The sequence below is a fragment of the Camelus dromedarius genome, chromosome 14 (assembly GCF_036321535.1).
Source record: "Camelus dromedarius isolate mCamDro1 chromosome 14, mCamDro1.pat, whole genome shotgun sequence".
Lineage (NCBI taxonomy): Eukaryota > Metazoa > Chordata > Mammalia > Artiodactyla > Camelidae > Camelus > Camelus dromedarius.
Genome location: NC_087449.1, coordinates 3,080,448 through 3,152,536, shown reverse-complemented (window position 1 = coordinate 3,152,536; position 72,089 = coordinate 3,080,448). Strand labels below are relative to the sequence as shown.

Below are 72,089 nucleotides of genomic sequence, written 5' to 3'. Positions count from 1 at the left end.
AATCTCTATCATTTTATTCATCGAATAATGTTTTTTATGTTTAGATATAAAATATGCATATCTGTGTGCTTATGCATGACTATATTTTGGGTTTTTATGTAATAAAATTACATATTAACATTTTATTTCTTTAAAACATTGAAGCATTGTGGCAAAATGTTAGCATTTAAAAATCTTTCTTTTAAGAAATCAAATAATATACAAAACACAGGTACTGGCCCATAGCATACATTTAGTAAGTGTCTGCTGGGAAAACAAAATGCATGACATGATGGAAGCTGCAGCATAGATGTGTCAATCTGGTTCTACAAACATGTGTTGACCATTTTCATACACTATTTGCTCCGAATACTAGATTTGAATAACATGTTCTTTGACCTACAGTTTACACGTTAACAGCCTAATATAGAAATGTGTATAAAACTAAATTTTAATTACAGTTCTGTTTAAATGTTAGAATTTGTACCTGCAGATTTACATGCTTTAAACAGCACTAGCTCTGGCGCTTATTAAGAGCAATATCTTTCTCTAATGTTAAAGCAATTTGGCACTAGTCTTACTGAATCTTACTTTAATGTGTCTTTTAATTCCACCCTATTTTTATCCGTTACACCCTGATACTGCTTTATTCATACTGTCCTCACTTCTCATTTGCACTGATTCACCCAGTATTTCTAGACTAGAATTCCCCCTATGATATCATCAGATTGACTTGTTATCAGAACATCTGCAGCTGAGTTTTCTATTTGTATCACAAACTTGACATGGCTTTGTTCTCATTTTCCCTGCCTCATTCCCTTGCATCTTCTCTTCCTCTCTTGGATTCCCCCATTTTGGTAAATATCATCAATTATTGCTAATCTACCCTGCCAGAAACATGGAAGTCTTTGTCAGTCTGTCTGCTAAATGGTTCTCAAATATGCTTCCTGTTCTCTCTTCTCTTTCATGACCTATGTTTCTTTCTTTTTTTAAATTGAAGTACAGTTAGTTACAATGTGTCAGTTTCTGGTGCCCAGCACAATGTCCCAGGCATGCATATATATACATATACTCATTTTCATATTCTTTTTCATTAAAGGTTATTACAAGATATTGAATATAGTTCCCTGTGCTGTACAGAATAAATTTGTTTTTTATCTATTTTTATATAGAGAGGTTATCATTCGCAAATCTCAAACTCCCAAATGTATCCCTTCCCACCCCCACCATAAGATTATTTACTATGCCTGCAAGTCTACTTCTGTTCTGTAGATAAGTTCATTATTTACATTTATTTCTTGCCTAGATGAATGCAATAGTTCAGTCATAAGTACCTACAGAGTTCACATCTCTGCACTAATTCACCATTTACATACACTCTTTCAAAGTGACCTTTGTAAGATTTAAATCTGACTGTTTTCCTGTAGCAGAAACTACCCCATAGGATAAAGCCCCAAGTCCTTAGCTCTGCATCCCCCAGAGCTCTGTCATCTCATCCCACCATCCTCTCACTTTGCTGTGTATTCTGACTACATCAGTGATTTGCAGCAAACTGAACAGGAAATGCATTCTTCCACATGTACACTCTCTTCTGTTTATAATACCCTGCCCCTTCTTTCTTCTAACTTTAACTTGTCCTTCCAGAATTTTAAAATATAAGCAGTCTGAAATGGAATAGAATGTGGCACAAATAATACGTTCTCTTCCACTTGAAGCATTTTAGTAACTACTGGAAGATCAAGCTACCTAAGATATATCCTTGATTTTGTCAATTGGAAGAACTTATTAATCTCTCAAAACACAGTAACAGTTGTCATAATTATTATTCATTCTTTAATATTTACTAAGAAAGTTTTTGTCTGAACCCAGAATTCTGTTTTTAAACATTTAGCTGAAATTAAATGCTATCAGTAATAAGGTCATTCATAGTTGAGGGCAACATAAATTGATAACAAGAATGATGATTAACTATGTATATATCTGTATATGACTTCAATCTCCATCAGCCTGGACAGAGGGAGGTAAAAGAAACATTTTCCAGTAAACATCAATTCTGCTTAAAGCTGCAGAAATAGATTTGTTCCAGGTCAAAAATGAGATAAGAGGAAAAAGAAAAAATACTTTAACAAGGTAGACACTAATAGAATGAAGTGATCAGGCTCTTTTAATTACCCTAATTGTATGTGTGTGTATATACACATAAATATAATCAGTTCAATTCAATAATGTGTACTGGTCACTAGATGAAGTATAGAAAATATCCAGAGGCAGAACTTTGCAAATTTGGCAGGTAGACAGATTGTATACTCTTTAAGGATAATGTCATTGGTTTACTGTGTCAGAGTGCCTGGGGTGAGTTGGACAGAGGCCTATTTACTCCCTAAAGATGGGAGGGTAGCCAGTCCACTTGCCTATGTAAGGAATGGAGACTAATGCATATTGAATATATCACATTACATTTTAATTAAAGCATGTTTATACTGCTTTTATTTTCGTTCTTAGTATTCATGCACCACAGCGTCCAATATTTATGCCAGTGTGTTTATTTACTTTTCTTAACATCTTATAACACTATACCTCATTGTATCCAATGACGATATTCCTGAGAAAGCAGTGCATAAATCAAACCACATTTTCACTTTGACTTCCACCGTAAATTTAGTGATGCTTAATCTTGATTTCTAACAGATTTTAGTTAGAAGTAACTCCTCACATGACATTGCTGTTTTCCTGCCAACTTGCATTTAACCATGGCTTTCAACAGTGTTTCAAAACTAATTGTTTATACCCCTCATTTTTTGTTTTTTTTTGTTGTTGTTGTTGTTTTGGGTTTTTTTTTGTATAAATATTTTTTATTGAAGTATATAGTCAGTGTACAGTGTTGTATCAATTTCTAGTGTACAGCATAATTCTTCAGTCATACATGAACATACATATATTTGCTTTCATATTCTTTTTCACCATAAGTTACTACAAGATATTGAATATAGTTCCCTGTGCTATACAGTATAAACTTGTTATTTATCTTATATATTGCAGTTAATATCTGCAAATCTCAAAACTCTCAATTTATCCCTCCCCATTCCCTTCCCTCCCTGGCAACCATAAGTTTGTTTTCTATGTCTATGAGTCTGTTTCTGTTTTGTATTTATGTTCTTTTTTATATTCCACATATGAGTGGTCTCATATAGTATTTTTCTTTTTCTTTCTGGCTTACTTCACTTTGAATGACAATCTCCAGGTCCATTCATGTTGCTGCAAATGGCGTCATTTTATTCCTTTTTTATGACCGAGTAATATTCCATTGTATAAATATACCACCACTTCTTTATCCAGTCATTTGTTATTGGACATTTAGGTTGTTTCCATGTCTTGGCTATTGTAAATAGTGCTAGTATGAACATTGGGGTGCATATACCTTTTTGAATTAAGGTTCCCTCTGGATATATGCCCAGGAGTGGGACTGCTGGATCAGATGGTAACTTTTATTTTCAGTCTTTTGAGGAATCTCCATACTGTTTTCCATAACAGCTGCATCAAACTACATTCCCACCAATGTAGGAGGGTTCCTTTTACACCCTTCATGTTTATTACAAGTAATCAATGACATCACCATCAAGTGTTCAAACCATGACATAGAAATAATATTCCTTGTAAAGGAGAATCTATATTTTCTCACTATTTTACAAATGTCAATAAGGACATTTTTAGATTACTGTGTTATCTGTAAAATTCAATCTAAGTTGTATTATTATTATTATTATTATTATTATTATTATTATTATTATTATTATTATTATTATTATTATTATTATTATTATTGAAACACAGCTTCAAGTTGCCTTCTTCTGTTCAGATTGTTGTGCTCTAAGCCTGTCCTGTCTAGAAATTTTAGCATTATCAGAACAATTTTAATGATCACTCATACCATAAATTTGTTTTGAAATACCTGGTTTGCAGGCTCAGTTTTCCTATGTAATGTTTGCCATTTCCTCATGAATTTTCATCTACCCTGAAGCTATGCAGTTGTCTCCTACCTGGCAGCAAAAGGTTTCCTGTTCTCATTCTAGGTCTCTCCTCTCTGTTGCTGGATCCCCTGGAAAAGACAGTATCTAAAGGTCAGATAAATGAAGAGTTTTACCTCCTCCCTCTCCTTTAGCATAAAGGGTAACTCCTGGGAAACTCTGTCAAGGCAGCCACGGTGTTCTGAAAACTGGAAATGTTTTGTTCTCTCTCTCAGCCGAGTCCATTCTTTAACTCTTCAAAAGGCTCCTCGCTGGCTGACGTCATCCTGACATCAGGACTCTCCCCAGACAGCCCTTTCTGCCTGGCAGGGCCACTCCCCACTCCAAGTCCACCGTGCCTGAGGAGCCCTATACCACCTAAGTTGCTACAAGTGGCTGAAATCTCTCTACTCAGGGTTCTCTGCCTCCTTTCCTTTTTTTTTCTTTTCTTTTTTAACTTGTAGGAAGATGTAGAAACCTACAGAAGAAAAAATGTCTATTATTTTTCTGCCTTCAAGAGAGTGTGGCAAACTGTCCTGTAATGGTGCACTTACCCCTGAGCTTTTTCTCAGGGATCTTTCCAGCTGAGAAGACAGGTGGCTTAGAGACAATGAATTCTTAGCAACTTCATTTATTTCCTTTCCTTTTCTTTCTCAGAGCAGTGGGAATGGCACTTGGTTTCATTTTCTTCCAGTCAATGACTCAACTAATATTTCTTGAATAATGACTGTAGATGTGGAGAAAATTCAGGCTCTGGTGAACAAAAGAGACCAGGTCTCTGCCTTTGTAAATCTTACAGCCTCAAAACAAGCAGAGGAGCAGATCAGTGTAATCATCTCTCCTGATCACTGAACAGTGACCTCACCCCTCCTAGATCTCCAGTTCTGGTCAAGAAGGCCAGGAGGAGGTGTAGGACCCAAATGTCCCTTCGTGTACTGATGGTGCCTTGGTCTGCAGGTGCTTCTTATATCAGAAAACTTGTCCAGACACCCCTAAAATAATTCTCAGTCACTTCTATTTCCTGTAATTATATGCAAATCATATTGAAAATATCAGGTCATGATCTGATTTCCTACTCAAATTCACTGCTGTCAGTGAGGAGGCTTTACAAAACTCATGAAAATATATATAGTGACACAAAAATACAAATCTAAATATCTGCAGTAGAGATATGCAAATTAACTTAACCACCATATTATTTTCCTAGCAGGAGATTCTAGCTAATAGGAAATTTTATGAGGTGTCACACCACCCATAAAGTGTGGAGAATAAATAAATGAATTCCTGAACAATGTGGTATAAATTTAACGTTACCTTTAAATATGAAAAAGAAGCCTATAATATATATCTCCATTAGGATCTTGAATTTGTCTAACTGGTTATCACTAATGCCCTATTGAAATGCAATTGAAAATTAATATAGCTGGCAGTAAAAAATATGACCATTAGGGAAAGTTCATGCATGATATTTTTATAGACTTGCCAAGTCTCTTGAATTCAGAATGTGGGACAGATGGTCACATTGTGAATTGTTCTCACTCACTAATGCTTTCTGCTGCTTCACTGATTTTTGCTCTTCAGATGACTTCAGTCTCGTTCAGAACGTGTGGCAAATGAAAGATCCCCAATTGTCTTCACTCAAGGTAAAAAATCTTAATATGTCTGTGATAGAAAATTATATAAATTCTATAGCTCTAAGCTACATCAGAGCCTTCTTAAATTTCTAGGTCCTTTACAGGGAAATTTTAAGTTTAAGTTTATATCTAAGCATGAAAATGATTTTTCTTAGAGTGTAATATGCTCAGATCCTAATTTTTCTCATTTTTTCCATTTATTCAGTTATTCATTAAGTTCATAGTCAATAAAGATGACTTTTTTCAGTTATTTAGTCATCACTTTGGATGTATCTGTCTGCTCAGGCTACCATGCTAAACTACCACAAACCACGTGGCTTAAATAGTAGACATTTATTTATCACAGTCTGAAGACTAGACATCTCAGATCAAGGTCTGGCAGGTTCAGTTTCTGGTGGGAATTCTCTTCCTAACTTGCAGACAGTCTCCTTCTTGCTGAATCTTCACATGCCCTTTCCTCCATGGTGTGCGGAAAGAAAGTCTGGTGTCTCTTCCTCTTCTGAAAGGGACATAAGTTCTATCAGATTAGGGCCCCACCCTCATGACCTCATTATACCTGTATCACCTCCTGTTGCAAAGCCCCGATCTCCAAATACAGCCACACTGGGGATTAGGGCTTCCACCTACGACTTTCAGGGTGACATGAGTCAGTTGATGACACTAGGATACCCATGTTTCATCATTATTAAATAAAATGAATGTCACCTTAGACATTTCATGGTAGGCCATACACTTTCCAATTCTTCTCATTGCAAACAATTATTAAAAGGTAGATATGCCTACTGCATGGCAAAATAATTTTCAGTCCTGAATTGGCGCAATTCAGAATCTCTGTGGCAAACCTAGGTTGTAAAAATCACATATACAAGGTTCAAAGCCAAATGGTCCACAGCGTGGCCATGAAGCAAAAGCACATGTTTTCTTATATGGCCAAGGAAATCAAACTACTCCTTACTATCAGTTTTAAATTTAGATGCTGTTCATACTAGGTCCTTCATACATGACACCGATACATCAGATATTTCATGACAGGCGTGCATTTTATTATACAAATGGTGACATTTAAAACAGTTACTTATGAGGGTTGCATTGGTTAAACACCAATGATCCATTGTTCTTGGTCACAGCTGACTGCATGAGGCTTGTGATCTGATCCAAGGCCAGTCACACTCAGTGTTAGTAGGGTTAGTCAGAAGCCCACAAAGGGACCAGTAATGAATCTTTACACCCACACAGACTATGGTGATAAAATGGACTAATTCTTTCTCTTAGAAACTTGAGCTGACGTTTCTGATCAAAGTGTACCAGTTGGTAGGGGCACCAAAAGATCAAGACACAGGGAGAAGTAGTGAGTGTGTGGGGTGGGGGGTGACGGGTGGGAGGGGAACAGCAGAGCTCGGTCAATGTGGAGTCCTGAAGCAGATCTCAGGAAGTCTTCTGTAGCGGTGTGCAATAAAGAATTAACCCTGCCCAAGAGAGGCTAGGCCTTTGCTTCTGCTCCTGCAAGGTCATCTCTAAACTTTTGAGTGCCTTGCCTCATAAGAGTGTCTTTGTTTACCTTGATTGGACTTACGCCATCATTCTACATAGTCTTAGGATGTAGTTTATGGTGGAATATCTTATGCCACATGGTACCAGCTAGACTTCCAGAGCAGCCAGAGACTGAGATCAGTCATATGGTCAATCAACCGTGTCTATATGATGGGACCCCAAAAAACTCTGGGCTCAAAGCTCAGGTGAGCTTCCCTGGTTGGCAGTACTCCATGTATATTGTCCTACTTTGTTTCTAGGAGAGTCTATGCTGTCTATGATCCCACAGGGACAGGGCAACTAAAAGGAACCACTCTCCTGGTTCCAAACTTTTCTGACACATCTGCCAGGCATCTTGCACAAGGCCTGCTTACAGGGAGCTTTTGTTCTTGTGAAACCAGATTGCAAGACCTTTTCCAGGTGAGCCCAGCCATGTCGATGCCTCCCTTCTGTGTTTCCACAGGTGTCCCTACAGTGAACTTTCTCCCTCAAACATCTCTAAGGGAGTTTATGAGAACATAACAAACCCAGCATTGCGGTCAAAGACATAGCATATGCTTTAGATCCCTTTAGTTTCTTTAATTCACACTTGCAAATATGTTGCAGTGAAATTCGAGTATCTGTAGGAGAGATTTGTCAGGACTGCCACTATGGAACTGTAAGATGAGAACAAGAAACAACAGGAAGAGCGGTAGGACAACAGTGAAAGAACAATTGCTGTAGAAATTTTGTTCTTTGTGTTTAAAGAAAGGTTATTCTAAGGTAGCTGGTGCTTTCTAAGAGGAGAAATGGCTTTCTGGATACCCTGGTGTTTAGCCTGCTGCTCCTGCGGTGAGTGCCGGAAAGAAGGCATCTCCTTTCACATGGATGCTCTCACAGAAAAATGTCTGTCCTATGATTCATTTCCTTGGAATCTTGTTTCTTGCTTTCCAAGGAAATAGGTTGCTAATATGATAAATTTATCCTTGCTGAGTTATCTGGTGTCGTGTGCTTAATATATAACCACTGAGTACTACCATTTATAATTTTGGGAATATCTTTTGTAATGTGGATCCAGAGATCAAAGAAAGCTCTCTAAGGGTCAGCCTTTAGGTAGACCAGTAGTGAGGTTCTTCAGCTGTAGTATGTTTGGAAGAGCATTAGGAGACCTGTGTTCTATTCTGCCAGTAATAAAAAGTGAGACTTTGAACAAAGGATTTGATCCTTATCTGTATCCTCAACTGTAGAATGAGAGAAATAGTCCTACAATCTTATCCACAGGGAGACCCTGCCAATGACCAACAGCGTTTTCTCTGTGTAGGGTGACCATGTATCTGGGTCTGCCAGGGACAGTGACAATTTATGCCTACTGCCCCAGCATAATTATTAATTAATTATTAGGTGTGCTCCCTTCATGCTCAAAAGCAGCCTGGTCTGGATGATATCCAGGCTGATTTTGTGCCAAATTCTCAGTTTATCAGAAACTTCCTCATTATTATTGTCCTGATGGCCCCATAGTGATGAGCATAGGTAAGACTTACCTGCTCAAGGATCTGTGGCTAAACCTCACCCCAAATTAAAAGCCAAAATCTCCAGTGCCTGACGGAGGTAGTAGTATCTTTTTAAAATTTTACAGAGACTGAGCCATTTTACCCAAAAGCTCTTTATATAAAAATCCTAAGTCAGAAAATAATTAGATTGTTTTTTAGGAAACCAACATTATCTTTTCCTTTCGTTCTTTACTCTTTTCTACCCCCTACCCTTCACCCCTGCCAACACTATAAATCAAAAAGGAGCAAAAGTTATCTAATGCTAATTATCTAGGTTTACATTTTCCTCAATTCATTGAAATCCTCCGTTTCTGAAAATCCCCTCCATCCTGGAGACTTCAGTGAGCATATTCATGTTTCAAACAAACCTGCCTTTGTTAATCATCAAAAGGTATTTTCTTTAATAAATGAAGCTCGGCAGGCCCTGCAGCTGTGTTGTTTATTTTACAGCAAGCACAAAGGCAATTTATTTTTTTAAATACTATAATTAGATTAGTGTTCTCTTTACTGAAGCATCTGTAGGAAAGTGAGAGTATGTTTCTTTGAATGAATGAGCAGTCACATTTATTTTTATTAAACCTGAATTTGTCCTCCGAGATAGCTGAGTTTAATTTTATGTTCTAATACAACACGTAATATTCCAACTTTTTTTCAGGTAAAGCTCTGGTCTCCCAAAAAGGAGGTTGGACTAAATTGAATCTTCTGATTCCAATTTTATGAACTGCATTAAAATCTCTCTAGGGTGCAGGATTATGTTTGTGTTGAAGAATGACTGCATTAAGGTATGTATTTGCATACATAAATAAATATATCCAATGTTTATCTATGACCTGTCATTGACACAGGGAGTATCATAGAACATAATGACATTATACCTTTGTTTATGACTCTCTAGGTCTTTACTGAAAAGTTTTCAAAGTGGTGTTTATAAATCAAAAAGATTAATTTCCAAAATAGAGCCACTTTTAAAGTTTTGGAAACTGGTTTATCAATGCTGCATCTATAAAATGGTCCCTTAGGACTGTCTAGACAGCAGTTCAGTCACTCAGGGAATAAGGCATCACCTCTTGACTAGCCCCCTTTCCTTCTTTCTTTGGTATCGCCAATAAATAAAACATTTTCCTTTCTCTATATTCTTTTCATCTTAGTTGAGAAAATGCAATTTTTTTGCTGATACTATACCTGTAACAAGAGAAAGCTCTTCTAGTTCTCTATTGCTGCGTAACAAAAACCACACATTAGTAGCTTAAGGCAATGATTTGTTATTACCTCTCGGGGTCCGTGGGTTGACTGGGTTCCGCTAGTCTGTCTTGCTTGGTGTGTCTCAAGCAGAACAGAGAAATGGTGACTGGGGCTGGGGTTCCTGAAGACTCAGCAGGGCTAGACATCCACGTGGGCCTCGCATCGCACGCAACTGACTTTTCGGCTGAGATGACTTGGACAGCAGCAGGGATCTGGCCAGTTAACCTCTCTCTCTCCCCTTCCTCCTCTTGCCCTCCCCTCCTTCCTTTTCTACATGACCTATTCAAATGGCTAGTCTGGGCTTCCTCACACCATGTCCGGCTCAGAGTGAATGGTCTTCTTAAACGGGGACTGGCTTTGCCCAAAGCAAGTGTTCTAAAAGCCCAGCGCAAAGCTGCATGGCTTCTTGTAGCCTCACCTGGGAAGTCACGCCGCATCACTTCCATCGCCTTCTATTTTCTATACCAGGATCAGCGCAGGCTCAGTGTGGGAGGGAACCGTGTGGTGACGGGAGCTCCGGAAGGCATGGTTCCCTGAAATGAGGCAAGAGGAGTCCAGCATTTTTTCAGACAAACTACCACAAGACAAAACAAGACACAATGTTAAAATAAATTTAGTTATAATAAAGAATAAATACCATCCACCTGCAAGCCTGTAATTTTTCTAAAAAGTTTCCCTCATAACTTAATGTCTGTATTTATCTCCTTAAATACTAGTAGCCACTTTTTCTACTTATTTTTAATGTTATGATTTTTCTCTTTTAAGTATAGTGTTATAATTATTTTCTGCAATATTCTTTTATAAAACATATTTTTATTTTAATAACGTGTTAAATGGGATTTATGGGCTCTGCTAAGGATGTATCACAGCCTCTGACAGAAATATTAATCAACTTTGGGGACATGATTTTATTTGAATCATGAAGAATTCACATAAGCAAACATCCAAACAGTAAGATAACTTGCTGCAAAAAAAAAAAAAATTATTTTTGAGAAAATATCTTTCAGATTGTGGTAAGATCTAACAAAGGAACATATCACTTTCTCAGTGACAGCAATAAGTTCTAGAATTTTACCTTAACTTTGAGCTACAATTGTTAATATCTACAAAAAGAAAATATAAGTTAAATCGTTTTCAAATCACATTTTTGACATTGGAATATCTAATCTCTATTCACTAATTTCTTTTTCAATATCTACTTCTTTTCATATTTAAAAGTATTAAGGGCCTAAGGAAATAAATTATTTGTATTATACTTTCCCAGTAATACATGAAGTCTTCTTATGTAGGTGAAAAAAGTATAAATTCTACTGAATGTAAATTTATGAATTTTAGAAAAAGAACATGGAAGCCTTACAAACTACACAAATTATTCAGTAAAGTTTTTCAAAAGTAGTTGTATTTTGTTTTCTCTACTCTGAAACATTTTCTTACTATTTCAATCTATATTTAAAATGCATACAATCATCATTTCATTGCAACTTCCTCCAAACCACTTGAGTTATAAACACTAAAGATTACCATTTCCATAAAAGGTTAGAGAAAGTTCTCAAAGCAACAGTAAAAGCAAGACAAAATGTTGGAATCTGTATTCTTCCACAGTGAAATTGATCACAAAACTGTTCTGATTGAGATTTATTATTTTAAAATAGATGTTATACCCAAGAGAAAGTTCACTTAAGGTATTCTTTGGAAATTAGGAATAGAAAATTTATTATAAACCTTTTAGATTATGGGCCATCAATTTAAAAATAGATTATGTAGTGAAACACTAGACACAAGGGGAAATAAAAAGAAGTAGCAAGTTAAGTAGAAAAAAAAAAAAAACAACCCCTTGGAATATTAAAAAATAAAAAGAAGAAAAAGCCGGAATAACAATTCAAAGGAAAGGTAGAGGAAACCACTGGGGAATGTTTTAATGAACTGAGTAAGGTAGAAAATAGTTTTTCCAATAAAGGAATGTCTTTTTAAGAAGTTCTGATAAAAGGGAAAAAAAGAAACTTTTTACTAGCCATTGTAACACAGAGAAAGTGTTGCAGAAAAGTGGAACCATAAGTTGTAACCCAATTTTAACCTTAAAGTAAATCACAGTATTCTAGATTAGATCTACCAAGCAAAGTTGGCTATTATTCCTTTGTTTTATATTCTATTCTTCTGCAGCTATATTCCAGTATCATCTTTGCCTGCTTAGAGAGCTGATTTGTACTGCCTGATGGCCTCAATGATTTTTTTCTCTAAAATAATTTTAAAAATTTATTTGTTGACAGATGTGTGAGATGACAATTTCACTTAGTTTAACATTTTCTTTGTTTTCCATTCCTAGATGAATTCATACCAGATTTGCCTTGAACACTGTATGCAATGAACAGCATTATCTTTTTCTACTTTCTGGCATAGTTTTAATTTCTTACAACAGTGATCAATTTTAACAGATTTTTTTATGGGCAAAATGGAGATGAAGATGATGCTGATGGTAGGGATTTATAGAGTGATTAGATAAAATTAGCAAAAAACAAAAAATGATAATTCATACAGAAAAAGGTTTAGGAAAAAATTTAAAAATTATTATTAAAGGGAATAAAGTGTTAATAACATGACAGCAGGCCCAAAATTGAGTTGCTTATGCTAAGCCCTACTCCCATGTCACCAAATTGACTTAATTAGTTTGGGCTTTCCCAGACATGGAATCTTAAACCAGTCAATCAGAAGTCACCTGATGTGTACTAGGTTAGATAATTTTCCTACTAGGTCCCTAGCAGCCCCTAAAGGAAAGTAACCTTGCAATAACCAACCTGCTTTCTTACCTAGCATATAACTTCCGAGCTCCTGCTCCCTTCTGTCTATGTAGTGTTTTATTTTGTACAGGTCTTGGAAGATCCTTTCCATCTGCCAGATGGGATGCTGCCCAATTCAAATTATTTTTTTGTTCAAATAAACTCTTAAAAATGTTAACATGCTCAGTTTGCCTTTTACCAGGATATTTTCAGTGTTAAGACACATAATTCAGAGATGATAATGAGTGTTCTGTATTCTGGTACAAAAGGAGATAGAGGTTTATGTGGGAACCATATTTCTCAGATAACAAATACCTAAAAGTATGTCACTTCGGCCTACAGTTGCTTTGTGTTGAGCCTGACACTGTTCACGATTCAGCCCATTTTCTTGTTAAAGAGACTCACCCACCTCTGCTTGTGGACTTGCTGCTCTTTGCTTAGCTCTACCTCTGGGCATCCTTGATATGTGTCTTTTTCCAGTTGGTCCACTATAACTCAGGATACAAAAACTGCTTAGGTTTCCTGATCTTTTCTTTCCCATCGCAGCCTCACCCTGTAGGGTGTTTTACCATCATAAACATTGATTTAAGTTGGTGACGTCACTCTCATTCTTGTTGGCTGTGATCTTGCCTTGCTCTTGGGCAATTCTGAACCCATTTTGCCCACTCTGATATCCTCCTATTTCTTCAAAGAAGGCTGAGAATCCCTGAGGGAAATATGTAATAATTATTTTTGGCAAAATGTGTATATATATATACATTTTTTTTCTTTTAGTTACTTTCTGAACTGGAGACCAACTGAGTATTGTCTCTGTCTAGTTAGATATGCTTCAATAAAATACTGATAGCTATAAAATAATCTATTTTATTAGATTATAAAATAATTGTCTAATTAACTTAGCACCTGGATAATATAATACCTTATAAACAATAAATATAAACAAATGTTGAATAAATAAGTATCTTTATACTTTAAATTATTGCCTTAAACAAACTTATTTTCACTGCTTTTGAAGACCTTTAAAGCCATATGCTTAACTGACAGTTACGGAGTTATTTTTTTTATCTCCATTCATTTCTCATTTATATTTCTATTAAATTCTCCCTGTTATTGCTTACTACTGTTTTTATTCAAGTTATTTTATTATAGAAAGCAATGCAAGCACATTGGACAAAATGTTTAGTACAGAAGTCTCTTGGAGAGGGTGTGGAGAAAAAGGAACCTTCCTACATTGTTGGTGGGAATGTAAATGGGTGCTGCCACTATGGAGGACAGTATAGAAGTTTCTTAAAAAACTAAAAATAGACTTACTGTATGATCTAGCAATCCCACTCCTAGGCATATACCCAGAGAAAAGTACAATTTGAAAAGACACATGCACTCCAATGTTCACAGCTGCACTATTTATGATACCCAAGAATGGAAACAACTTAAATGCCCATCAACAGATGACTGGATAAAGAAGATGTGGTATACATATGCAATGGAATATTACTCAGCCATAATAAAGAATGAAATAATGTCATTTGCAGCAACATGGATGGACCTAGAGATTATTATATTGAGTGAAGTAAGTCAGACAGGGAAAGACAAATACCATATGCTATCACTAATATGTGATATCTTAAAAAAATGATACATATTCTATTTAAAAATCAAAAATAGACTCATGGACATTGAAAACAAACTATGGTTACCAAAGGGAAAAAGGTAGGTAGGGAAGGGTAATTTAGGGTTTGGGGACTACTAGATACACATTACTACATATAAAATAGATAAACAACAAGGGCCTACTGTATAGTACAGGGAACTATATTCAATTTCTTGTAATGCCATATAATGGAAAAGAAGATGAAAAGAAAAAATATGTATGTTTGTATATGTATACCTGCATCGCTTTGCTGTACACCTGAACCTAACATTGTAAATCAATGACACTTCAAAAAAAAAATTTTTTTTTAAGTCCATTGATATCTGCAGGAGGACTGATTCCAGGACCCCTGTGGATACCAAAATCTGCAGATGCTCAAATGCCTTGTACAAAGTGTCACAGTATTGGCATATAACTTACTCACACCCTCCCAAACACTTAGGGTAGTTATAATACAAAATACAATATAAATGTTATGTAAATAGTTATAAATACAATGTAAATGATACATAAATAGTTGCCAGGATGAGGCAAATCAAAGTTTTGCTTTTTGAAACTTTCTAAAATTTTCTTCAAACATTTTTGATCTGCAGTTGGTTGAATACAGGGGTATCAAAACCACAGATATGGAGAGTTACTTTATCAAATAATACAGGAGAAAAAAAATTTAGGTTACCCATAGTCTCAGACTTAACCCCAGATATAACTACCTTGAATATTCTAATCTTTTTTTTTTCCCAAAACTATGTTTGGGTGTGTACACATGTGTGTGTGTGTGTGTGTTGCTGTTAATGCTGGATTCCAATTGCATGCCCCCTTTTTTTCCTACTAGAGTTTTAGAGATTTTTAAAGATTCATTAATAATAGTTTTTAAAGTTTGCCTTATCCCTCCTGGATCACAAAGCATAATTTCCACATTATTAAATACTCTTCAAAAATATGGTTTTCCTTGACTGCCTAATATTGTCTCCTACAGACTGCCATAATTTACTTAACAATTCACTGGTTATTGACCATTGCTACTTTCAAAGTTTTGCTCTCTAAATAATGCTATGATGAAGATCCATTAAAGCAAATCTTTTAGTGTCTTTCTGACTATGTCTTTAGGAAAAGATTCTTAAAAGTGGAATTAGAGGGTGAGTCACTCTTCAGACTCTTGTCACATGCTTTCAAAGTGTTTTCCAGAAAGCCTGTATCCAGCTGCACTTCCACCAATGGCAATGTATGAGAATTCCTATCTCACTGCATCTCAGCATCCTGACATCCATAGATAATGATTTCCACCACGCCAGGGCTATGTCTGTGTTGTTCTCTCCTGTATCTAAGAACCAGCACAATTAGACGTTCAAAAAATCACTCAATAATTATTTGAGGAGAAAATTAATAAATATTTAAATCTTTATAAGGTAAAAAGGCAGAATGCTCATTCTTTTGAAAAATTGATTGATGGCTGATATATAACAAACACAGACATAAAAGTCTGTGACTGCTGCTCTTACAGGGCTTTCAAACTGACGTTGAAATATTTACAGTTTTAACTTGAATTACTGTATTACTAGTAAGGTTTATTTTTCTATTTTTCTTCTGTATCGACTTCTTATGCATTACTTCTTTTGTGAATTACCTATTCATGGATTTTATTCATTTTTCCATTGGTATTTTTGAGTGCTTTTCTAAACATCCAGTGAGAACTCTTTATATATTATTAACTGTTTGCCATATTTTCATACAGAATTATACTATATTTTAACACCTGGGTTAATATACCAGCTAGCTATACCATCTTGGGAAAGTTAATTACTCTACATCTCAGTTGAGATTGAAACAAAACCTATCTCAAAAGATCTTTGTGATAAAGAAATGGGATAGTTCACATAAAACTTTAAGCCCAGGATCTTAAATAGTAAGTACTTGATACATAAGTATTAGTTTTATTATTAACGTTATCACTGCTATTTCTATTGCTCAAATAATCCTTCCATTTCAAAGATCAACTAAAAAGTAACCCATACTTTCTTCTGCTTATAAGTTATATAAACTCTCTCAGGTCACAGCTCCCTTAATGTCTAAGTAATTTTTTCAGGGTATTTGGCAACAAAAAAATACCTACTACCACTAAGTAATTAGGTACAAACAATTTAAGAAATATTTATGTCCTACTAATAGCTGTTTGAAAAAAGATTCACATAAATTGAAAACATTTAAAAATTGTATTCTTATATAACCTCAATTGTTAACGGGCCTGTGTGTCTAATGAGTACTGTACACCTTCTCAAATCTCAGACTGAAATCCACCACACTCCCTGACACACAGTGAATTTTACACTGTATTTGCTTCTATCATAGCTATTCTTACGATTAAAAAAAAAAAGGATGCCAATGAAACAAATGTAGCTAATCAATCTAATGACAAAACTGTGTGTCTGGAACTAGCAGCTTGTGACATGTCTAATATATGTCAAAAATTGTTATGCTTCCCCTGAAATTGTAAAACATCCCATGGTGCCCCTGAATTGACCCTTTGCACCTAGGGTGATTTGATGCAACATTTGGGGCCATGGGGTTATGTTTTACGTTAGCTTTTATTTTCTCCTTTATATGTAACTCTTTAATTCATTAGTATTTTACTTTTAATAATTTAAGACTGTAATTTTTCATAGCAATACTTACCAACATTATTGAAATGTTTCCTCTGTTGGGGTTTAGTATTTGCTTTATCACACATCAAAGTAATACATAGACCATATGCATCAGAATTTCGTTGTGTGCTTGTACGTAAATAGTGCCAGACGTAGTCAGGATGCTTTTGGATAGGATCCCAGAAACTGGATATTTTAAGCAACATTGATAGGTGACCCTTGGGGACCCTAAACTTGAGAAAAATTTTCCTGGGATCTGTTTCTGGGTTATCTATTCTATTCCACTAACTTTCTGTTGAGTTTAAGTTGATTTTAATTGTGCTAGCTTTGTAACATGTTTCTTTATCAGAAAAAAAAAAAAGCCTGTTCTATTCCTCTCATTTTTAATGCCTATATGCACTTATTTATTTTTAAAATGAACTTGAGAGTCTTTCTTTCAACTCAAAAATGATCATAGCTTTCTTCACATAGATCCTAGACATTTTTTTTTAAGTACCAAAAATTTACTATATGTGATTGAGGTATTGTCATCACTGTTACTGTGGATAAATACAAAATGTTTATTTTTAGACATCTGTTTTAGCAAGTTAACATGCATTCTCTAGGTATTTACAATGACTTTAAATAATCATATTTCCCCTCTATTTCAAATATTTGTAGTCATTTTTTTTTTACACCATATTTCTATAAGGGAACTTTAGAAATTAGATAGCATAACTTTGTCTTGAATTTCATGCTGGTGTTTCCCTCTAAGAAAGATATTACTCTTATTTTGAGATATTTCAATCATGTTAGAGGCATACATTTGTTTCATTTAATTAATTAATGTTAAAACATTTTCATTTAATTAATGTTCAAATATTTCCAAATGTCTTTTATACTGACATGATATGCTTTTTTCTTATGTTCATGTTTTAATATTTACTCACTTACCAGTTCTCTCATCTGTAAAATGGAGATAATACAGCATACACGGTTTGTTGTTTGGAATAAATGATCTGATGTATGTAAAATGCTTGAAACAATGCATGGAACATTGTAAATGCTCAGTAAGTTTTAGCTATCCTCAGCATCACTGTAATTATCACTTTCATCATTATGTGTCCTGGATTAAAAACTACTTTATCCTGATGAATGATTCTTTTATAAATGATTGGAATTTATTTGCCATATTTCACTTAGAGTTCCTACATCTGTTCATTAGTGCCATCATTCTGTAATTTTACTTCCTCAGTTTTCATGAGTTTTAATATCAAAGTTTTGTTATTTTCATGAGACAGTAACTACCTTGGTATCTTACTCTATCTCTGGATAGATTTTATAGCATAGCAACTAGTTTGGGGGTGAGTAGTTCATAAATAAAACCAGTTGGCCCGGAAGCCTTCTTCAAAGGTCAATCTTATATCATTCTCTGTCTGTTGAAGCTATATACACCTTCTTAACCAAATCTTAGTATTACTCTATTTTAAAACAGATCATTTGTTTCATCAGTATTTTCTACTAGCTTGGAATTTATTCACTTAGAATAGTATTTATATCTGTTAACTACTTTCTGTATTTGCTATCTTATAACTTAGATAGATTCAATTTTCTCCTCCCATTCCTGCAAAGGGGAGAAAGGTGCTTCCCCTCCACTTCACGCCACTTGAAATCACCTCAAGAGGAGCTGCAAGGAGACAAGTCAGAAAGTGTGACATGTTCACCTAAGAGTTTGGGAAACATTAAACTGATGTCTGACTCATGCCCAGGAAAGCTGAAGGGTGAGTGGTTGGTCTATATTCTGGGAAACAGTCTATGAAGAGAGAAAAATACACTGAAAAAGAGCTGCTTTTCCACTGCCAGCAGGACTTCCCATGGTCCACATGTGGGCCACACAGGAGGGAACCAACTGGGACTCATTTTAAAACAGACCTCTCAAAGATGGCTTCTTGACATGCGTGAGGTGACTCAGTTGACCTTGGAGTACACTGGATGCATAAACTGAGAGTGGACTGTCAGAAGTGCTGTGTGTACCTGATAAAGGCATGACTGCTCTCAGAGAAAAGGAAAACTGTATGCCTTATACATGTGTTTAATACAAATTTTATCGCTACGAAGAATGTATAAGAGACAGTATGCAAATAATCATGAAGCATACAATAGTCCATGTTGTAAATTCCATACAGCCAAGGCATTCTCTGAGAAGCCTTTTTCTATTGATTTTTTGATGAATTATTGAATCCCTAAGCAAACTAGGATTGCAAATCAGTGTAGATAAACAGTAGATTCAACATGAATGTTGGCTGATAGTTTTGTGTACATTAATGACTAAAATGAAAAGTAAAACAACAAAAACATGTTGGAACATCATCATTATCCATAACATGAGTGGCTTCTTTGCTAATTGGATAATGTTTTTCAACTACTGGAAGAAAATAGTTCCTTGGTTTTTGTGCTATTCACAGTGTAATGGCTACAAATGTAAGCTTGGTCTATATTATTAGTATTTTTTTCCATTACTTTCTTAAGTCTATGTGATCACTCACACAAGAAATAAAAACCTAATTTGCAATATTTGCCAGTTTCACTGTTGTATATAATTCCACCATGCACAGTTTAAAACTACCACCTTGACATCCTTGAACGCAGAGCAGGGAAGCATTTTACATGACTCAGCTCATCACTATACAGTTGATCCTATGATTTGCCAATTTCATGTCTGTGAATTAGCCCACTTGCTAAAACCTGTATGTAATCTTCAGATCAACACTCACATTCTTTTCATAGACAGTCATGAATATGCACAGAATGGCAAAAATGTGAGTCACCTGATACTCATGTTCCCAGCTGAGGTTGAACACGGAGACGTTTTTGCCTTCTTATTTCAGCTCTTGTACTACAAATAAATGCCCTTTTTGTGCTCTACTGCCACATGTTTGGGGGTTTTTGTTTTCTTGTGCTTTTTGTTAGTGATTTTGCTGTTGAAAATGTCCCCCAGGGTTAGTGCTGAAGTGCTGTCTAGTGTCTAGTGCAAAAAGGCCATGATGTGCCTTACGGAGAACATACGTGTGTTAGATACGCTCTGTCCAGGCACGAGTTACAGTGCTGGTGGCTGTAAACGTAACATTAATGGACAACCATATATTTTAAATAGGTGTACTTAAACAAAAACGTGCATAAAACAAGGTTATGTATTGATTAGTCGATGAAAATGTCAGGACCAGAGACTCACAGGACCCTAACCCTATATTTGTCCTGGTAGAAATAGTTCAGCAGTCACTAATTTGGGGCTTATTATGACTTTATAAAACATAATTACTGTGAATAATGAGATTTGATGGTAGAATATTTCCACAATATAGATAAAATAGACTAAAGTAACTTCAAGATCATAGAAATTGCTAAAATATAGTAAAATTCTTAGGAAGCAGTTAGAGTACTTAATACTTGTTTTTAAAATGATTAATTGTAAGTGTATAGTATTTATTATTTATCTATTTATAGTACTGGCTGCGCTGGCTCATAACACTCTGAAAACCTAACAACAGGCTCTTGTGAGCTTGGATGAGCTAACTCTTGCACACCATTAATTAGGATCAACTGATAGGGACCTATATCTGGGGAACTTAGTAGACAATAAACTGACTAAACAAATAAACCAATATTTAAATAAAATATAGGATGTTAGATAATATGAAGTGCTAAGATGAAAAAAGTGAAGTGGCAAGAGAGTGATATTATGTCAAAGAGAAGCCGAATTGTTAACCTAGACTGGCCAGGGAATACTTTGATGAAAAGACAACTGATGGGTTAGGCCTGAGGGAAGTGAGAGAGCTAGCTCTTTTGATATTTGGGGAAAGATCATTCCATAGAGAGGGAAGACTGAATACAAAGACACTGATTTGAAGACCACGGGTGTCTCTGAGGAGGCCAGAATGGCTAGAGCAGAGTGGACAACAGGGTCAATGACAGATAACATCAGAGTTATATCAAAGGAGGCAGGAAAGGATGGCCTTCATCCAGCATTTCAAGTTACAATTTCATTGTATGACTTCTACTTTTACTCTGAGATGAAAGGCCTTTGGAGGGTTGTTTGCAGGGGGTGGTGAAATTTTTTTTTTTTTTTTTACCAAGATCACACTGTCCTCTGTGTTGAAAATAAACTGTAGCCAGGCAAGTACAGAATCAGGGAAACCAGTTAAGCCACTGTTGTTATTTTCCAGGCAAGAAATTATGATGATTTATTCAACGATGATGACAGTGCAAATGGGAAGAAGTACTCAGACTCTAGACTTGAACTGAAGATATAACTCATAAGAACAGCTTCTGGAATTGATTTGGTGATGAGATAAAAAGAGGAATCAAGGGTGATTTCAACTGTTTTAGTCTAAGCAACCGGAAAATGGAGTTGCCATTAAATGGGAAAGGGAATTTTCAGAGAATCCAGATACAATGTGAAAATAACAGAAACTCAGTTTTGAAGATGTTAAGTTTGTGATTCCTATTAAACATTTAAGTAGAGATGTCAAGTGGCCATTAGATATGTAGTCTTTTCTTGAAAGAAGCATTTTAAGCTAAGTTTGGGAGTTACCAGCATACACTCTGGATGAAATAATCTATAAAAATAAGCACAGATAGTAAAGAGAAGGACCTTAGGGTACTCTTACATTTACAGATTATGGAAATGAAAAGGAACCAGCAGAAAAAAACTAAGAAGATAAAACTAGAGATATAGGTGGTAAGCATGGAGGGTGTTGTGTTGTGGAAACCAAGATAAGAAGCTGTTTCAAGGAGAAAAGACTGATCAATGATATCATTTGTTCCTATTAGTTCAATGAAGGTTGAGAATTCATCATGGGGTTTAGAAATGTAGGATGACATTGGTTAAGAGCATTTTCTCTGACACATTGAAATTGAGTGAAAACTTTTTGAGACAGATCCAAGAGAGAATGAGAGGAGGGATACTGGAGAGTGTATATATTGAAAATTCTTTCCAGGGGTTTTGCTATAAGAGGAGTGACATGGGGCAGCATTTGAGGGAAATGTGGGATGTAACTGTTTTCTTTTATATGCTGAAATTGTCTAGCATGGGGATTGCGTAGAGTGGGAAAAAAAGTGATGATGTGGGAAATCAGGAGCAGAATTATTCCAGCACTGTCTGTGTGTAGCTAACAGAGCATGAGAGCTGGCACCCAGGATGAGGCACCAGCCTCACTGTGCATGGCATGTTCACGTCCCCTGCAACAGGAAAGAGGGCGGAGTATAAGGTAGTGGTGACGCTGGGAGAGAAGTATTGGCAGGTGCTTCTGAGTGTTCTCTTCAAAATTCTCAGCTACTAAACTTGCAAGGCCATCAACAGAGTTTATTAGTATTATGTCCTCATGTGTACTGCATCTTTAATTAAAGTAATAATCTTTTATCCCATTTAATTTTCTTTTACCTCTGCAAACAGAATTTCTACCTTTGATATTTTGTTATTTTATTGTTTACAACCACCTGATAAATCATTGCTTATTCTGTTTTTTTTAAGCTTGTTTGTGCCATTTTGTTTGGATATGCCTTTTCCAAATAACCTTTAATTGGATTTACATTGAACTTAAAGTAAACACTTTTACTTTTGAATAAGAAAGCTAAACCAATCATATCTAACATGATTTTATAGTTTGTTTTACCCCTACCATTTTATAATTTATGTGAATAATTATTATGTATATATTTCCATCAGTTATATAGACAGACTATATGTTAACTTTACCCTACTGATGGTTATGTTTAAGTTCCCCCCAAAATCCTTCAACAAAATTTTATAAATCAATTAATTAAGATTAAAACTGAAGCATTTGAGAAAAAGGGAATTTTTACACTTTCATTTCTTCCTCCACCCACAGGAGCCTTCCCTAACCTGGAATTTTAGGCCTAGCTAATTATTAATATACTATATTTATATTACATATATTTTCTTTAAGGCATGTTAATTCACATCTATTTATTATCAAAACTGGATTTGCAGTTGTGACTTAGAAGCTTATATTTACCTCTACTTGATTTTAATACTTAAATCCCACCTTTTCTCCCTCCATTCAGCAATGTGGTGTACTTTCCTATTCTCTAGTCTGGTTTCATCCTCTTCAGTTTCTTTCTAATATGACAATATTCCCATTCTTTCCTTTCTAGTTATGATTAATCTTTACTCAGTTGAAATGCATTTTTAAATGATTTCTTTTAAAAGGGTAATACTGGATGTTAGTTGTAGCAGTATTTTATGTTCTTGCTCTTTTAAAAACTTAATTTTTGCCTTCACAATTAAAAATAGACTACACTGTTTACAAAATTCAATGGCCTCAATTTCTTTCCATGAAGACTTTGAGGATGGTTTCTCAATTTCTTTGATCATTTAAAGTGCAGAAAAGTCTGTTCAGTCCTTTTTTCCTCCTCTCATACATTTTCCTTCTTCCCCTGCTCTTTATCATTTTCTCTCTCTCCCTTCCCCACTTCCTTCCTCCAACTTCTCTCTTTGTTGGATCATTCCCTGCTGATGGGAGGTTTCTGACACTTTCATTTACCTGTCAATTTCAGAGTTTTACAAAAATGTATTTCTGCTAAAATTCTATTCTATTTACTTTTTCTTGAAGTGTATTTAGACTAATTCTATTGTTTAATCTCACTAAGTTACATAAAAAATTCGTAAAAATGAATTATGTCTTTTATTTTTTATTATTCCAGTTGTCCTAGTTTCTTCCTTAAGAGTACCTGTAACTTCTAAATGTTATCTTTGTTCTTTTTCTTTCAAGTTCTCTTCACCATTTTAACCAATGTATTTATTTATTTCCACTTCTCTGATAGAGCTTTTCAAATTCTCCAAATTGCTAGCCTAATTTTTCTTTTTCATCTATGCTCTTTAGAAATGACAGTAAAGAGTTATATCGACACAGTATCATCCTTCACAATTCCTACTTCTCCATCTCATCTCCTTGGAATCTTACCTGTGCTTGTTCTCCTGTTAACTTTCTGTTCCTGCTTCTTTGACTGGGTTAAGTTTGGCTCACAGCTATCCAAGAACATATTCTGGTGTTCAGAGTAAATAATTTTTTAGCTTTACTCTTCTTGTAAGTCTTCAATGTAGATTCCTTTTCTTTCTTTTGAAATTTATTTTGGTGATTCTTCAATTTTTTACTTTCTTTTTTCCGTTTCCTATTCTTCAAAAAAAAAGAAGACTAATTTTCTCAGGACATTTCATATTTTACAATGTGTAGAATTCTCTTACCTCTACTCCAAAGCTTCAATATTGCTCTTCTCAAATATGAGGCTGTCTCGTATGCTTATATACATAATTTATAACTCAATTCCAGAAATCAAGCAGACTTCAATCCATCACAGTCTTATTGGCCTCATATGAGCATAACTGGCTCTCCGACAGTTACAAGAAGAGAGATGATTAAAAAATAAAATCCTCCAAACCTTCTACTGCCAGGCATTACTTCCCCTTCCCTTTCCCACTATGTGCAAAACAGTGATCTCCAACATTGATTACTTCTAGGATATTTTCTTTATCTTCTCCTAGAATGCATCTTACCCTACCCCCCATGCAGGTAATGCATTACTATTAATAAATCCACTTATTTCTTATCAGTTATTTTAGTTCAGCTAATGTTAGACATCACTCTGATAGTATTTTGCTACAAAACAAAGGTACTGATCTGATCAGGAGTGAGTGACACTTTAGCTTTCTCAATGAGCAGTTGCCATGGAGAAGCTAAATAAACGGAGGTCTATCCATTGTCTACATTGCATGGAACTTGTGTTTTTAAAACAGGCAGCAATGCACAGGGTATGTTTTGAGTAAGGCAAATGGTAAGAGAAAGCTATTTTCCTACCAGTTTTAAGGAAAGCAATTTTATATAGGCCCCTTTCATTTAGACATGTAATGAACACAGATTGGAACATTTTTTGAACCATTTCCAAAAGTAAGAGGCCTCTTGGAGAAATCTGTACCATCAAAGCATGAGAGGACCATGGTATAGGGAACCTGAGATGTAAAAGGTACATGGTCCTCCTTTTCAGCTCTTCATAGCCCTTAGACAACATAGAAGAGACAACGACAGTGCCCTTTCCTCCAAGTGAAGGATCATGGAATTTAGTTCAGGATTCAGAAGACTGAACAGAGGGTTACCAGACCCAGCAGAGCAGACTCACAACTAGACAGAGAGTGTGTGTTTGTTTGTTTGTTTGTTTGTCTTGCATGACTTCTGAAGCGGTCAGACTGTTTAAACTTCTACTGCAGAATCTTCTGATGGAGAAACAGAGGTGAAGTGAGCACTTCTTCAAGGAAACTGCACCTCACCTCCTCTGTGAAAGCATGAGCATCAGACTGAACCCAGTCAAACAGGAGTGGTGATTAGGGACACTTCCTATGCCACATACACCTGGTTAAATGAGATCTCTCCTTTCTCTCTGCCCCCAACTCTTGAAGACTTAGGTTCAAAAAAGGACATGACCCCAAGTCTGGCTGAGATCTCTCTATTCTTCAAGGTACTGAAGTGGGAAGTGGAGAGAAAGAGTAGATCCCACTCCGTGTCCAATTCCAAACACCCCCAGCCTGTGCTGGAGTAAAACATCTATCACCTAGGAGGCATAATTTAATATGCATTCAATTAATTTTAATGATAGAAAAATATTAGAAAGTTTTGGGATCTTCCAAATATATACTTAAAGTATTCTAAAGGGAAAATCTATATAACACACACAGTTAAATACAATATCAGGGAAAAAGTGAAAGAAATTCATGTAAATAATCAATCTGAGACTTCTTGGTTACCACTTATACACAGTTTTGGAAAGCTCACATATTTTATATTGACTCACAAAACATATTTTTCAAATATTTTCTTTAAATTATTAGTATATTCTTTATGTTGAATATATGTATGTTTTAGTCTTACATATACATAGATATCTTTCCGCCTCACTGCTTCCACACATTATTTCAGAAATTCTTCTATAGATTCTTACTAACATGTACAAGTTCAACTTTTCTTTTCTAAAGGTAAAGGTTATTTCTTTCTCTTCTTTCAAAATAGACAAAAAAGAGGCAAAGCACCTGGCATATGAACTTACTTAAGCATCGTATGAGAAGGAGGATACAGGTTTATGAATACAGGAGAAAAGGTCACTGCCTGGGTGAAACACCTGTGAGAATTAGACATGGCACTGTAACATTTTCAAAGCAAGTACAGTAGATGGGCCAAGAAAGTGCAAACACGAAAGTCAAAAAATAACTTATATTCAGGACCACAAAAAATCCTGAAGTGCATATAAATGTCTATCCAGGAAAACAAATGATCTTTTTCCTTTATGAACCAACATGTATCAGTTACCCACTCTGTTTTGAGGATGAAACTCATTATCACAGCACATCCTTCGGGCCCCAGTCCTCTTCCCAGGCTCTCTTTTCCCTGTGGGGAGTGATTCAGCAGAGAAGGTCCAGAGCAGGGCTCGCCCTGCAGGCTAAGGGCAGTACTGCCCTGGGCCAGGTCCTCAGTGCAGTCCAAACAAAGGCCATGTTTTGTGCAAAGCCTCATGCTACTATTCAGAGCAAGAGTCATGGATTGGGCAACTTTCATCAAAGGACCTATTAGGTATGTGGGTACCATGACGAAAATACCAAGTCCATAATTCTTATCAAGTCAGTCCCTTTAGGTGGTGAGAACAGAAATGGACTGGGAGTCCAGGGAACATTTCCCTGCATGAACCAACTCCACGACCTAAGGCTGCTCCATTGAACTCTTTGGTATTCAATCTCTGGGTAACTGAGGACAAATGACACTGTCCTGCAAGATCACTTCCAATAATTTTTAAAGGAGAGTAGAACCCAGTGGGAGGAGAAAGTATAATATTTTCCTGGGTATTTTTGGTTTAGATTTTTACAGAAATCTATTTTTTAATGAAGGATGTTGAAGTCCAGGATTTCCCAAAAGTTTTAGTGCAGTTTTAAACTTTAATAACTTCAGAAGTTTAATGCTATAGATTTATTTTGAAAACAGTATTTGTAAGTTTAATTAGGTATAATTATTATATCCTTTGAAATTTTGAATTTTAAATAAAATAATTTTTCGTTTAAAAATTTCACCTTCGTTAATGTTTGTCCTCTTCAGTTGGAGAGACTAAAACCAAATGTCAGTATTAAAAATTTCATTGAAATACTTAAAAACAAGTGGCTGCTTATTAACTGTAAATAATGGTGCTTTCAAGTGAACTTTCATATTAGACTGAGCATTTATACATAGGAACTTACTTAAGCCAGACTTGCACGAAAGCTTCTGGGAAAGTGTGTGCATGGTCTGAGTAGCCTTTTTCTTTCTTTTAATGGACTCAAAGCTTTGCAGCCTTTCTTGAAATACTTCTTGATTTAATAAATTTGTAACATCTTTTGCAACATTTATGGCAAAAGCTCTCCATTTTTGTGAATTCTGAAAACGTAGTTTTTGTTAGTGGCTAAAACCAAGTCAGGCTGAAGGTAGAAGGGTGAAGTTGGGGCAGATGGATGTTAGGACCCAGGGCATGAGGGGCAGAGAGGGTTCCTGGGAGAGGTGAAGAGGAAGGAATAGAGCAGTTCAGCACAGGACAGATAGCTGAGGGGACCAGGCAAAATCACCAATAAACAAAAGGCAAGAGGGAGAGACAGAGGAACCTGACAGTCCTCTGGTCCATGTCAGGAGAACATGATTTTGACTGATAAACACTTTCCTTGTGATGTGATTTGTGTTTTTAAATTAATCTCTCTCTATGTTTCTCAGAAGCACAAATTCTTATCATTTTCTCATAATGACATTTTAAATGTTGATTGAATTTTTGAAAAGCAAATAAGAGTGGAACATCTGATCCCCTATACAGAGGATACATGATACCCTTAAAATGATAAGTTTATATATATATATATACACACACACACATACATACATAAACTTTCATAGGGATTAATGCACATATATGTAACATTGAAGCCATATCATATATAATTTAACTAAAGCAATTATACAATGACTGAAACAGAAAACTGTAAGTCCTACAGACTTGTATAATGTGATATGAATCTTATATTAAAATTAACAACCAAATGTTAAGAAAATAATTTTCTTCCTCTGAAGTATTTTACCTAAGCCATCTTGATGCATTTCCATAATGTTTACAATATTTTTCATTTGAAACATATTTACGTATTCCTCCTTTGTAGATGATACTATGTCCTTTTATATCTTAACAAGCATATAGGGGTTTTAGAGAATGTGTTGGATTCAGAAGATGAAACTACTTTGAATTCTCCTATAGAATAAAAAAATACACTAAGCACAAGGCAGTCCAAACTTCTGATAAATGACCCTACTGAAGATGGTTTACCTGTCACTTCCATGTCCTCTTCTCTGACTATCACACAGCTGATACTGACATTTCCAGGGCAAATTCTCTGACTCAATATGCTCTGGGTTTTATCTATTTTTTTAAGGAGAAAAAACGGCATATCCCTGATACCGTTTGTGGTGGGTAGCTTTTAAAATCAACCGCCTGAAGACTTCTAGGTGTATCCCACTGCAGTGGGTACCTGCATCAATTAGTAAAGAGCTGAAGGAAAGTGAATTACTGAGGAGCAGTTCATCACTCTCATTTTTGAAATAAGTCAGTCAAAAAGTATTTATGAAGGACTATATCATGTCTAGAACTCTGCTAGATGCTATGGGGGAAAAAAGTTCCAGAACACAAGGCACCTACTAAGAACTGCGGATGTTTCCAAGAGAAGTATTGCCCCACTTACTTTCAGCTAGTCGGCTCTGATGCAGTTACAAGGACTGAAATTACTTGAACTGAGATTCTGTTTGAAGCGAGAAATGACAACCCTAGCTCAAAACTTATGAAAGTGAGCTTCTGGGCAAGACTGGGTCGAACGATGCAATATATGTAGTGTTTTATCCTTAAATCTTGACATAATTCTTAGAGAAAAGTGAGTCCCAAACATCTAGTGTTTCATGACTAAGATAGTCTGGTATTTCTGTTTTCCTTTTTTATTTTCTATGTATTTTAAAATTATATAAATAATATACATTTATGCCAAAAACAGAAATTATGAAGAGAAAAAGTGTCTAAAGACTACTATTTTTAAAAATTAACTACTACCTATCTGTGTTAATTTTCTACAGATGCCGTAAACAAAGTAGCACAGACTGGGCAGTGCAAACAACAGAGATGTATTTTCTTATAACTTTGGAGGCCAAAAGCCCAAGATCAAGGTGTCCACGGGTGTGGTTTCTTCTGAGCGCTCTCCTGGGCACGCAGAAAGCGCTCTTCTTTCTGTCCTCACAAGGTCTTACCTCAGTACTTATATGTGTCCTACTCTCTTCTTATAAGAACACCATCATACTGGATTAGAACCCACTCATTTGACCTCATTTGACCTTAATTACTTCCTTAAAGGCCCCACATCCAAATACAGTTGCATTCTGAGGAACTGGGGGGTTAGGACTTCAACATACGACTTTTTGAGGACTCAATTCAGCCCATAAAATCTGTTATATAAATAAACAGTTGATAAAGCTAACCACACACACATCTGTATCATCCTTTCACTTAATATATGGTTTTTATTTAAACATAAATTTTTAAACATCTATAAATATTTTCCTGATGGCTAAATATTATACAGTTATATGATTTAGCACAATATATTTAATCAGTTTCCCACTATTAATCCTTTGAGTTGTTTCCAGTATTGTTTCTATCTAAATACTGTTGTATGGCATTCTTACATATATACCTTAACACAATTTCCTATTAATTTTCTTTTGATAAATGTCTAGGAGTAGATTCTCTTTGTCAAAAAGTGTGCTTTCTTTTTCCCCTTGGGGATGTTTATACTTACTACAACCTTTGCATCCATTTTCGCTTCAGCAAGAATGAGCTACAAATACCTGTTTACTACAGCCATGCCAGCTGTTCTTTCTAACATTCCTTTCTTTTCTAATAAATGATAACTTACTGTATTTACATTTGTATTTATTGGAATTACTTTGACCCAGGGAGGGCACAGATGTTTTTTTTTTTTTATGCTTTATGCTCATTCACACTCTTCCTTTTGTGAATGCAGACCTCACCTGAACCCTCCCACCTCCTATCATGGCTAAATCTAATTAAAGCTTATTATTTCCTTCAACGAACCACTGAGCAGGACATGTCATCTCAGTAGCCACCATGAAAAGTTTTGTAAAGTTAAAGAACCCATCACTTTCCTTGCGTTATGTGCCCTCCTAGTGACGACTGTAAGTTCTGGCTCACCTAGGATGTTGTACTCAGCATGGACACAGTGCCCTAAGAAAAATCCGACCAGAGCTGTGATTTGGTGAGTGTTGTGTTTCCCTACATTTTCCAAATATTAATCATTACTGTTATTTTTAGATAGAACCCTTTCCCGTGTGGTTTTCTGCATCCAGACACTCGAAATATTCCAACTCTAGTACTTGTATGCACCACTGATTGCATACTGTGTGGCAGTGTTTGGCATTACCTAGTTTCAGGTTAATGTGGCAAATAAAACAAAGTTTTAAATATTTTACTGTCAGTTCTTTTTTCTGCCCTACTCATTTTCCTGCAGTCCTGCATTTAAATTTTAAATGGAGATTTGCTCCTTGGAGACTTGGAAAAATGGTCTAAAAATGATATCACAGATACTTGGTATGTCTCTCAACAGTGGTTTCTCAGAAATAAAAGAAAAATAATCGATTTCCTCAGAGATACTGACACTTCAGTTCACAGGCTGTTCTGGGTTTGTTTCTATTCCATATTGAATTCATCTAGGTGTTCTGTATGATCAATTTAAGTGTTCCAGACTGCTGACACCATATGCCTTATGAGAGTCTTTTTTCCAAACTATTTTTCATAGATTCTGAATGAGATGAATTATACAGCACATTAAACAAAGTGCAAGATTGAAAAAAAAAAAAGAGAGAGAGAGATTGAATGCAAGATGATTCCTCTGCTTTAGAAAATTTAACTTTACTTACCAAACTATCCAATTAGCTTTTCAAGAACACCAGTGCCCTCATCACCATCATTGTCACACCCCACATTTATCACAGCTCATCACTACAGGATGAGTCAAGATCTATGTCTGTAGCCAAGGTCTCTCTGAAGCAATCAAATCTCCTTCACAAAAAAAAGACACAGTTTTGAGAAAAGGCCTAAACACTTTCTAGAAGCATACAGATTACTCAGTCTTTCTCTTTTTTCTGTATTTTTGGTTTTGGTTTTTTTCTATCTCATTCTACTCCTGGACACATATCAATTTCAATTTCATTTTCTTACCTTTGGGTCTACAAATAGATATCGACTTACAGATGCAAAAAGTAGCATCTTCCTCCAACTCTAATGGCAACACAGGTGCTCATTTCTGCTCAGGATGAAGAAAACATTCTTTAAATACTTAGTGAATATGTCTTTCATTCAACAGAGCTTAGTTTCAGTTACTTAAGCTAAGCAACTATTTGCTTCAAGGAAGATATTACATTTGCTTAATTGCATTTAAGTGCTAAGCACTGTAAAGGATAATGTTTCCTGAGAATGGAATAGTTTCCTCCTAACTAGTTAGAGGACAGTGTATAAACCAAGGGTCAGGAGAAATTTACAACCAGTTTGAATGACAGCATTTCCTGATTGTTCATATGAACTACTTACCCTCCAAAGATCAAATATTCCATATCAATTTAATCAAATTTGATCTTTAATCGAGCATGGTTAATTGCTTAGTCCAAAGTGGGTCTTGGTAAGCAAAATGACAGTAACCCCGCTTTTTCTGGATGTTTGAATGGAGTCATTCTATTACTCAACAGTGTTAGGTTGTAATTAAGACACAGACCCAGCAAATCACTCTTAGTAAGAGTGGTATTGTTTCATCAGACCAAAATGAATTACCCAGCAATAAATAAATAAAACAAAAATGAAATAAAACAAAACCAATTATTTTTGTTTTAATTTTCAGCAAAACGAATAAATAAGCCAACAATGGAAACAACTGATGGCTAGAATTTGATAGTATCAATCCATCACCCTCTAAAAACTGCTTCCCTTTGATATAAGAAGCTTTATCTCTGACTCCAAATGAAGTGACGGCAATTACCAAGTTTAAACTTCTCTAACTGTCAACGGCTGTTTTACTAATTATCCAGATTCCAAGGCAATCATACAGCCGTAATCATTCACCTCACGCCTGGAAACATAAGTCTTGTTCTTTTGATGAATATTTATAAGACAGTGTAAAGCAGTCTACTTTCTTTTTGCTTCAGGCAAGACAATTTGGAGTTCATCAATATGCATTACCAAGGACTTTTATAAAAGGCATTTCAAAGAAAATTCATCAGGCATTCCTTTTGTCTTGATTTCTGTTTGACTGATACTTTCTTTTGACAAGTATCAATAAATTATCCTCTGATGGCTAGAAACTTGATGTCTTATTCAGAAACTTCCTCACACAGCAAAATCTGGGCTTTGAGTTTCAAGTGAAATTATTAGGATCCTGCATCTAATTTAAGGACAGACAGAAGATATGCAAATTAAAAACAATAAAACAAACATGGAGACAGTAACCCTACAGCACACAGGATGGAGTTTTACCAATGTTGAGTATTTTCTTGTTGTATACAACTTGCGACTTTCCTATCTGCCATGCAAACACATTTAGAATTCCCTCACAAGTCAAAAAAGAAAAAAAAAATTACACGCCTCAGTTCCTAGGTAGATGGAAGAACCACACCAAATTAAAACCAAATTAATGTAGATATGGAAGGAGGAGAGTGACAAGCTGTCTCTCTCCGTAAGGCTGATTAGTGTTTTAATATTATTGGTTAGATTCACATTTCTGTAAGAGGAGGGTGAATAAATGCAAAAAAGAATGTCTAAAAAAAGTCTTTTTTTGTCTAAAAAAAGTCTTTTTTTGTCTAAAAAAAGTCTTTTTTTGTCTAAAAAAGGAATGAAAAAAATCACTGCTCTATTTAATGAGCTTTGAAAAAGGATGTAAAAATCCTTTTATTTGCATCCTTTCTAAAGAAAAAGCTTAGTTATCTTGTTTTATTATTCTGGAAGAAGGTATTTGGAATATGGGACTACGATTGAAATTTATTTCTATAAATAAACACATAAAATAGCATGTTGACTAAGGAGTTCATCTTATTTTATGGCTCTACTCACTCTTTACAAAGTTATTGTGGTAATTATAAAAGTGTTTCCATATTATAAGAAATTGTTTTGTTGTTACCTGGTACAATATAAAATAAAATATAATACCTAATTTAAGCTCAGTTTTAAAAGGGAGCAAAAGCATTTGAGCTTGAATACATGCTTTGCAAACCAATTATAATATGAATCAAATAGCCATTCTATGAGTCCATATGCACTAGTAAAACATGTCTTGTTGGTGAAAATGTAATCCATAATGAATAAATATTTTGGAATTTAGTTTATTTTATAAAAATTAAGGAAAGAAAGAAGGAATACCTGTGGCAAACAGAATGCTATATATAGTCTCTGAGTGCCTAGGTGCTGGGATATATTATTTAATGGCTTAACGAAAGTCATTGACTACAAGAATACTATTTGCCAATAGTTTATTTTTAATATTATTTTGTAAGAATGATGATGATATAAGTCTAAGGTATATTTTCTAACTTTGCACTACATATACACCATGGAAAATATTGCTGTGTTCTTGACAAAATGGTTATTAACTTCTGTATGTAAAAGAAAAAGAGAGAGATAGGATATGAGATTATTTCTGCTCGTAACTCCTTATATCTCCTGCACACTCATTTAAAAATAAAATCTGCCCTGAGTGTTTTATTATTGATTGTTATATGAGAAATGATTCCAGAATGTAATGGCTTAAACTAATAAACATGCATTTTCATATTATTCCCATGTTCTTTTTTTTTTAAGGAGCAGCTTAGCTGGATGGTTCTGTGGTAGGACCTCTCATGACATTGCAGTGAAGATACTGGGTGGGGCTGCGGTCATCTGAAAGCTTACCTACACTGGGAAATCTGCTTCCAAACTCATTCAACAAGGATGTTGTCAGGTGGCCTCTGCTCTTCACAGGCTGTTGCCTGGAGAGCTCAGTTTCCCACCACATGGTACTTTCCATGAATGTCTTCATGGCATGGCACATGAGTGAATTACCAGAGGAAGGAGGAAACCACAAAGCCTTTTATGTTCTTTTCTCAGAAGTCACCCACTATCACCTTCACCATATTCTACTCATTAGAACAGGAGAAAATCACAAAGTCCAATGCACTCATAAAAGGAGGTGAATTAAGCTCCACTTTTGCAAGGGATCCTTAACAAAGATTTGTAGGCATAGTTTAAAACCTCCACAAGTGTGCTCATGGTATGTGAATCTCATAATTGTAGGTTATAACAGTGCCCACATAGCATGAAAATACATAATAAACTCAAATTTTATCCACTAGGGAGACTTGAATTGATTCCCTCAAATTAGTCACAACAGTATTTGAAAAATGTTAAAGGACAATAAAATACCACATGTACTTGATATGTGATGTTCTTACCATATAAGACACTTTATTCACTCATTCATTAATTCATTTGTTAATTTAAAAAATACATGTACAAGGACAAGCATGGAAATGCTCCTATATTTTTTGTCTGGATAGAAAAATAAATGCTAAATGTTCTTTACCCTCCAGGAGGAGATAATAAGGACTCATGCAAATCTGGGGAGAGGAGGTGGTGTGATAAACTGTTTAAGAAGTCTTGGCTGGTGTCATACATACAAAATACCGAAGGAAGACGAAAGACGGAAGACCAATTAAGAGGCAGTGAAATAGTCTGGATAACAGATGAGAATTAAAACTTACAATGGTGGTCATGGGAAAATAAAAAAAGAAAGTGAATTTAAGAAATATAATGAAGAAAGAACAATTGTCCCTTAGTTAAGGAAGACTTACACTATATTGTTTTCCTGATCGGTTCTTGAGAAGAACTTATATATCCATTTCACAGCGAAAGCACCTTTGTTTTCAAGAACAATGGGAAAGTAGTCAATTCCAGATCCATGTTCAAGCATTCAGTTGACTCGAGACCTCTGGGGGAAAATGCACAACCATACCAATGCTCAGAGAAGTAGAGGGAGCATGAAAGAATAGTAAGAGAAAGTGAGAAATCATTATAATTAGCACACTCCTAGTCTTTGTCATCTTATGTAGTTAAATAAAACGTAATCTGGGGTAAACCTTTCTGAAGAGACAGGTGATATCGAAACATTAGAGTTTTTGTTGCTGGTGTTGTTAAGGGAGTAACTGCTATATATATATTTTATATATTTTCCATCATATTCCCTGATGCATTTGGGAACAAACTGAATGACAAGATGGAAATATAGAGAGAAAGTAATGTGGCAGAGGAGGGCTTTGGAACTTGACACACAGATTCCTATCTTGGTACCTCACTCCCTAGATTTGTGATCTTGGACATGTTCCTTAAAGTTTCTAAAAGTTATTTCTTTAAAGATAATAACTGGAATTCACTTGAAGACTAAGAGGATACAATAAAATAATTTATGTAAATAGGAAGTCCAGTGCCTGATACTTAGTAAGCTCTAATGAATATCTATGACTTATCTTGTAAATAATGTTACTAGGAATGATTTGATAATATGGACCTAGCTGAGCTGAACTAGGGAAAGGAGTTGTGAGATTGTTCCCTGAAGGTAAGATGTTGACAGTCCTGATTAGGTGGCAGCAAAACAGTCTTCCTCTAATTGCCTTTTGGGATTCATATCATTAATTCACAGAGATGGGAGCCATGTTAGCAAAAGACCAGGATATTCAAGTCCACTGGTGTCCTGGAGCCTTCACAAAATTGCTAAAAGACTTGGAACCAGCCCTCCCGAGAGCAGATGGAACAAGGAGAAGAGACAGATCATTTCATCAGTGGGAGATATTTCTGCCGTTACCCAGGGATCTGAACCCTTTGAAGGTCTTGATAATTTGGCCTTTATCTCAGTGAGAATTTTGGACACTATCTTATAGATACTGAAATCTGCATTTACATGGTTCTGAGCCAGGAGTCATACAGTCAGCAGTGGTCTGATGCAGGATGACTGAGGTACTGGCTGCCTATGGGCGACCCACAGTGAGGGAAACTCTGAGCTCAATGATGCTGCCAGTAACAGGAGACAGAATGAACAAAAGAGGGCAGGAATCTGTATTTGAAGACTGTGTTTCTGGAAGTTAACATAATTAATAGAAATAGATGAGTTCAGATGAGGAGGTGTTATGAAACAATTTAAAACTAATGACTTTGGTTATTAAAATACTGATTTTTTTTTTTTTTGGAAGAATGATGGACAATCAACCCTCAAAGTAGCCTTGAGTTTATCAGAAAAATCTTAGTAATTGATTCCAAGACAGAAGGACTTTTACTAAGAAATATTTCATTATGTAGAATCTTTTTAATAAAATATATCACCTATATTTCCTATTAAATGATAACAGATCCTATTCTAACAATCTTCAAGAATTAGCATTCTGTCTTCCTTTTATAGCCAAAGAAAGATCAAATGCTTTTACTTGTGAGTCACCTATATTACTTTTAATTTTTTAAATATCTTGTTGACAGCTGATTGATTCTCAAGCATATAATGCATCAGATCAGAGTGTTAAACACTATTTTGAGAGCAGTTATATAGTATTCTTTTTTGACATGTCAAATAAATTTAATAATAAAATTAATGTTTTTTTATACTGCCTAAAGCAGGCTGTCCTGCTGTATTGTATGTGGGTACACATGCATGCTGTCCCCAAAGGAGACATCTGTCTAAGAAAATGCATGCCCAAGAGCTATGAGTGCCCTCAGGGAATTCCATCATCTTCTCCTTTCCATGATAGTATTATTCTCAACATTTAAATTTTGCAGGAATCCATCAAACAATATACACTGAAAAGCTGCCATGGTCGGGGATCTTGGGAAGGTTCAAGGTTACAAAATCCAAAGAGTCACAGTTGCCCACAGGTTAGTGGAAAATTAAAGATTTTAGGGTCTTCTATAATAAAAAGTATATGCTCTACCTCTAAGACACATTTATTCTTTCTGATATGTATATTATTTTTTACATGTAGAAAAACGTGTGGAGGGTGCTACAGTATTAGAACTGAAAGGGATGTCTCAGAAGTCAACCTAGCTGTAGTTCACTTACACCAGATCCATATTCAACAAATATTTATTGAGAGTCTATTGAGGGTCTATTTCTAAGTACTCTTGCTGCATTTAATTCTCCCCACAAATGTATGATATAAATCGTTTTAATCTTTATTTAATGTTTAAAATGGAAAAAAAAAAATTGTTCAGGTCAGCAAAGAAAAATGCCTTGCCCAAGATCACAGACCAAGATTCCTAGACTAGTAATTTTATAGTCACAGGCTAAATGATATTAAATATGTATATATACATATTTATATTACTTATATTTATATTTATATTTATAGTTATAAATAAAAATAGGTTTCTGCATCCAGCCCCCTAGCTAGGGTCGCCTGAGCCAACCCTAAAGCCCCCCACGTGGGGAGAAACTGCAAATGCCTTACCTGCAACGTTTGAGCTTAGCCTGCCGGTGGAATTCCCGAGCCCGGCCACAAGGCCGAGGGAGGGAGTGGAAGGGGCTTCACCAGTGCGCCGAGGCCTTTTGTAATCCTTGCGACTCCGCGGCTCCATGCCTCTAGGGACAAGTCACGTTGGTTGGTCGTCCTGTAGTTCAATCCGTACTTGGTGAGGCCGGCGTGAAGGGAGCGTTCTGGGATGTAAGAAGAGCGTTAAAGGACAAATTTGACCCTGGCCTCCAAGGGCTTCTTTAGGGAGACCTTGTCCTTCGCTCATGTCCACCTGGACGTGTGCCCTCGCCTTCAGCCTGGTTGTGAACAGCAGTAAGAGTGCGTCTGCGCCGTGTTTTCATGTTCTGTGCTCCCCTATTCCAAACCTTCCACTGTGACCTTTGTGATCTGAATCCATGGGGAGAAGAATCTCCTCTGTTCCAGGGGACCGTGACCCGCCTGACCCGCTCCACGTGGCCGAGCGCGCGCCGCAGGAAGGAACCCGACGGGGTGACGTCACCGCGGCCTCCAGCCCGACGTCGTGAAAGGGGCGGCTCCCGCGCCGGCGCCAGCAGCTGAGCTGGACCACCTCAGACGGTCTTCCCGCTTGGATGTGGACGGCCCGGGCTGGCTAGGCTCAGGGGCTGGGGACCGGAGGAGGCCTGAGGACCTGTTTCCTTCTAGAACCAGGGATGGAGGCGGGGCTCCAGGCAGGTGTCAGGGCCCGTACTTTGGGGCAGCAGTGGAGGTGGGAGCCGACTTGCTTGTTTGGACCCTGGAAGGACCAGCAGGGTATGGGGTCTCACCCCAGAGCCCACACAAAGAAAGATTTTCCAACCGCCTGTCCCACGGTTCTAGAGCCTCTGTAGTGATTGTGCCGGGTTACAAGCCCGGGAATCCGTGAGACAGCCCATTTCCTCCATTCACTCAGAGGTCTTTAGATCTTTATTTGGACACCATGCTAAACTCTAATCTTTGATTCCTTTGTGTTTTCAGTGTAATGACATGTTCTGTAATTTTTTTGTTTGTTTCAAATATTTATTTTTGTGGGTTTTTTTTTTTCTCTGAAATAGCACTGATTCCAGGCATTCTTCCCTTATTCAGAATGGTTCTAAAGTTACTCTGGCAATTATGCTTGCTGTAGTTTTCAGTGGATGGCCTTTGTGGGGTTAATAAAGATCTTTTAAAGCACCGATTTAGTAACACAGTTTTACCGAGAGTGTTCAGGTGCATCATCGAATGTGTTTTATGTATCTATTTTGCTATGTTATTATTTCTTTTTTTTATTGTACAAAACATTTCATTTTTATGTAGCCAGAGTAGCTGTTTTTTTTTCAACCTGGATTTCCCATCTTGCCTAAAAATAAATCTTCAAATCCTAAGTTATAGGCAGATTTTATAATTTTCTTTTGAAATATATTATATTTAAAGACATTTAAATCTGTAATCCTCATGGAATGTATTTGGACATGTGGTGTAGGGCAGTGGATCCAATCACTTTGTTCCTCCAAAAAGATGGCTATTTGTTTTAGTACCACTTATTGATAAACTCTTCTTGACGTACTGATTTGAAATTCCACTTCTATTAAACAATAAATTATTGTATACACCTATAAAAATAAATAAAAATAATTTCAATTGATGCTGTTAAACTTAGGTTTAAAATGTTTTATATATAAATATATATAGTAAATTTCTGTGTATTCTTGTACATATTGATATGAACAGTATTTGAAATAAAAATTATAGCAATAACTGCACAGTGTTTTAAAGTTTTCAGAGTATTTACCCATGTATTATATTAAGTGTCAATACAAATAATACTATTAATAATGATTTTTTTATTGTCAAAAATTTTGCTAGGTAATTAGCATATGAGCTTAATCCAGGCAGATTTTATTTTCACATTTTACAGATGAAGAAACTAAGAATGTGAGACCTAAAAGAACTTGCCCAAGATGACAAGGGAAATAAGCAGCAGAACTAGCCAGGGCTCAAATCCAAATTTTCTGGCTCCAAAGCACATGTGCACTGGAATATATGTGTAGGTAGACATTTAACATGTTATGGACTTTGTATTTTGATCACTTTTCTCAGCTACTTGGAAATGTATGAGAAGTTATTATATGCCTGAAAAATAGCTTGTACCACTGAAACGTAGAAAATGTTTAAAACCCAACATAGGCCCTAGAAATTTCAGTTTCTGCTGCACAGATGTTAGTCATGAACTCTCTGTTCAGGAGTGGAAACCATAACATTCTGAGTCACGTCAGCTGTCTGCATGTAAAGCCAACCCCGAACCACTGCCCCCACCCCTCCACCGTGCCACCTCCACAAACAGTTAGAAATGAAATGTGTTTTTGTACATCATTTCTTTGATGACATTAAATCACAAATTATTGCACAAACAAGCAATCGAGAACATAACATGCTATTACTTTAGATTTAGAATACTTCAGTATATAAACATCAGAATATAAGTACTATCTAACGAAGCCAGGTTGTATTCACCTTTTACTGGCTAACAAAAACATGAGATGCTCCAATACTGGAAACCATGATTTCGGCTTCATAGTTATTTTCCTAGAATTGAATAACTCCCTAACAGGGTCAGGTAACTGGTTTGATCATGGCATAATCATTGCAAAATTAAAATGTTGATTAACAAAACATCTGTCATACGAAAAGTCATATGAATCACATTCACAGTCTGCGTTGAGCTGTTTTGACATACAGGTTATTTGAACAAATATTTTAAAGGAACATTCTAAAATCAAGGAAGAAAAAAAATGAAATAACATTTTGATAAATACCTGGCCTGTCCTGGCGTGTACATTAAGCAGGGATAGAGTAGTTGCACAGACTGCTTTCTGTAATCTGGCTATGGTCTGCTTGGAAGTGCATCCGTATTTTGATGGCAAATTCAGAGGAAGAGAAGACAGAGTAACTGCAAGCTTGGCTTTTCTTTTCTAATAACCTTTGCTCTGCTCTGGGATGCCTGACGTCTGTGATGTTGGTAAGGTTTTATATTTTACAGAGTGAGATCTTTTTAAAAATACTGTTATGCAGGCAATTAAGATTAAAGTCAACTTCCCCTTCACGCTCCCTAGTAATATGCTTCTGTATCCAAAAGATAAGAACTTGAGAAAGGGCTCACTGGGACAGGCCAATGGGCCCGGAGTCCAGGACTCCGTTTCTGACAGTGATGGCAAAGGGTTTTATAGGGGATTGCATGGCTGCCCTCCCTCCATGACGTTAGCCTGAAGAAGGAGAAGATGGGTATTAAGAACACGTGATGACCTTTACTCATCTGTTATGTGTCTGACATCTAAGGATTTATCAAAATCATTTGTGAACGTCTACATTTTTTGGCCTCTAATGCCTTTGTTGTGTTAGGCAACCTTGCACCACCAGGAGTCAAATGCCCTTTGTTTCAGTCCAACCTCTTTCACTTACTAGGTGAATGAACTTGGCAAATCTTTTGCTTCTCAGAGCCTCAGTTTTTTGGTTTTTTTAAAATCTGTTATAAAACAACTGTTGTCCTGCCAGGATCATCAAATTTCAAACAGTTATTCTAAAGAAAGGACAAATGAGAAAATTAACCTGAACATGCAAAGATCCCAATGTAGCAGTAAGGTTCTAATTACCTTGCAGAACCCAGAGGTTTGTCCCCAGAGGCTAGCTGCTGACTACTTGGAGGAGATTATCAGCATCTAAACTGTGGAGTTCTCACTAGGCTGTCCCTCTTTCAGACCATTAAAAATGCAAAATAAGAACAGCAGTATTTATTCTTGAAATAGACAGTTGTTAATTTTTTCTCACCCAGGGAAGTACCCATTCATCCTTGCCTTTAGTTTCTAAAATCAGAAATAATTTGTTCAAAAACAATTATTAAGTACTTACTATGTCCACAGGCTGCTCCTGTGATGACAAGTAATTTTATGTTGTTTTATACAACTATACATACAGCTATTTTTTTAAAAGTAGAACTAAGTTTTCTTCAGTATTTACAAACTGTTTCTTCCCTCATGTATCTATTTACCCCTCAAAAAAATTCCAGTAATTAAGTAAACAATAACTACTCCTTCCAGAAACCATACTGTTTTTCTACAAAGAGAAAATGAGAATTTTACTGTATAAAAGAAATCTGAGGAAGGGAACGAATCAGTTTGTGACAAAGAAGGAATAAAGAGGTAGAAGCAGCAGCCCCACAAAGAGGAATAGGTGATTTTATCAGTTTCCAAAAGATTCGCAGTGATTCATGTCATTAATCAAATTTTCAGAAATTCAAATATATTGAACCAGCCAAGGTGTATTTTACCTTCCTCAAAGCAGTTCCCAATTTGTAATTTTCTATCAGTTATCCACACTTTACCATTTCTGACATGTACTGACCTTTCCATATTAATATGTTCTGTACTAGATTTACAATTTTGCTAATACTGCTGTCAGGAGAGTGTTGTTGTGAGATGGGGATGGGAGAGGTCAGCAGTTTCAGTAACATCCTTTTTAGTAAGATCATGAATTTATAAAGATGGTACAGAGCTGTAGCCAACTCTCCCAGACAATTTAAATGGGGATATATGCTAGGAGAGAGTGGAACATTGCAAATAGTGTTATCACAAAGAACTCAAAGAGCAGATTTAAAGAAAAGAGGTAATTAACAAATTCCTGGAATGATGAAGCCTTTTCTCCTTCAAAAAATAGTTCCTTTTAAAAGAGCAGCTCCAGAAATTCCCTTTTTCATCTTCACCTTTACCAAGACCGTTACTCTTTTACAAGACAAGTACAGTATTTTGCCCCCAAGTGATTTACTCTGTAATTCCGCTTTGCTAATGATCATCCCTCTTCACGTTCATTGAAACATTTATGAAGTAAACTTAGGAAGATAACGGGATTCCTTTGAAATCTGCACAGTACCTACTATGTTTTAAGTGCCATTCTTTTAAGCCATCCTGTGTGATGAGTCAACACATGATATCTGAGGCAATTAGATTTAAAACATGCTAACTGCTGCTTTTTCTCATGTTGTAATCATTATCCAAGTAGCATTTGGCATCATCATTTTGGTTTGTTCATTCGTTTGAAGACCAAGTCACAAGAACAATGTTATTTGTTTTTAATTGTTCTGCCCAGTCTCTAAAATATCTGCAATTGTTTTACATTTGAATCAAATTTATTAACAGACATATGGTTATAACAGAGAAAGAACTCCAGCTGGTGAAGCCCTAAGCTAAGCCCACAATAATTTGATCATTTGCAAATTATTTTCACTTGAATGTTTTCTTAGTACAGCTTAATTATGACTCAACTAAGTCCAGAGTACAATGCACTTCCTGGGAAAAGAAGAAATTGAGAGCTCTCAGTGCAAATAAGGCAAGCTTTGTTATTCATGTAGGTTTGTCCTGCACAACTGAACATCTGCTAATAAATGTGTTTCCAGTCTCAATGATAGTTTTTGCCTTCATCACTCAAACCTGGCATAAAATTTACATCAACTAAGAATTCATGTTATTTACTCATTGCTAACTATTACAATCCCATTAAAATTTTAGCCCATCATACCCTCTGGAAAATTAGAAATGTTTATAAAAATAAATGCACAAATAAGGCAGAGAGGAGTTTGCCTTTTCTTTCCCGGAAGCTCTTTGACAGGTGGTCACCTTGAAATTATGCTGCAATCATATAGCCGATTTTTAAAAAATGATCTTGATACAGAAGGTAATCAAGAGCTCTTGGGAGCCACCTCTGCATTTTCCAAGCAATCTTTTCTGCAGTTTAAATATGTTCATACAAATCCTAAATGACATATAAAGCAATTTTTGCCTTCAAACTATGTAGATTAGTCATAGCATTGTAATTAAATGTCACAGAATGGCAAATAATTATCTTACTTAAATGGTTAATATAGGAAAAGAACAGTAACTATCAGTCTGAATATGTACACATGGTGCTTGTGGCTTTATTGATATAATTAAACTTAAAAACATTTTATTTGTGTGGCCCTACCTGCCACTGACAAATCAAGTTTGAGAATTAGTATTTGACTAGAGGGCGCAAAGTCCAATGATTTTAGCTCCACTTCAACCCACCCTACTTAGAAGAGTATTCAAATATTTAAACCCTCATAGTCTCTACTTGCCAGAAAAAATATCAGGGTCAACTCTTTCCATGTGAGGGACCTAGGAAATTTACGATAGTAACAGCCTCCTTGCCATGGCCTGTCTTTCTCTTCCAACTGTTTCCTACCGCCTTGGCAGATTTTTGGAATTTACTCTGCTAATGGAGGACATGTCCTGTTCACCTCTTCCAAGGGATAAGGGCTAAACTAAGCTCACAGCTCACTCCTTGGGGAGGGGGGGAAGCACAGTTCCTATCTTTCAGAATGTTTCTTAATTCTGTAAATCTTCTGAAAAATCCAGTAGTTGTAATGCATCATGTGGTACCACATTGTCAAATCCATCTCTTAGCATACTTTCCCCCTTCGTTAAGACAGAAGACCATTATCATCCAACTGTCCTGCTCAGGGTGGTTGCTTTACTCCCCAAGAGCATACACTTCTAGGAAGAAATAAGGAGTTTGAGAGCAAGTCCCTAAAGTCTTGCTCATCTCCGTTTCTTCTCTGACAGGGACAGGGCCTAAGGCCTTTCTGCAAACTTGATGCTCAGATCATGCCAGAGGCATCCAATGTAAGTGCAGGGCAGGTATGTCAATTAGACAATAGGACCCTGGTGAAGAGGATATGATACAAATGGCCCATATCAGTCCATCCTTCTGACCTCAGTGCTACTGTATTCACTGGGGCAAAGGATCAGCAATTAAAAACCAAAAGAACACAAACAAAAATACTGCTCAGTATCACAAAAGAAAAAAAAACACCGCACACTGTCTTTTGCCTGAGTAATTCCTGTTGAAGAGTTTCTGTCATCCCATAGGGGAGGAAAGATTGGAAGTTAAAACCTGAACCATCGTCTTAACAAACATCTATAGGCTAGACTCCTGGGTGTCAGAGTAAAACAATGTGGGGTTTTTTGTTGTTGTTACTTTTATTTTTTGTTTTTTTCTCTCAACAACTGTCTGGAACATATTTAGTGAGAAAAGTTTCTTACCAGCCCCTGGATGAAAACTTCCATGTACTAAACTTTTTTGATCAATCTTAGTCAACTAAAAGTTCTATGGTTTAATCACAATTCAGTTTCAATACAGTTATTGAAAATATCTAGTCTGAAAGTCAACAGAAAATCAACAGAAGTTAAGTCTTCTCCGATGTACCCTCCCTGGGCCTGTATCCAGCAGCAGGTCAGGGAAGAGGGCTATGATTCTCCTCTCTTTTCCTGCCTTATGCTTCAGACCTCTCCTCATCTCACCCATCAGGGTTTCTGATCACATTCCATCAGGACAGATGGGAAGGGAGGAAAGGTAAAGCAGAAAAAACCTTGCTTGATGGGCATTTTGCTAAATTGACTTTGTACTCCCCAGACTCATCATGGATTTAAATTTTACTGTGTATTTGGTGGGGTTTTTCAGAGATCTCTTACTGAAGTCCCTTTAGTCCAGTTAAGGCAAGCTTCTCAGTTTGGTCTATTAGAAATTGTATATAATTTTCTCCTTTGCTAAAGTTTCCTTGTTCCTATGTGCAGCCCTCCCAGACAGGACTCAGAAAACCCCATGCTGCCTCTGCCTGTCTCCCTCTATGTGTCTCTCTGTCTCTCTCTCACTCTGTGTGTGTGTGTGTGTGTGTGTCTGTCTGTCTGTCTGTCTGTCTGTCTGGGTGGCTGAGTGGCATGGCCCATATTGTATACAGAAAGCACACACGCACTGTTACTTCCAACAAACTTGGAGCATACAGGTCAAGCTTTGCACAGCACAACCTTCACTATCACTCCCACCACCAGGGCCGGTAACCAGATCATGTCTCCCTAGAGGGAGACAAGCACTGATCCACTAGGACAGCCACGTTTTAGGAGATACATATGAAGTTCCCCTAGGAATCCTGGTAAAGTCTTCTCACTAGACTTGAGTGAGTGGATGTCACAGCACAGCTCTTGCTAAACGAATCCTCCTCACATCTTTGATACTACTCTCCCAAATCCCAATCCTTTTATACCCTTGTTGTAGATATCTTGTTCTGCTTCAGGGCCCCCAAGATCATCTTCGTGTTGTCTGATTCACTTGAAGGACTTTTAGGACTCTGAAATGGTGTTACAATCATGGTTACAGTTAATTACAGTAAAATGATGCAGATTGTGTATGAAAAATGTCTCCTGTCATATCAGTAAACAAAGGATGTTGAGGCCATCAAGCCATCAGCCACTGCAGCTACCTCCAGCTATGTACCCTGAGGGGATTCAGGATAGAGAAAAACAGGATACTGGCCTTAGATAGTTATATCAAAGGAATGATTTCATTGAGTCCAGACTCTTGCATCTTCCCATATACAGAAAAGCACTATATTCATTAACTTAAGATGTCTGGTTTTCTTCAATTAACAGTAATCTTTTGATATTCCCACTACCTGGTTTTTGCAAAAACTTCTATATATCCTGGCTCCTCCCCTACCTCTTCAAAGCAGTCTCTCAGAGTGATCTGAGAGCTGTCTCCCAGGCTTAAGTCCTCGGTATGTCCACTGAATGAAACATAATTCTCAACTTTTAGGTTGTGCATTTTTTTTCAATTGACAAGATCCATCTCAGCAACGTGAAAAGGCACATAGACAAAGTCCAGGAAAAACCAGATATAAATGTGCAGAATTTAAGCAACCCAAGCCTTCTGAGTTAACCTTAACTCTTTAGTTCAAAGTTCCCATTAAGATTGAAAATTAATTTGGGCTGCTGACTCCTTCCTCAAGAGTAAACCTGAGGAAACTATGGAAACCAGAGAGAATCATAGATTATAATAACGAACAACAAATTTTTGTAAAAAAAAAAAAAAAACAATCCCTAAGGAACCTGAATTCCACCATAAAGTTACCATAAACTGGTAGAAACATAGAGAATTGAGAGGTTGGTGGAAGAAGAGGACTCAAAGTCAAAGCCATAGGTGGCCAGAAGAAGCAGGGAGAATATAGGTCAGAAGAAATATTTCTATTTAGCCCTTTCCTCTCCCCGCACTCTAAACATAGTTGACCCTTCATTCTTGAGACCAGGAGGAATGGCCCAAGGTCAGCCTCAGAAGGATGAAATCTAGTAGCACCAGAGCCCTGCTGATGTGGGGACTTAAGGAAAACAGGTGAAGATTAAATAGCCTCCCTCTGAGTCTATCAAGAAAATGAAGACTGAGAATTGACTCCTGAATTTAGCAACAAGAAAGTCACAAGTGACCTTCTCAAGAGCAGTTGTTTTGGGGGAATGTGGAAGTAGAGCTAAATATGGAGGAAGAGAGGCAACTAAAATGATTAAATTCTATTTAAGAAAGAAGAGAGGGAGAATTCAAGACAAATGTTTTTCAAAAGCCCTTCCCCTGAGTGTGACTCTAAGAGAAGGAAGAAATCAAACACTAGGTAGAAAGAAAAATGGAAATATCTATTAGCAGAGAAGAGGGAGACTGATGAAGGAAATAAGGGCGAATCACTGCAGCGATGTCCCTGAGTAGACAAGGGGAATGTGTCCTGGTGCCCAAGTGGAGGGGTTGACTTTCACTAGAAGTAAAGACAGTTCATTCATAGTTGGTTAATTTGGATTCCCTAAAGATGGAGACAGAGACAAGAATTTCATGCAAGTAGTTTAGTTGTTAGGGAATCCTAGAAAGCAGAAGTGAGGAATTAAGAACAGTGAAACAAGGAAGGTTAAAATAAGTAAGTAAATTTAAAAAAATATTATGTTTTTAAGCCATTTTCCAGTCTAGGAAACTGGAGCCCAGTCTCTCTAAGGGACCCTCTGAAGATCTATGGAAAATGGATATCAGATCTGACCCACTGAAGGACAAGGAAGCTGGGACAGCCTACACCCTGTTGGTTGAGGGTTAGTCCTTTAAGAATTATCTCCTCTGCACAACCCATACTGCAGGGAGAGGGGCTAGAAATTTAAAGTTGAAGAAGGAAGACAAACGAAGGATAGTTCAAAAGTAGTATGATTGGACACAATTGTTATAAGGAGTTGGAAACATAGGTCATAGTTACGAGAGTGGGATGCTTGAAATTAAGATTATGGACATGTCACCATTGCTAGTAAATGAAAAGGACTAGTGGAGCCATCCATCCATGGAATTGGATGGCTAAAGTGACAGGAGACAAGATCGCTGAAGTAGAGGTCAAACTGAGAAGTCAATGTATGGAAAGATGACCCACTTGAAGGATATAATCTTGAAAAATTAACACAAGAGATCATGTTGGAGAGACTGACAGTGAGCCTAGAGCTAAAACCTTCAAATAAATGAATGGAGCAGCCTAGGAGTTGGTAGATACCTTCAACAAGAAAGAGTAGTACGCATTGATGTACCCAAGGGTGTAAATATTATTTAGAATTGCAGGAGCATGGTGGTAATAAAAAAACATACTGGCATTCTTTGTTTGTTTTATTATAGCTTTTCAATTCTCTGCAGACAGTGAACACTTTAATTACCTTGACCTGGAGAAGACTGCACCCTCACTCATTTTTAGACATCTCAAAGTGTGCAGTATATATTGAGGATATGTGATCTCTAAAACTTTAGCGATATTGGGGGTAGGGGGCATTTTCTAGAAGCAGCAATAAGGACTGAGAAGTACCCCTATATCCCGTCTAGGTACAGCAGTGTAAGGAGTGTGAGAGAAATCATTTGAGAGAGGGAGTATTCCAGGGGCCAGCCAGGAAGAAGAGCTGAAGTACTCACTACTGACTGTGCCTTCCAGAGAGAGCAGTGGGTTATTTAAGGGCCTGAGATTGTGGAGAAGGTATTGGGAGGACCTGAGAGGGTTGAGTAGGGGCCAAGCAGGTATTAGAACAAGAATGTGAAGGGAATGTTCAGAGAAGTAGTTGGAGATTTTGCTAATTACTGACTGACTTTCAGAGGGTACAGTGGGATTGTTTTAGGAGCTGGAAAGGGTGAAAATGGTATTAGTAAAGTAGCTGCCAAGAGTCACCTTGGAATTAAAGTCAGGGAGATGTGGAACCATCTAAAACCATTAACATTAAAGAAATCTAAAGCCACTAATGAAATAGAATCAGTAGCTTGAAATCTACTCACAAAACAATAGTAATAAATCAAATCCAGGTTTTATAGGTGAGTTCTACCAGTCTTTGAAAGACCAAAAGTTCGCTGATTGATAAGTGCCATTCCAGAGAGCTGAAAAAGAAGGAAGTTCCCCGCAAAGTCTATGTGAATTCCATGCTAGAAAGAAAAATATAGGCAAACCTCATTTCCCAAACTGGCTAAAAAAAAAAATCCTGTAATAAAATTAGTAAACTATATCTATCAATTATTTTTAAAATTAAAAGACAGCAGAATGCATCAAAGAAATGCAAGAGAGGTTAATGACATACAACTAATCATTTAAACTCCACGTTAATAAAGGAGAAAAATAAAAAGCTTATAGTCATCTCTGTAGATTCCTAACATTTTGATAAAATTCAACACTCTTTTATGCTTAAAAACTAGCAAACTAGGAATAGAATGGAATTTCTTTAATCTGAAAAAGGTTATCAAAAGCCTACAGCAATTTTTATTCTTAATGATACATCATTACGTGCATAATAAGCACAATTCTTTGGATACAATCACCAAGCGATTTAATTTTGTTTTACAATCATCTCTTGGCCCTTTACTCTTTCAGCTGAGTATTAGACTCTGTATTTTGAGTTTAGATTTTTTTTAATTCACATTAGACATTTTAAATGAAACTGCATTGATTATGTAGATTTGTTTGAGAATTATGTTTGAAATATTGATTCTGCCTAAACATGAATAGAAACTATCTCCTCTTTTTCTAGATCTTCTGTTAAGTCCTATAATGTTATATTTCAGAGTTTTTAAACATTTGTTAGATTTATTCTTTTGTATTTAATTGTTTTGGTTCTAGTGTAAATGGCATATTAAAACTCCATCATTGATTTACTGTTTCTGGGTATAGAAAAACTATTGATTTTTTTGTATACCAATTTGTTTCCAGCAAAGCTTCTAAACTTCATTAATTCAAATGATTGTCTATAGATTTTCTTAGATTCTCTGTTCATACAACCGTAACTTCTGTATATAAGGAAGGTTTTATTTCTTCCTTCCCAATCCATTTAGCTGTCATTTCTTGTCCTGATCTTACCGTATCCATCTGGTAAATGTGGAATAGAAGCAGAGATAAATGTCCTCTTTATTGTTCTTGTTTGTCATAGACATTTGCCATTCTTTTGGTCAACTAGCACCCTTCCTATTAGAAATCTTAGTGGGAGACAAAGACCACCTTTAAAAGTGTTATAAATATTGTTTTTCCAACCCTCTGCACTAGAGCAAGTCCACACGACCTAGGTTCCACAATCAGATGCACTCTGTGATTAATTTAATTAGTCACCTAATTACAAGCATCAGTAGGGGCAGCAGAGAACTCTTTCTGTGGCTATGGTCATGGTAAGAGCAGCTGCAAAATCGAGTTTGTAGTTGTAGGGGAGCAAAAGTTGCCACCCTAAACTGTCTCTTTGGGATATGGATTATCTTGAGCTGAAAAGAATCAAGGCCCAAGAGACTCAGGAAAAAAAACTGACCTCATTGCAACTGCCTAAAAGAATTTAAATGGAGGTCCTTTTCCTGGAATAGAGCTGTCAGCAGAGATAGCTGCAAAGAATATGGGCTAGGTGTAGTGGTGGGGAAACTGTGATCTCCCCAGCCCTCTCCCCATTGGTAACCACTAATTTGTTCTCTGTTTCTGTAGGTATGTCTCTGTTTTGTTTTGTTCCTTTTATACTTTACATTCCACATATAAGTGAAAACATAACAGTATTTGTCTTTTTCTGTCTAACTTTTTTCACTAAGCATAATACCCTCCAGATCCATGCATGTTGTTTAAAATGGCAAATACTCATTCTTTTGATGGCTGAGTAATATTCCATTGTGTGTGTGTGTGTGTGTGTGTGTGTGTGTGTGTGTATGCAGTTTATCCATTTCTGTATCCATTCATCTGTTGATGGAACTTAGATTGCTTTCATATCTTGGCTATTGTAAATAATGCCCTTGTGAACATTGTGGTAAACATATCTTTTCAAATTACAGTTTTCATTATATTTAGCTATGTACCCAGCAGTGAAATTGTTGGATATGTGGTATTTCTATTTTCAATTTTTTGAGAAACCTTCAAAATGTTTTCCACAGTGGCTGCATCAGTTTACGTTCTCACCAACCGTGTACCCTTTTCTCCACATCCTTGCCAACATTTGTTATTTGTAGACTTTTTGATGGTGGTCTTCCTGCAGATGTGAGGTAGTATCTCATTGTGGTTTTGATTTGCATTTCTCTGATGATTAACAATGTGGAGCATCTTTCCATATGCCTGTTAGTCATCTGTGTATTTTCTTTAGAAAAATGTTTATTCAGGTATTCTACCAATTTTTAATCAGGTTATTTATTTTTATAATACACAATTATATGAGCTATTTATATATTTTGGATATTAACCCCTTGTCAGTCATAACATTTGCAAATAATTTCTCCCATTCAGTAGGTTGTCTTTTTGTTATATGGATGATTTCCTTTGCTGTGCAAAAGTTTTTAGATTTAAGTAAGTCCCACTTGTTTATTTTTGCTTTTGTTTCCTTTGCCTGAGGAGAAACATCAAAAATATTGCTATGACTTAGCAAAAATTGTTCTGCTTTTATGTTTTTCTTCTAGGAGTTTTATGGTTTCCAGTCTAACACTTAGGTCTTTAATTCATTTTGTGTTTATTTTTGCATATGGTGTGGGAAAATGTTTTGATTTCATATTTTTACATGTAGCTGTCCAGTTTTCCCAGAACCACTTAGTGAAGAGACTCTTTCCTCCATTGTATATTCTAGCCTCCTTTGTCTTATGTAATTGATCGTAAGCACATGGCTTTATTTCTGGGCTCTCTATTGCATTCTGTTGATCTCTGTTTTTATATAGTAACCATGTTGTTTTGATTACCGTAGCATTGTTTTAACATAGTCTTAGGCCAGGGAGCATGGCATCTGCAGCTTTGTTCTATTTTCTCAAGATTGCTTTAGCTACTTGGGGTCTTTTTCACTTTAAAAAAGACCCTTTAACTTTACTTGTAAGTTTGGTTTAGTAGTGATGAATTCTTTTAGGTTTCGCTTCTCTGGGAAACTATCTCTCCTTCAGATCTGAATGAAACCTTTCTAGGTAGAGTATCCTAGGTTGTAGGTGTACCTTTCTGCATTTTAAATATATCTTGCCGCTCCCTTTCAGCCTGCAAAGTCTGCAGAAAAATCAGCTGATAGCCTCATGTGGGTTCCCTCATATGTAACTCTTTGTTTGTCTCCTGCTGCCTTTAAAATTCTCTTTTTACATTTAACTTTTCCCATTTTAATTATTATATGTCTTGGTGTGGGTCTCTTTGGATTCATCTTGCCTAGGACTCTGTTCTTCCTGGACCTGGATAACTGTTTCCTGCTTCAGGTTAGGGAAATCCTCAGCCGTAATTTCATCAAATACATTTTCTACCTCTTTCTCTCTCTCTTCTCCTTCTGGAATCCCTCTAACATGAATGTTACTGGGCTTGATGTGTCAGAAGTCCCTTAAACTATCCTCACTTGATTTCACTTTTTTTTTTCTTTTTGCTGCTTTGATTGGGTGGTATCCAGTGTTCTGTCTTCTAGTTTGCTTATGTGTTCTGCATCACAAAATATTGTTAATTCCTTCTAGCACATTTTTCATTTCAGTTACTGTATTCTTCAGCTTTGATAGTTCTTTTTATATTTTCCAGTTCTTTGTTGGAGTTCTGTGTTCCTTTATTCTTTTCCTGAATTCAGTGAGCATTTTTATTACTGTTGCTTTTAGCTCTTTATCTGGCAAATTATTTATCTCAGTAAATCCCCCTACCCCCCCCGACACCTTGGGGGATTATATTATTCTTTCATCTGAAACATTTTCCTCTGTCTTCTTATTTTGTTTTACTTTCTCTATTTCTCTCAATGAAGTTAGGCAAAACAGCTACCTACGCTGGTCCTGAAATCATGTTCTTGTGTGGGAGTGTCTCTATGCAGTCTGTGTGTGCTCAGTGGCTTTGGTGGGAAAGCAGGCTCTGAAGTGAGCAAGGGTCACATCTTCCCTCAGGGCATGCTGGCAGCTGCTTTCTTGGTGGATGGTAGGGCTGGAGTGGGGGCTAGAGCCAGTGCCAGGTGTGAGCTGGGGCTTCTCCTGGGCTCAGTGGTAATTGCTGTCCTATCAGAGGGTGAGACTGGGTCCCCAGGGGCTGGAGCAGGTGCCCTGCAGGAGGTGATCTTCTCCCTGGTATGTGTGATGGCAGAAGGCATGGCTAGGACCTGAGATGTTGCAGCTGCATTTTTGAGTTGGCTCCTGGTCTCTGCCTTAGTCCAAGGCTGGGTTGGGGATCTAGAGGTTGGAGTTGCACTTCTGAGTTGCCTCCAGGTCTCTACCATGGCTAGAAGCAGGGCCAGGACCCAGCTATCTCAGATCTTTCCCTGATGCCTGCTTGTGCGCTGGCAATGGTGGACTCCACCCTAGTGGGGAGCAGTACCAGAACAGGAGACGCTGGAGAAAAGCCCCATGCAGGCCGGGGTGACGCACTGGGGCAGTCTCGACAAACTGGTCAGAGCACAGGCAGTTCTCAGTCTGCTGCCTCTGCACGGGGGCTGGGAGCAATCAAGTCTATGTAGTTCCTCTCCAAGAGTGGAGTCTCAGTTTCTTATAGTGAGTCCCACTGGTTTCCAAACAAGAGGGCTCACTTCTTGGTGTTGGACCCCATTTCTGGGGTGCCTAAAATGGGGCTCACTCCCTCTCTCCTTAGAGAAGATCTCCAAGCCTGTGATATCCCCTTTCTCTTCTTGGTCACCTGCTAAGGGGTTTGGGTCCTGACTAGATCACTTCTCTTCAACTTGCTATCAGAGTCCATTTGGGTTTTTTCTTTATAGCCTTGGTTATAGAAGAGCTGTTCTGCTGGTCTTCAGGTTGTTCAGAGTTTCTCTATATGTGGTTGTAGTTTTGATGTGTTTGTGGACATAGGTGAGTTCTGGGTCTTCTACTCTGCTGTCTTGATCCCACCACTCAAACTATATTTCTTTTGTATGATGCTACAAAATTCAAAGATATTCTTTATTTTGTCTTTCTCAGAAAAATTAGCTGCTAAGAGAATAAAAATGCCAGGCAGATTTCTTTTGAAGTTTTATGGAGTTGGAGAAACCAAAATTTGAATCCAAGACCTATCAAAATGGAATGACCATAATAAATATTCCAAAGTTTCAGTTGAGACTCCTGAAATGGGCAGACGAAGGTGATATGCTCATATTTTGTTTGCTTTCTAGAAGAAGACTGAACTGTCTCTGAAGGAATATAGTATCATCCAGAGCCTCTACAGTGTTTCACGCTCACTGTCCAGCAATCACTAAAGTGCCTGGAAGTTATAACCAGCTTCCCCCAAGGAAGATCATAGCCAACACCTGATTGCTATAAGAGGAGTAGAATTCCTGCAAAATCTCCAGTCTCTTGCTTCCAGGTATGTGTGAGGGGATTGATACACTCTGGTTTTTGTTGTTGTTGTTGTTGTTGTTGTTGTTGTTGTTGTTGTTTTTACATTCCAGAATTTTCCATATGATCAGGCTCATGCTGGATTTCACTTGAAGACCATCCTCACTTAGCTGCTTCCATTCCCTGTCCTATTTCCTCATTCTCTAAAGGATGCTCCCTGTAAACTGTTTGTATGGACTGCAGCATAACTCATCTTACTGTGCTTCACTTTACTGCACTTCACAAATAGCGTGCTTTTCCCAAATTGAAGGTTTGTGACAACCCTGCATTAAGCTCTTCTCCCGGTGCCATTTTCCCCACAGCATTTGCTCACTTTGTGTTTCTGTGTTACTTTTTAATAAGTCTCACAATATTTTAAACTATTATTATTATTATTATTATTATTATTATTATTATTATTATTATTATTATATTTGCTGCAGTGATCTGTAATCAGTGATCATTGATGTCTCTACTGCAAAAAGATTATGACTCACTGAAAACTCAGATGATAGTTAACATTTTTTACCAATAAAGTATTTCTTAATTACAGTATTTACATTTTTTTAGATATAATGCTATTGCACACTTGATAGATTATAGTATAAGCAAACATAACTTTTACATGCACTAAGAAACCAGGAAATTCATGTGACTTACTTCGTTGTAGTGGTCTGGAACAGAACTCACAATACCTCCAAGGTATGCCTATAACCAGCCTCAAAATCTAATTCTATGGTATCCTACTGAAGATACTGGCAAGACTGATTAAAGAAAGATAGAGATGGCACAAGTTAACAACATTGTAAATGAAAAAAAAAAAAGAATATTACTCAATTCCAGCAACCATTGTCAAGATAGCAAGAGAATACTGTGAATAAATATTTCTTAATATGTTTGAAAATTTAGATGAAATTTACATGTTCTTTTAAAAGTTACTAAGAAAATAGGCATGAGAAGAATAGAAAACATGAATAATCCTATGTCTATAAATAAATAAAATTTTTAAATTTAAAACTTGAAAACTTTCTCACAAAATAAGCCTCATGGTTATATGGCTTTACAGGGGAACTTATTCAAACATTCAAGGAAGGATACTAATCTTAGAAAAACAATACCAGAAAATAGGAAGGTAGAAATATGATCTTAATGATAAAACCTGGTAAGGACATAATAAGAAAGTATAGTGAAAGTCCACTAACTTTTATGAACATAAATGCAAAGCCCTAAAGAAAATAATAACAAATTGGAACCAGAGATATGTAAAACTTAAAATACAGCACTAGGAAAATTGATTCATTCAGGAATTTAAGGTTACTTTATTACTTATAAATAAATCAGTGTAATTCACTACAATAACCAAGTAAAGGTAAAAATCATATAATTATCTCAAAGGTAAACAAAAAGAAAGAATATTTATTCATTATAAAATTATTAAGAAACTAAAGATAGAATGTTTCCCCATCTAGTAAAAGGAAACTGCTAAAAATTATGTATATCTATACATATGTATATAGCAAGCATCACACAACGGTGAAATAGTGAAAGGTTTCCCTATGCTATTATGAATTATGACAAGAATGAATACTCACTCTCACTTCTGTTCAAGCTTGTGCTGGCCATCATGCCATATTCCTGTTGGAGATGAACCGTAGCACCAGAGCCCATTCTTCCCGGTCAGCCATGATACAAAGATGTCACCATCCCTAGCTGTTTGTCACCATGCAATTAGTGTTGATTGGAAACTTTGTCTGGAATGGGCAGAACTTATTGGTTGTCTTTTCCTGGTAACTATATCTTATCAGTATATTAAAAGTACCTAGGAGTAAATCTAATGTAATCTGTGTAATATTTCTATGCACAAAAAGGAAAATAACAATGATAGAGATTGAGGAAGACCTAAATAAATGTCTGTACCATGTTCATAGTTTAAAAGATTTAATATCTAAAACTGCTAATAGCTTTAATTAAAAAAGAAATACTTCCAGACATCAAGAATTATGACTATACAAATTAAAATAGTATTGAATTCACTTAAGAGTAGATAAATTGACCAGTTCTAAATGCAGAAATAAGCCCACATATACGCAGTTGCCTGAGGGAAGGAATAATCTTTTCAATAGATAGTTCTGGAACAATAGAATATCTACATAGATATTAAATGAATAACTATATATTATATTGACTTTTTAATTTATTCCTCTTTCTGTTGTTTTATCTCAGGGTCTGTTTTTATCAATTGTTTTTATCCTGTTTATGGATCAAATATCCTTTCTTCTTCATTTGTGTAGTAATTTTTTGTTGTATTCTGGACACTGTGAATACTATATTGTTGAGAGTCTGGATTAAATTGTCTTCCTTTAGAGGGTGCTTTGTTTCGACATGCAGTTAATTGTTTGGTGACTTGGTTTTGTAGAAGTTTAATTTTAGGCTTTGGTAGGCTAAATCTACATCAGGCTTTCTCAGCCTTGGCAGTATTGTCATAATGGACCACACAATTCTTTGTTGTGTGGAACTGCCCTGTGTATTGTAGGATGTTTCGCAGTCTCCCACTTCATACCAGCAGCACATGTCCTACAGTTGTGACAATCAGAAATGTCTCTGTGCATTGCCAGGTGTCTCCTGAGGGGCAAAACTCTCCTAGTTGAGAACTGCTGTTCTAGAAAAGCCATTACTCTGAGGCCATAGTAGCCCTATTTCTGAAACATGGACTTTCTGGAGAATCTTTTTAATGTCTTGCATGGTCAATGCTCCTCTATTCTGCTTAGTTGCAACTCCAACTCCTCACAGCCTTTCCCTACCCTTCTAAGAGTTGTTCTTTGCAAAACCTCTTAGAATTTCATTCCGTGTATGTTTGGTCTAGCATTTAGCCAAAAGCTCAAGATGTTTCTCCTCTGAACAACTGTCTTCACTCTGGTACATTTCAGCCTTTTCAGCATGATCACTGCTGTTTGGGCTCAGCTTCTTTGTGCCACAGTTTGAAAGTGCCCCTCACAGAGTCCATCTTGTATATTTCTTACTTTCAAGGATCAGAGCTCTGGGTCATCTATTGTCTGATATCTAAACACTGACACTTCTTCTATTTTGTCCACTTTTAGGGTTTATTACAGCAATATAAATCCTATATTTGATATTTCATCATGACTAGAACAGAAGTCTCTGATTATCTGTATAGAAAAAAAAAACTGATGCTACTTCATAGCAGTCATAAAAATCAATTAGTAGTGGGTTACAAACTTAAATGTAAAAACTAAAATAATAAGACTTCTAGAGTCTAGAGGAAACCTGGGAGTGGGCAAAGATCAATATATGTCAACCAAAGAATATACAAGAACTTTGGCATTGTTAGTAATATTTCCAAACTGTAAGCATCCCAAATTTTGATTAACAATAAATTAATTTGGTTTATTCACCCAAAAAATACTACATAGTGATGAAAAACCATAGCTTATATATTCAAAAATATACATAAATTTTACAAGAGAATATATACATATATGCTAAATGTTCCATTTATTTAAAGTTGAAAAACAGGCGAAAGTATGTGTGCAGTAACAAAAATAAGTATTGTGATGAGGTATTTTCCATTTGAAAAGAGATAAAAACTAGAAGAGAGTATAAGGAATGCTTCTGGAATGCTCCTAATGTTTTATAACTTGATTTGGACAGTGAGTACACAAATACATTAGCTTTGTAAAACTCACCAATATCTCCAAATACAGTTTATGCACTTTTACTATATATCTCATGCTTCAATAGTAACAAACGTAAAAAACAAATAAGGAAACAAGACAGAGAGCCACTCTTGGACAGATCTCTTCTTAACAAGTCCTGGCCACCATCTCATTCACTAGCATCCCAGCTCCAACTTTAATTTTGACACTTAGATATGTCCTTTCATTTCTTACTAGATAATTCACAAATTATATGTACTTTATATTATCCAGGATTTTAAAAAATATTTATTAATGGAATGGTTCATTCTTGCCTGACAGTCCATTATTTCTAGAACAGAAGCTGCTTGTTTGAATATAAATTGATTTAATCAGTCTCAAATATAGTTTGACAGTTGCATCAAAAACCTGAAAAAGGTTCATCTCATTCATTTTGTACATCTCCTTTCAGAATCCCACTTTTAGGAATTTTACATTGAGAAGTTATTTCATTATGTGTCTGGGTATGCACATTATCAAAACAAAACAAGTGACAGCTACTTTATCAAGACAACAACAAATCCTGAAAACAGCCTAAGTATCCAACAATAGAATGTCAGTTACACAAATTGTAATATATACTTAAAGCCAACGACTAGACTGACATTAAAGTGATGATGTTGAGCTACATTTAGTGACATGATTTTTCATGATACATTGTTGTTAGGAAAGAGAGCATAGAGCACCATGTATTATATTAGTCCCGCTTCATTTAAAAAGATAGAGATAAATATTAATGAAAGATATGCACAAAAATGCTGACAGTAGTACTTCTGGGCTGTATGCATTTGAGAAATTTTCTTGGTTTTTTATTTTGCATATTTTTGCTGTATAATATTTATACAGTAAATAGACCCAAATAACTTTATAACTGAGAGCTAACATGTTGATTTATTTTTAAAGGACAAATAGTTTAAATATAAATATATTATGAGGAAGAATACTATAATATGATTGTATAGCCCCAAATCCTAAAGAGCCATATGTAGTATCTTAAGTGTCATGCTCATCAAATTCTGTAAGTTTGGCTTCTGCCCTCTCATGACAAAGAAAGATGTGAAAAAACACAAACTGCTTCATAGTCCACTGAATTATGTTAATATGAGAAGTTTATATCTTAGGACTTTTATTGTTTCCAACTTAAACACAACATTTCACTATGATTCCATACTGTGTGTTTCCATTGTTTTTAAGTTTTTCCACTGTTTTGGAAACCTATACATTAAGAATTAACTAACAGCTTAGAAGTTCTGTGATTTTATTTCAACAAAGCCATGAGGTGATCAAGAATAATTGGCTAAGAAAGGTAAAAGCTAATGAGTACCAAAAAAAGAGGTTTTTTTTGATCACCAGACTTATGAGAAATTTACAAGCCTGGATATCTAGCAATTTTATTAAAGTATCTCTCAAGTAGAAGTGTTACGAGGTCAGAGTGAGACAAAGGGTAATCTTCTATATAGTATCTAAGTCCACTTGTCTATGCACAGTTATGGCTCTATGTGGCATTTTTTTAGTGAATGCAAAATAAAGATTTTTTAAAATTTCTAAATTACTTTCATCTTCCTGAAACATAAAGAATAGTGGGTGCTTTAAGTCCAATGCATGCAGCTCCCTCTTCATCATTGCTGGCTTTGCTGAGATAGATCTTTGCATCCTTTCAGAATTATATATAAAGCCTGGTCTAGAGGCTACTCTTTACATAACAGAACTAGGAGATATTTAAAGTATCTTCCACCCCTGAGAGTCTAATCATTGGAAAAGCAGGAGACGTACTTCCCTGATGTGCAGGCATCCCTTTTGGCCTAGAGTGCCAGTGTGGTGTCATGTTCCATCTCCCGTGAGAAGGGTGCACTGCTTTTTCCAGTTGGTCCAGGTGTTGCTCTACATGTGTGCTCTCCTGTATCACTGGCAGTGCACCACCCACGGAGGAGAGCTCACTGACAGCTTGCTAACCTGGGTTCCTTATGGAAATCTTAGGCTGGCAATAGTTTCCCTGAACTATAAGATCCAACAGGCTTTACCATAAGCTCACAGGTGGCTCCAGAACCTGTGGCTCCATGTATTTTTAAATACATGAATTTGATTAATATGCACCAAAGTCACCATCTGTATACAACAACTTCCATATGCTTAATTTTTGATGCTGCTTAAAATCTTTGTAAGTCATTATGTTGTGGACTTGTCCAAACCTACATCATTTCCAATATCTGAGTCTTATGTTGTCTTCTTAAACAGAGCTGTGGAGAAAGAAAAGAAATAAGACTGGACTGACAACATATCCAATAACCTCAGCTCATTATTTTCTGCAGCACTGTGACGACTATTCAAATAAAATTAGAAGATCTGGCAGCCCCTGCAAATGCTAGTGTAAGGCTAATGTCAGGCCAAATATTCTATGAACCTAAGACAGTGCTCTCCATGAGTAACTGAAACACAAACATTGATTAGGAAATATCCTTTGAAAAGTTATCAAATAAGTGAGAATAATAAAAGTAGAATTTTAGTCAAGAAATCAAGAAAGTAGTATTTTCCTTGTACCAAACCTAGATGAAAATGCTCAATGTCCCAAGAAAGCAGTCAAGATCATCTGTTCAGTCAGACTTTGTTCAACCTCCAACCAGAATTTTAACTTAATGCACAGATAAAACTAGGAAAATCATAAATAAGTACAGTTAGTTTAATCTTTCTTTAGAAAGCAAGGAAATGGAGGAATTTGCCATTAAATTGTTTTCCTAACTACTCCAACTGCATTGGAGTTTAGTTTTACAAAACACATTTTAAGTTTATAGATTTCTTAATAGCTTCTCTTTTGGGGGTCATTTTTTCATTTAATAACAATTACTGCTGTACACACGTAGCAGAGATTAAAGTCAGATTAATATCTGGGGTCTATAATCATGTCACATCTAATTAAATTTCACTAATATTTAAGAAAACTCAGGTCTATTCTAATTCACACCCATCACATCTTCTATGTGCTACGGAAGCGTGGAAGGAAGTTGGAACATGTGGATGTTTTTAGCCCAGAGCACTCAGTTGAGTGATACAAGAGCTCACCCCACATACAAAAGAGCTAGAGTTAGTGAGCAGGGATTCACTTCATTGTGATTCATAGAACACACGCACTGGCATTTAAAAATTAGGAAGTATTCACAGATGACTTCCTAGGAGCAGATGTAGCACTTACAAAATTCTTTTACACACCATGCAGCACCAGAGACATTTGCTCATAAATCTGATCAACTCCTCCGTGTTCCATGGCCTTTGTACTCCCAACAAACCACACCTGACCTAGGGAAGCTGGAGCAATCCTTTTTACAGTTCACATTATTTTAATGTTACAACCATCAAAAATCTTCACAAACAGGAGCTCACATTTTTGTGATTTATCATCTCTTCTTTATATGACAAGATTACTTAAAGAAAAATTGCTTAAGAAGAATATCAAGGTTTATTCACATAGGTAAGAAAAGGAAAACAAGTTGGGTGTTTGAAATTGAACCACTTTATGCTCTCCTTTATTCATAACTAGCACTATTTTTGTAAAAGACACTATATTCTCCAGAGTTCATATAAAACAGATAATGCAATTTTTAGTTTTTCTCTCTCCACCTACCTTTTTTCTTCTCCATTTTCTCCTCAATGGAAAAGCATTTTTATGCAGAGACCATGGTTTTAGGCATAGAACAAGCGTTGGGAATTTAGAGGCTTAAAAGCTCTGGACCCTCTATTACAGTTGTGAGGTTTTCTTTAGGTAACTCAGTGTCTGTGCGACTCAGTCTCTACCCTTACATTTGGAATTACAATGCTTGTTCTTACTTATTTTACCAAATTACAGTGAGGGCTGAATAGGGTTAAAGAGTTTGGGAACTACAGTTGCTGCATAAATCAAGATATGGTATTTTGGAATAATTATTATAGCACATCAACTTATCATTGACAGCTAATAAATCATTTAGCACATTAGTAACAAAAACTACTAATTATGCTAAGTGAACAGTGTCCTGATATAATTCTCTACTTTCTTCCTGGTGACTCATTTAGCATGAATCGTCTTTCTTACCACTCAGTGCTTTGCCAGCATTTTCTTTAATCTTATCAGATCTCTTTGATTTAATTGAGAAGTCATTCTTGAAGAATGTTATTTTTCTTGCATCTCTTCCACAAAGTAATATAATTAAGATTATGCAAAACAGAGAAGATTCCCCGAGTGCCAGGCAAGAGTGAAGGCCTGTGAAATCCCAAAATTAGGAATTGCTGTAGTCAACATAAATAATTGACATTTAGATGACCTAATTAAAACAAATTACATCTCTGTAGGGAAAGTTATGATTTCAAAGACAAAATATTCCTGAGAAATAATAGACAAAATATCTGAGATTGCTGTGCTTTATGTTTTTCTGTAAAAATCATGCAAAATTGAGCTTTATTCTTGACAAAATAATATTCACCATGTAGGGAAATTGTGGAAATTTGAAAATATATCAGAAAGAATATTTTTGACTACTGTTCAGGCAAAATAGCATAGCGGTTAAGTGGGACAACCATAGAGCCCAACAGCACAGTCTTAGGTCATGTCTATGCAAATTCCTTAATCTCTGTGCCTCAGTTTCATTGTCTATAAAATGGGAACCTCCTGGGGCTTTTGTGATGATTAAATCACTCAGTGTATGTGAAATGTCTTGAAGAGCACCCTGAATACAGTAAGATTTTGATAAGCCTCCAGTCTGTGGTAATTTTCATTGTTTTACCTGCCCAAGTACTCTGATGGTAAAAGGATAATTGGAAACATTATAAAAATAAAATGGACAACTTATACCTTAGTATTTTGTCAAATAATTTACTTTCAGAATTCCTGACGGAAAAAAATTCTGTTTTCACATGAAAATTACCCTTGATCCAGGAGGACATTATTGCTTCTTCTCAGGAAGCAGTGCCTTTTTATACAGACACCCCCATGCACTCAGAAGCGTGCTCTCACTGGGGAAGTGTAGCAGTTACGCTCCAACCCTCTAATGGCTTTGAATTTTGCTCACTGTGTCAAATCACCTTTAATAAAGAAATAGAATTATAGATACTGACACCATAGGGGAAAAAAGCACCTTCAGATTCCTTTTATAAGGATTTTGGCCCACTCACATTAATGGAACAATATCTACCATATCTCCTGATGAGTAGATTTTTTTAAAGCAAAGAACCTGCTGATAAAACTTTGTTAAAATTTTATCAGAATCCTATTTCAAATGCCCATACCAAAAGCACTTTTGTGTGATGTACAGTATCTACAAAATGATTTAAATGATTATCTATTGAAACCTTATCTGTGGGGTATTTTAAAATATTTCTTTCTCTTGTTGAAAGCAGAAAGTGGTTCTTGGTGAAAATGTACCAAAGTCAGCTTACTCCATTGCACAATGTAAGTTGCAGAGCAGATTTGTCTTGAACAAAGCAACAAATCTCTAGAGCATAGTGATTAAGAAAAACTTGTGAAAACTGTGCTGCCTGAGCTCCATACCCAGTGACGATGATTAGCTGTGTGGCCTTAGAAGAGTTAACATAATGTCTTTGTGCTTCGGTTTCCCCATCTGTAAAATGAGAAATTGTATTTATCCAGTGCGATTACTGTGGAGATTAATGAGATGGCACGTTTGAGATAGTCATGGTACACAGGAAGTGTGCAAAAGCTTTGCCTCTGTCCTCACGGGTATGTCCATTTTCTGGTCAGTAGCTGGTATACATGTTTTAAACATGTTTATTTTGGAAATCAATCCAGCAACTCAACAAGTCACTAATTTTAGGAATGTTGTCATTGCATAGCATTACCCTTAACTGTACATTTGTAAACACTGGTATAAAAAATTGTTTGTTTGTTTTTTTTTTAAAAAAAAAACCCATCTATATTACATACTGATTAATACAAGATTATAGAAAGTGATCAAGTACCCGAACAAATAAACAAAAAATATGGCATCTTCGTGTTCTGTTTAAAGGTTAAAGCTTTCCAAAAGTCTTTTTTTACTGGAATGTTTATTGTTTTAAAAGTCACAGCCAAGAGAAAGAGAAATGGATGGGGGCTTGAATATAGGGAATTTAGGTTTCCTGAAATCCCAGGCCACTGTCCAGTCAGAGCAGACAACTTTACTGTTAATTCCTTGTTCGTTATTTGGTTACTCCCCCTACAAGAATGTTGCTCTAGTCTTAAAAATAGTAATAGCTTATCATTTTATTAGCAACTATCAAATATTAAAAGCTATTCTAAGTGCTATAAACATTATTTCAAAATCTCTCAACAATCGTCTGTAACAATAAAGAAAAATTATAGGATATCAGATGTAAAGAGAAAATGTAATTCACTTTTCATAATTAATTGGGAGAAGTCCCATCACCTGGTTAGCATGAAAAACTAAGTGCCCAATCTAAATTTAATCTAGTCCGATTACATAAACAGCTGCTGTAGGGCCTGGTCTCTAGCTGGAGTAAAGTCTTCTCTCCTTCTGTCTTTTCTGTAAGATGAGATGAGAGAAGAGTGTGTGGATGACTTGGCCTTGCACTTTGGAAGAACAGAAGAATGCCCTGACCTTGTGCTAGTCACCGGGTCTTCACTAGTTATCTTCTGGGTTCCAGAGCAATGCTTCCTGTCACCAGTTGACTATTAAGGCTTCAGTCTGTGGCTAGTGTATCCATGTCCCTTCATTTGGGCTGAGCAACACTCCTAGAGTAACTGGAACTCCCTTCAGCTCTCCAGATTGTGTGCCCATAAGCCTCCACCTACCCCCATGTCTTGTGGCCTGCCCAGCCTCCAGTACAGGATGGATTGCCAGCATCTGGCAAGCCCACTGTTTCACTGGCTGGCTGGCTTGCTCTTTCTTTCTTTCTTTCTTTCTTTCTTTCTTTCTTTCTTTCTTTCTTTCTTTCTTTCTTTCTTTCTTTCTTTCTTTCTTTCTTTCTTTCTTTCTTTCTTTCGGAGCAGTAATTAGGATTATTTATTTATTTGTTTGTTTTTAATGGAGATCCTGGGGATTGAACCCAGGACCACAAGCATGCTAAGCACGCACTCTACCACTGAGCCATACCTTCCACCAACACTGCCTTTCGGTCCACATGCACCCCACACATGAGCTGAGAGGCCAGGGGGAAGGTCAGCCTGATCCTCTCCCAGCCTGATCACAACATCCCACTCTTTTAACTAGGTTGCCTTGCCTGTGATGTTACAGGTTCCTTCTAGAATTCCAAAAGGAGAATGGGGAAGAGAGATCTTTCCATGCTAGCTATATCCCAGAATTTACCTAACACATGTCCTCTCCAAGCTCAATGAAAGGAAATTAAGACACAATGACTTGTTTCTTCCTCTCACACTCTCTCTCACCTCTTTCTTTTCCTCCCTTCCATGATCCTTCAGGACTGAGAACTTCCATTTTATCTTTCCTGTATACTCATGTACTCTCTACCACACAATAGCTACCATCGGGGCTTTGTTATTAAAAGCAGAAAAGCCATTTTTTCTACACTTTGGTGGAACACGTTGACCTGTCTCCTCCAGGTTTGGTTTAACGAGGTAATATGAGAGAGGAAAGGATTACTAAAGGAATATGGCAGACTTTCTCTCCACAAAGTCTGGGTCTCAAGCATATTGTTTTGTTCAGGGCTAAATGACCAGTCTCTTCTGGTTAATGTTGAAATAAAATACGATCTAAAAAGTAGAATTAATTTCTGACAAAACGCTGTCCACTTTTACACTGTAACATATGTTATTAATCCCAGAAAACTGAGGCACAACGGAGCTAAATAATTTGCACAGGTCAAATTTCCCTTTCTCCTAACTGTGTGGATGCCTCATTTGCCTTCATTAATAAGATGCTGATACTTTGGTTGAGAGATTAGTTCTTTCTCCCTTGCAGAAACACACAACAGTCTGCACTGCACATTTCCCTGTAAAACTTGACCAACATTCCTCCTGATGATGTGATGAACTTACTTTCATAACTTTCTATAAATATAATGTAAAATGTAAACTTAAAAAATTGTTAAATATATTTATCTCCACTGTCTCCAAGATAGTTTGAAAGTACAATTAGATATTGAGTCAAATTAAAATTGTGCCTAATGCTGTAATGTCTAAGGACAAAAACTCATCCCAGGGAATATAGAAAATAACTCTTTAAAATAACTCTTGCAGTCCAAGTTAATCCAGTCCACAAGTGTTTATTGAATTCGCAGTTTGTCCCAGGCATATTTTAGATGCTGGGATTGCCGTTCTGAACAAAACACACTTCCTCATGGAGGGAGGTCTATATAAACTCCAAAACCCTTGGTGGGAGAAGGGAGATAAATAATAAACAGATTAACATGTAAATATATAATATTTCAAGTAGTGTTAAGTATTATGAGGAAAAACAAACAGGGTGAGGTAGACGTGTTAAGGTGTCTATTTTACATTCAGTGTTGGCAAAGGCTTTTCCATAATTACATTTAAGCAAGGCCATGAAGGAAGCAAGAGAGGAGGAATGCAGGTTTCTAGGGAAAGTCTGTCTCAGGTACAGAGAACCGCAAGGGCACACACCCGAGTGGGGAGGATGCTAGGTGTGCACAAGGCAGAGCATGGACACCACTGCGGCTGGAGCAGCGGGCACAGGGGCAGATGTGGCAGGTGAAGGGCAGAGGCATGAGAAGCAGATTATCGTAAGGCCTCCCGAGACTTTACCTTTCATTCCCTGAAAGGTACAATGCCACTGGAAGGTTTTGAGAAGAGTGTCATCAACTGAGTTGAGTTGCTGGGTGAGGACAAGACTGACTGTGGGAGAGCAGCAGTGAAGTCAGGAAGGGCTGTGAGGACATGATTGCAATAGCCCAGGAGAAAGAGGATCACCGTCATGTGAAAGATGGTTGTGAAGGGGAGGCAACCTCAAGATGGTATAAGGGAGAGTCATACACGTGTGAACGAAAAATACTGCAAACCATATCAGTAAACAAAGAATGCTGAAACCAAGTCATCAGCAGCTGCTGCCACCCCCCAGTGAGGACAGGCCTGCAGCCCAGCCTCTGCAGCCACTCACAATGTTGCCCTCTGAGCAGACTCAGAATAAGAAAGGACAGGATACTGGCCCCAGATAGCTAGGTGCTTATCAAAGGAATGAATTCTGTGAGCCCAAATGTTTGCTTCCTCCCATACATAGAAAAGCACTAAATTCTTTAACTTGAGATGCCTGTTTTTCTTTTGATAACAAGCAATCTTTTATTGTTCCAACTACCTGGTCTTTGTTGTAAAGCTCCTATATATCCTAGCTCCTCCCCTACCTCTTCGGAGCAGTCCCTCAGAGCGATCTGAGAGGCTGTCATCCCAGCTTGAGTCCTCCCGCCAAATAAAACATAACTCTTAACTTTTAGGCTGTGCATTTATTTCAGTCGACACAAGAAACAGAAGAAGCTATTAAAACGCATTTTCTGTGGGTCATTTTTTTCCGCCAAATTATGGATACTCATTTTTGAAATATCATCTTTACTTTTTTTTCCCTTTAGAAAACAATTTTTCTTCAATACAGCATAGGGATTACAACCTCAGGCTCTCAATTCTGTTAAATGTTTAAATCACTCTTGGATCACTTCTTAGCTATCTGACCTTGGACAGGGTCTTCTGTCTTCTCTGAACCTGTTTCTTTATCTGCAAATTGGCAATAGTAGTGAATAGTTTTTCAAAGTGTTAAAAATGGCAATGCATGTAAAGCTATATAGAAAATGTCTGACGAATTTTAGCTCTTATTATAGCCACCCTTATTTTTGGAAATTTGGAAAATATGGCAATGTCACCTGAAAAAAAATGCACAACCTAAAAGTTGAAAATTATATTCTATTCAGTCTACATACTGAGGACTTAAGCCAGGGAGACAGCTCTCTGATGTCTATGAGGGATGGTTCTGAAGAGGTAGGGAAGACCCAGGATATACAGAAGTTTTTGCAAAAAAAAAAAAAAAAAAAGTGGTAGTCAGGACATCAAAAAATCAGACGTCTCAAGCTAATGAATTTAGTGCTTTTCTCTGGAAAGATGCAAGAGAAGAGCCTGGGCTCACTGAAATCACTCCTTTGATACACACCTTAACTATCTAGGGCAGGTATCCTGATTTTTTTCCATCCTGAATCCCCACAGGGTACATAGTCAGGGATGGCTGTAGTGACTGATAGCTTGATGGCTGCAACAGCCTTTGTTTACTGCTATGGCTGGTGACTTTCTTCATCCACAGCAACATAAAGAAAACAAAAGAGACCAGGGAGGATACTGCCCAGAGGAATGTCTCCTGATGCTGTTAATATATTAGCATGACCTGATGTGAACAAAGTTAATAAATTTTATTCTTTCTCTAGGTTTCAGGGTCCTTATGGTAATAGAGCATTTTTTTGCAATCAATTCTTGCATATATATGAATTTATTACCACAGACACACACACACACACACACACAAACACACACACACACACACACACACACAAACATAATATAAAGTAATAGGGAAAAAAAGTATAGATTTGCCACAGCCAGAGAGGCTTTGCCTTGTTCCAGAAGAATAGTAAAAAGACTGCTTTAACGTGAATGGAGATTAAATGTAGACACAGCCTAAGCTAAATAAAACACAAAAATGAATTCTTCTCATGGTGCTATTCATTCAAATAGAGGATTTGAAATTTGATCAAATGCCAGTGCAAAGGCATATAATGCTTGAATGACATTAATTAGTTGAATATTGAGCCCAGGAGCAAGTGAGGCTCACCCACTGAATATGTACATAAGATTTTCCTATCAAGGAGAACCACAGAAAATATCTGGAGCTGCTTCCTCCTCTTATTTACATTCTGGTTCCTATTAACATTTTCCTGAGAAAGAATTTCATGCAAATACAAGTCTTCCAACTTAATAGCGAACTGATAATAAAGCCAGCACTTTCTTTTGTGAGAAAATGCTTTTAAAAAGCATCTGAACCATGAAAGTATTTAAGAGACTATGATTTTAACCAGGCTATATTTTAAGACATCAACTGAAAAGGAGGATTTTAAATATCCCTTTATAATCTTAATTCCAGAGAACTTTATCATTTCTAGCTTAACACCGCTATTTGACAAATACTAAATTCACATTTCTTAAGCTTTCATTAATTCTTTTATTAGCTTTATCTGTTTTCAACATTTTTTTCTTTGTTCCTGTTTGTGTAATGTGAAATCATGAAATTTTACTCTGATTTCCATCTTTTTTTTCCCAAAAGGAATAATATGAATCTAATCAGGTAGCCAACCTAACAGCTTTGACATCACAAGCCTTCTTGGCATATTAAACAAATTCATCTCAGCCATTCAAATTTAAGAATGCCTAAGCAGTTTCTATATATTTGGATATAAAAATATTTTCTGTACTAAACATGTATTTACTTTGAAAGTTCACAGTAAAATATGCTATCATTTGTACTTTCTTATGGATGTTCTATTTTGTCACTTAACAAATCCATCTGTTTTTAAGTTGCAGACATCCTTCACAGACAGATCAGCAAAAGACCAGAAAGAATCAGTGTAACAGGAAATAAACGAGAAATTCAAAGATCATGACCTGTAATACCTTTTTAACTACTACCTTACCATCTGACCTTCTGCTAGTAGCTCATCCTTGCATACCTCCTTTCTATAGTTTGTAAAAATGGGAATGACAACAGTGTGGTTACCCCCCAAAGGGATTGGGTAGAAAAAACGGGCACAGGGGCTGTAAAATACCTTGCAGGCCATAAAATGCTACATAAATGCTTGGAAACAAAACAAGAGCCCCATGGTTTAATATAAAACTAGTTTTTCAGCTAAACTAAGTACTAGCAGAAGTAACTGAGATCAAACAGGAAAATATGCAAAGCTCCTGGTCATGATTAAAAGGGTTTATTTGTTTGAATTGATTTTATGGACTGATGGGTATGTGTCTGCACAGACTACACGAGCCAATGTGTATGGAGTCATCCAGTCATGACACGGTACTATTCACAGGATAGTCCAGTCAAGCAGGCTGGAATCAGATGCTAGAAGGCATATAATTACACAGTCCCAGGGGTGCCTTCCTCTTTCAGTGGGTTTGTAGGTGTGTGTTTTGTCTAATAGCACTGTTTACAGTAAACAACCAGAGGTAGAGAAAATAGTTCTGATGTATTTTTTAGCCACCCTAGTTGAATAGGTTCATTATGCCACTTTTCTTTTGAAATTCTAATTTCACTTACTTAAAACTAACGTCACTTGTTTCAAAGAATCTCCCCCCAAATTATGATCTTACTCAGGAAGTTAATCACAACTAGATGTTGCCTGACATAATTTATTGAACATTCAGAAATATCTTAATCATTTTCCAGTTTTTCCTTTCTGTTCCTCAGAAGAGAAGTAAGAAGAGAGGGTAGATCTTATGACCTCTTACAGAAGAGATGTGGTCTCAGTCTCAGAATCACTTGCTAACTTATTACTTAATACTTTTTCTAAAAGTAAAAGCCACTAGAAGAATAATAAGTCCTTTAATCAGGAGAGAGAGGACACATTAACTCAACTAACATATAAAGAATATTTAATATGTATTATTAGCATGCAGTAAGTAACATAAAATAGTTTTACTAGAATTGATACTTCCGAGCCATCACTGAGTGAAGAGCCAAAGGAACACACTACGACTCCATCTTTTCATTTATTAACTGCAGAGCCCTAAACAATCGCTCAGCTTTTTAACCTGTCAGTTCCTTCATTCATCCAACAAAGATTCATTGAGACCAGCTATGTGCTATGCATTCTTCTAGGGACTAGAGAGTCAGTGAACAACAGAAATAAAAGTCCCTGCCTTCATAAAGTTTATATTCAAGTACATGCCCCACCCATCTCAAAGCGCCGTGACAATCTAGGTATGACAATTTATGGGAAAGTGTTTTGTAAATTGTTAAGTACCACAGGAATATGTTATTCCCATGATTATGGCAATTATGTTATTACTAATACTATTTAGTGTTAAATATAAAGTCAGATTTTTAAAGATAAATATAGATTTTTGGCATAAATGGAGGTAAGGGGAGAAAAGAAACATTTAGAAATGGAACAAGCCAAAGACAGACCTTGTGGTTTTATCAGGTTTTCCAAGAGCAAGTAAGAGTTTTCTGTTTTTCTGGTATATACAATGCAAGGAATTTGAGACTGTGAGAAATTAATTTGAGAGGATGACATTGGCGAAATGGTAGAATAGGAAGTCCCAGCCCACATGCCCCCCACAGAAACACCAGTTTAAAAACCATCCATGAAAGAAAATACCTTTATGGAACTCCGGAGTCCAGTTGAGATGTCCTGGTATTCTTGAGGAGCAAAAAATCCAGAAACAGCCGCATTGAAGAGTAAGAAGAAGAGTTTCACTTGATCTGCATGGCCCTTCCTCCAAACCAGCACAACTCAGAGCTGGGAAAAATGCCTTGGTCCAGATTCTCCCACAGAGGAAAGGAAAAGACAGCCTGTGGCTTCCTCAGCCTCTTGTAGTGCTATCCGAGATGCCCGTTTCAGTCTCATCTCACCCAGAGCAATGAGGGAATGTGCATAACTGCACAGTCTGGGAGAAGCTAAGAACAAAGTAAAAGAGTGGGACTCATAGTAACTGGCATGTGGATCTCAACAACTAGCCACAGATCCCACCAGCCCATCTATGGGCCCCACAAGCCAGCCCAGTTTTGCACCCGCATCTAATGCCTGCAAGGCCCCAAGCTGTCCTCTGTGCATCCTCGCAGACAGTGCTTGCACACGCAGATTTCAGCAACAGGCTGAGCTCTATGGGATTAGGAGAAATACACGACCCTGAGGCTGCTCCTTCAGGCAGGAGGGAGAGTAGTAGGGCTATCACCTCTCATTCTGGTGTCTCTATCCTAGGGAAAAGGGGCTAGGGGCTCTCAGCACTGGGCACAGCTCTGCAGGCTAAGAAGAAGGTATATAATCTTAAGACATCTCCTTCAGTAGGGAGGGGGAGGAGTGGAACTTGCCCCCAACACTACCCTAGGGAAATAGAGCAGGAGGAATCTCAGCACCTGGTATGACTGTGCAGAAATGAGAGAAGATATGCAATTCTAAATGTCCTCCACCCACCCCACATACACACCCAAGATAGAGTGAGAGGAGTAGAGTGGGCA

The 72,089-nt window shown here is 36.6% G+C and overlaps 2 long non-coding RNA genes across 6 annotated transcripts in view; both read left to right on the top strand.

Annotated features, from left to right (window-relative positions):
- LOC135322856 (uncharacterized) overlaps positions 1-19,535 on the top strand; it is a 25,856-nt gene extending 6,321 nt beyond the window's left edge. For 2 of the 5 annotated variants that reach the window (XR_010383754.1, XR_010383751.1), the window contains 4 exons: positions 4,050-4,097; positions 5,565-5,626; positions 9,332-9,458; positions 18,560-19,535. This is a non-coding gene — a long non-coding RNA (uncharacterized LOC135322856). The remainder of the gene's footprint in view (positions 1-4,049; positions 4,098-5,564; positions 5,627-9,331; positions 9,459-18,559) is intronic. The other 3 variants (XR_010383755.1, XR_010383753.1, XR_010383752.1) reach the window with 3 other exon arrangements.
- A 19,951-nt stretch (positions 19,536-39,486) lies between these two features.
- Positions 39,487-69,771, top strand: LOC135322858 (uncharacterized). The gene is made up of 3 exons (XR_010383759.1): positions 39,487-39,641; positions 54,016-54,206; positions 69,431-69,771. It is a non-coding gene; the product is annotated as an uncharacterized LOC135322858 (long non-coding RNA).
- Positions 69,772-72,089: the final 2,318 nt, after the last annotated feature.